This window comes from Micromys minutus (genome assembly GCF_963924665.1).
Source record: "Micromys minutus genome assembly, chromosome: 4".
NCBI lineage: Eukaryota > Metazoa > Chordata > Mammalia > Rodentia > Muridae > Micromys > Micromys minutus.
Window position 1 is genome coordinate 46,853,436 of NC_137973.1, and position 72,089 is coordinate 46,925,524.

At 36.1% G+C, this 72,089-nt stretch overlaps 1 protein-coding gene and 1 pseudogene across 2 annotated transcripts; both read left to right on the forward strand.

The window, feature by feature from the left end:
* Positions 1 to 32,869: 32,869 nt before the first annotated feature.
* Positions 32,870 to 33,169, forward strand: LOC308420245 (snRNA-activating protein complex subunit 5-like; the record flags this gene model as incomplete). The annotated part of the gene is made up of 1 exon (XM_080916181.1): positions 32,870 to 33,169. The coding sequence occupies one exon, from the start codon at positions 32,870 to 32,872 to the stop codon at positions 33,167 to 33,169; it is 300 nt and encodes a 99-aa protein (XP_080772307.1).
* Positions 33,170 to 41,451: 8,282 nt separating this feature from the next.
* Positions 41,452 to 41,886, forward strand: LOC308420522 (ubiquitin-conjugating enzyme E2 variant 1-like; annotated as a pseudogene). Its single transcript has one exon. The product of its transcript is annotated as a ubiquitin-conjugating enzyme E2 variant 1-like (transcript).
* Positions 41,887 to 72,089: the final 30,203 nt, after the last annotated feature.

The window sequence follows — 72,089 nt, forward strand, 5'->3', positions numbered from 1 at the left end:
CCATCTGGACCTGGCCCTTTTTTTGGTTGAGAGGCTTTTGATGACTGCCTCTATTTCTTTAGGTGTTATGGGATTATTTAGATGGTTTATCTCGTCCTGGTTTAACTTTAGTATATGGTATCTGTCTAAAAAATCATCCATTTTCTTCTGATTTTACAGCTTTGTTGAGTACAGGCTTTTGCAGTAGGAACTGATGATTTTTTGAATTTTTCAGTTTCAGTTGTTATGTATCCACTTTCATTTCTGATTTTGTTAGATTGTATACTCTCTCTTTGCTTTCTAGTTAGTCTGGCTAAGGGTTTATCGATCTTGTTAATTTTCTCAAATAACCAACTCTTAGTTTTGTTGATTCTTTGAATGGTTCTTTTTGTTTCTATTTGGTCAATTTCTGCTCTGTGTTTCATTATTTTTGCCATTTACTCTTCTTCAGTATATCTTCTTCTATTTGTTCTAGAGCTTTCAACTGTGCTGTCAAATTTCTAGTGTATGTTCTCTCGAGATTTTTTTTGGAAGCACTCAGAGCTATGAGTTTTCCTCTCAGAACTACTTCCATTGCTTCCCATAGATTTGAGTATGTTGTGTTTTTATTTTTATTAATTTCTAGAAAACCCTTGAGTCCCATTTGTTAATCTTTGACCTTAGAGCTTGAGCCATTGGTGTTTTGTTCAGGAAATTTTCTCCTGTACCTATGTGTTCTAAGGTTTTCCCTACTTTCTCATCTAATAGTTCCAGTGTATCTGGTTTAATGTGGAGATCTTTAATCCACTTACACTTGAGCTTTGTACAGGGAGATAAGAACGGGTCTATTTTCATTCTTTTGCATGTTGAGTGCCTGTTGGACCAGCACCATTTGTTGAATAGGCTGTCCTTTTTCCATTGAATGTTTACTGCTCCTTTGTCAAAAATCAGGTGACCATATACATGAGGGCTCATTTCTGGATCTTCTATTCTATTCCATTGATCCACTTGCCTATTTCTGTACCAGTACCATGCAGTTTTCAGCACAATTGCCTTGTAATATAGCTTGAGGTCAGAGATAGTGATTCCCGCAGATGTTTTTTTTTTTTGTTGTTGAGGATGGATTTCGCTATTCTAGGTCTTTTGTTATTCCATATGAAATTGCACATTGATCTTTTCAATTCCATGAAGAACTGGGTTGGAATTTTGATGGGGATTGCATTGAATCTGTAGATTGCTTTTGGTAGGATGGCCATTTTTAAGATGTTGATCTTTCCAATCCATGAGCATGGGAGATCTTTCCATTTTCTGAGATCCTCCTCAATTTCTTTCTTTAGAGGTTTGAAGTTCTTGTCATACAGGTCCTTCACTTCCTTAGTTAGAGTCACACCAAGGTATTTCATAGTTTTTGTAACTATTGTGAAGGGTACCTTTTCCCTAATTTCTTTCTCCACATGTTTCTCCTTTGAGTATAGGAAGGCTACTGATTTGCTTGAGTTAATTTTGTATCCGGCCACTTTGCTGAACTTGTTTATCAGCTGGAGGAGTTCTCTGGTGGAATTTTTGGGGTCACTCAAGTACACTATCATGTCATCGGCAAAGAGTGATGTTTTTATCTCTTCCTTTCCGATTTGTATCCCCTTGATCTCCTTTTGCTGTCTAATTGCTCCAGCCAGGACTTCCAGTACTATGTTGAATAGGTAGGGAGAGAGTGGGCAGCCTTGTCGAGTCCCTGATTTTAGTGGGATTGCTTCAAGTTTCTCGCCATTAAGTTTGATGTTGGCTGTTGGTTTGCTGTATATTGCTTTTATTATGTTTAAATATGGGCCTTGGATTCCTGTTCTTTCCAGGACTTTTAACATGAAGGGGTGTTGGATTTTGTTGAATGCTTTCTCAGCGTCTAGTGAGATGAGATTGCAAAGTTTCTGTAAGGCTAAGGACATCGTCAAGAAAACAAAACGGCAACCAACAGAATGGGAAAAGATCTTTACCAACACCACATCAGATAGAGGCCTAATATCCAAGGTGTACAAGGAACTCAAAAAGCTAGACACCAGAGAATCAAATAACCCTATTAAAAAATGGGGTACAGAGCTAAACAAATCATTTTCAGTTGAGGAACACCGAATGCCCAAAAATCATCTGAGGAAGTGCTCGACATCCTCAGCCATCAGGGAAATGCAAATCTAAACAACCCTAAGATTCCACCTCACACCAGTCAGATTGGCCAAGATCCTAAACTCAGATGACAGCAGATGCTGGCGAGGCTGCGGAGAAAGAGGAACACTTCTCCACTGTTGGTGGGGTTGCAAGCTAATACAACCACTCTGGAAATCTGTCTGGCGATACCTCAGAAAATTGGATATAGTACTACCTGAAGACCCAGCTATTCCACTTCTGGGCATATACCCCAGAGACACTTTAATACACAACAAAGATATATGCACCACAATGTTCATAGCGGATCTATTTATAATAGCCAGAAGCTGGAAGGAACCCAGATGTCCTTCAGAAGACGAATGGATACAAAAATTGTGGTACATATACACAATGGAATACTACTCAGCCACCAGAAACAATGACTTAACCAAATTCTTAAGAAAATGGCTGCATCTAGAGAAGATCATCCTGAGTGAGATAACCCAGTCACAAAAGAAGAGACATAATATGCAGTCACTGATAGTGGGATGCTAACCCCAGAGGCTTGCACTCCCCCAGAAACAGCTCACAGACTGTATGAAGTCCAAGAAATAAAGAAAACCAAAACTATACATATATTCACAAAACAAGAAGACTTTGACTATTTCCATGTTGCGTTTTGTTTTGCATGTACTTTACGCTTATTGCAACTAGTAGGTTTTCAATGCATACTGTCAAGCCCTTGAAAAAAATCAAGTACTGACTAAAAAACATATTCACATGGTTTTATGTAAAATTTATTTTAATGTCTGAAAAAACAGTACTGACAAAAATGTATAATTTTAAGCAAAAAATGTTTAAAATCTTTACATTTATCTTTGTTTTGCAAAATAAAGTCATTTAAAAAAATGCCTAAAATATTTACATTCATCTTTGTTTTTTAAAATAAAGTTGTTAAATAGAAAACAAATATAAAAAGGAAAAAATCATGTTCTGTCAAAAATATATTTATATATTTTTACGCTAAAATGCTTTTTAATAATCTGCACATTTATCTTTGTTTTTTTAAATAATGTTTCAAGGAAAAAAAAGAGAAAACCCTTAAATTCTTTCTTTATTTCTTCTTTGACTATGCTATCATTTAATAGAGCATCGTTTAGTTTCCATGTGTATATGGGAATTTTGTTGTTTATGTTGTTGTTAACGAACAGCCTTCGACCATGGTGATCTGATAGGATGCATGGGAGTATTTCAATCTTCTTATATCTACTAAGGTTTTTTGTGACCAATTATATGATCAATTTTGGAGAAGGTATTCTGAGGTGCTGAGAAGAAGGTTTATTCTTTTGTTTTAGGATGTTATGTTTGTAGATGTGCATTAATTCCACTTGGTTCATAACCTCTGCTAGTTTCACTCTGTCCTTGTTCAGTTTCTGTTTCCATGATTTGTCCATTGGTGAGAGTGGGGTATTAAAGTCGCCCACTATTATTGTGTGGGGTACAATGTATTTTTTAAACTTTATTAGGATTTTTTTATGAAAATGCATATATGTTAAGGATTCAGAAGTCCTCCTGGCACATTTTCCCTGTAATGAGTAAAAAATGTCCTTCCTTATCTTTTTTGATAACTTTTGGTTGAAAATTTACTTTATTCAATATTAGAATGGCCACTCCACCTTGCTTCTTGGGGCCTTTTTTTTTTTTTTCTCCTAACCTTTTACTCTGAGATAGTTTCTGTGTTTGTCTCTGAGATGAGTTACCTGTATGCAGCAAAATGCTGGATTCTGTTTATGTATCCACTGTGATATTCTATATTGTTTTATTGGTGAAATGAGTCCATTCATGTTAACAAATATTAAGGAATAGCTGTTGCTGTTTCCTGCTACTTTTACTTTTAGAGGAATAATTGTGCTGTGTGTCCTTCTTCTTTTGGTTTCTTGCTTAGGTATATGCTTGTTTTTACTATGATAATGTTTCCATCCTTGAATAGGGCTTTTCACCTATAATTTGGGTTTGTGGTCAGATATTTTGTAGATTTAGTTTTGCCTTGGAATATCTTGGTTTCTCCATCTATGGTGATTCAGAGTTTTGCTGAATATAGCAGCTTGGGCTGACACTTGTGTTCTCTTAGTGTGTGCATGTTGTCTGTCCAGGATCTTCTAGCTTTCATAGCCTCTGTTGAGGAGTCGGGTGTGATTCTGATTGATCTGCCTTTATATGTTACATGTCCTTTTTCGCTTACTGCTTTTAGTATTCTTTCTTTGCTTTGGGCACTTGGCGTTTTGACTATTATATGTCGGGAGAAATTTCTTTTCTGGTCCACTCTATTTGGAGTTTTTTAGGCTCCTTTTATGCTCATAGTCATCTCATTCTTAAGGGTAGGGAAGTTTTATTCTACAATTTTATTGAAGATATTTACTGTGCCTCTTAGTTGATATTCATTGCCCTCTTCTATTCCTATTATCCTTAGGTTTGGTCTTCTCATTGTGTCCTGGATCTCCTGGACATTTTGGGTTAGGAGCTTTTTGGCTTTTGCATCTTCTTTGACTGTTTTGTCTATGTTTTCAATGTTGTCTTTGGCCCCTGAGATTCTCTCTACTATCTCTTTTAGTCTGTTGGAGATGCTTTCATCTCTGACACCTGATTTTTTTTTTTAGTGTTTTCTTTATTGTTTCCATTTCCATTTTAATTTCCTTCTTCAATTCCTTCATTTCTTCTGTTTTTCTCTAGTTCTTTGATTTCTTTGAGTGTTTTTCTTGTTTCCTCTTTAAAAGTTTCTATTATTTTTATGCTTTTCCTCCCGTTCTTGATTAATGATCTCTATCATCATCTTGAGGTGGGATTTCAGGTCTGAGTCTTATTTTTCTGGAGTGTTTGGCATTCTGCTGTTTGCTGTGATGAGAGAGCTGGGTTCTGGTGTTTCTGGGTTATCTTGGTTTTTCTTGGGTAAGTTCTTTCACTTTCCTCTTGCCATCTTGTTGCCTGCGATTATACATTGTCTTTATGGTCATTGTAACTAGTAAGATTTTTATGCATACTATCAAAACTTAAACAAATCATGTACTGACAAAAAATTATTCATATTTTATGCAAAATGCTTACAATCTGTACATTTACCTTTGTTTTATAAATAAAGTTGTTAAATTTATAAAAAATATAAATAAAAATATTACTTAAGGAAAAAAAACAACGTGGTTTGTTGTCAATGATTGTTTCCTGTCTCTCCTGTGTACCTCAACTGTGTCCCTGGATCTTTGCTGCTCTTGGTGGCAGATGGCCTTAGCCTTTGTACTGTATGCACGGGCCCTCCAGGTGGAAAACAAGTCCCTAGGGTGGAGTTCTTGCTCCCCTGTACCATTGGGAGGGCATGCTTTCCATGTGTTTGTCTCAGACCTCTCTGCGCTTTGGCTACTTGTAGCGCAATCTCACCAGGCTTACATCCCTGGACTCTGCTGTTCCTGGTTGACAGCTGGCTTTCATAGCTAGCTTTACAAGACTTTGTTGGTCTTGAGTCTTTGCTGATTGATCTTTACCTTTTTTTTTTTTTTGAACAACTTTATTTTAAAAAGACAAGATAAATGTACAAATTTTAAACTTTTTTTTTTGTGGTCTTCACTTTTTTGAAAGAGGCATAGCAAGATGTTCTTCTGGCTTTTCTGCTGGTCCTGGTCCCTTCTGCTGACTTATTCTGATTTTTTTTGGCTGTTTCTGTTTGGTCATGCCATCACTGCTGATTCATATTTACTACCCTGGCACAAATGTATTAATCTGCTAGTTTCCTGACAATTGGCAATTAAAGTTTCTCTAAGAAACTTCTTCTGAACAACATAAAGCAAGACTTTTAATTAAGCTGCTGCTGATTCATGTGCATTTAACTATGGATATCCAAACAAGGCAAATTAGATTTGCTCCAAAGAATTATTTCTAAACAGGTCTAATTTCCCTTTATCCTAATAACTGTTCTTTTCTACTACCTCTGGTAGGTGGTGAACTAAAAGGGAGGTTTATGTATTTAAGAACCCTTATTAAAATTAGGTTTCAAGAAAATCTAAGCATATAACTTTGGATTAAGATAATGTTGTACTTGGAAGTTAAAATTTTCTAATTTAATGATGCTCTGTGTTTATTGGTGGAATAACTTCTGCTGTATTTTATTTCTAAAGTTATTTTCATTGCTGTGAAGAGACGCCATGACCAAGGCAACTCTTATAAAATAAAACATGTAATTAGGGCTGGCTTACACTTTCAAAGGTCCAGTTCATATCATTGTGGTGGGAAGCATGACAGCATGCAGGCAGACATGATGCTGGAGAAGGACCTGACAGTTCTATATCTTGATCTGAAGGTAAGATATTCTCTTCCACAGGCAGCCAGGAAGAGGGTCTCTTCCACAAGGGGTGAAATTAGAGCATAGGAGGTGACTTCAAAATCTATTCTCAGATTGGCACACTTAATGAGGCAACAACTCCTCCAATAATGCTATACCTCCTAATCTTTCCATGGATCAACTATAGTCAAACAACCACATTTCCCAAAAATTCTTCTTTTCTGAAGAGTAATGAAGGAGCATTGGTTCTAGGTGAGAGGGGAAGGAAGGGAGTAACTGTGAGGAGTAGGGGGAGGGGAGGTTAAGATTAGGATGTATTGTGTGAAAGAAAAATTAATAATTAAAAAAACACCTTTCCCATTGAAACTGAAAACCTTTATCTTCTATCTACTATTGAAATAATACTAAAATCCTTCTACTTCTAGAAATACCAATATCCTTGAATTAAATAAATATACAGAAAATTCAGATGAAAAGGTAACATTTGAGAATGATAATATTTTCTAATACACTGTATATTTAATGAATATTTCATTATATTTTGAAATTCTTCCCTTTAATGAAAATTTATTTAAACATTTTTTTAAGCTTATTATTTATTTTATTATTTTGTTGTTTTTATTGGATATTCTCTGTATTTACATTTCAGGTGTTATCCTCTTTCCCCTCACTCCTATGCCACTCACCCTCTTCTTGCTTTCATGAAGGTGCTCCTTCTCTCAATCATTCTCTCCCACCTCAGTGCCTTGGCATTCTTCTATACTGGGAAAATGAGCCTTCACTGGACTAAAGGCCTCTTCTCCCATTGATGCCAGACAATGCTATCCTCTGCTACATATGCAACTGGAGCCATGGGTCTCTCCATGAGTGCTCATTGGTTGGTATTTTATTCTCTGGGAGTTCTTGACGGTTTGGTTGGTTGATAATATTGTTCGTCCCATGGGGCTGCAAACACCTTCAGCTCCTTCAGTCCTTTGTTTAGCTCCTTCATTGGAGTCCTCATGTTCAGTCTGATGGTTAGCTGCAAGCTTCTTCCTCTGTATCTGTATGGCTTTGGAAGAGCCTCTGAGGAGGCATCTATATCTGGCTCTTGCCACTAAGCACTACTTGACATCAGCAATATTGTGTGGGTTTAGTGGCTGCATATGGGATGGACCTCAAGTGAAGTAGTCTCTGGATGATAAATTCTTCAATCCCTGCTCCACTATTTGTCCCTGTATTTCCTCCCATGAGTGCTTTGTTCTCCCTTCTAAAGAGGACTTAGGCATCCACATTCTGGCTTTTTTTTAAAGGTTTTGCTGTGTATGAGACCAAGTTCATGCTATAAAAGAAGATGCCTTTTAGAAGTCTCAGATATTTAAAAATTAAAAAGCCTAGCTTTATATATTTTACAGCTTGTTTATAGTACAGGGAGAACTCTACTAAAAAGGTGGTGAGTATGAATGCCAATGTTGGAAGAACTTGTTAAACATGGTAAGATTAAGATACTGAACATCTGAGAGACACTAACACATACATATAGGCACTATTTTTTTATTATTTTAGTAATTTTAAGTATACATTATAAAATATTTTAATCACATCATTTCCCCTTCTCCAACTCATCCCATATCCTCTCCACCTCCCTACACTCCCAAATTCATGTTCTCATTCTCTTTTTCTCCCAAAAAACAAAATAAAACAAAACACAAAATAAAAATTATTTAAAACATTCCAATAAAACAACAAAAATATCCCCACTTAAAAAAGAAACTCGAAATACAACATACACTGGATAACCAACTCTGAGCATGATGTCTGTCCTGGAGCATGTTTCGTATACCCAATGTTTTCCATTGGAGAAAAATACTACCCCTTGCCCAATGGCATTAGCTGAATATACCTTTGTGGTTAAGTATGGGAGCCCAGGCCCATATTCCCCTCTCAGTTGTGGAACTCTGGCTTGAACCTGTTCAGGTCATATGTATTGTCACAATCTCTTTGAGTTTATATGTTTATCCATCTATTGTGTCTGGAAGACACAGATCCCTTGAAGTCATGCACTACCTCTGGCTCTTTTCATCATTCCTCTCCTTGTCCACTTAGCTCCCTGAGCCGTGAGGAGGGGCTTTGGTGAAGATATTTCATTTAGAACAGAATGCTCCAAAGTCTCTTATGTTCTGCACATTGTTCACCTGTAGTTCTCTCGGTTAATTTACCTCTACTGCAAGAAGTTTGTCTGATGAGGGTGGAGTGAGGGACTGACCTGTGGGTATGGCAATACCAGGAAATATTTTGTTGTTTTGTTTCCTAAGTGAATAATAGTATTAGGTTTTCCCTGTAGACCTACGTCATATCTGCTCCTGGGTTCTTCACAACCTAACCACTTATAGTAGTGTTGGTAATGAATTTCATCCATGGTAGGGGATTTACATCCTCCACGAAAATGGTTGTGTATTTCCCATAACATTTGCACTACTTTTGGACCTGTAAACAGGTTGGTGTCGAAGAGTGTAAAATTGTGAGATGGTAATGCTTACTTTACTTAGAGGAGAATACCATGAATACTTACCAAGGTGAATCTTCTAGTTAGGCACCAACTCAACTTCTCTATGTTCAATGGCAAAAGTAAGGGTGGTTCTGTAGCCATTTGTATTTTGGTATTAATTCCACTTCCCCAAGAAGGGCTGCCTAGTCACATACTCAGGTGACTTCATCAGAACCTTCCCTTTTTAATTAGTAAAATAAAGGTGCGAGCTGGTGATTGGGCAGGGGAAGGAAGATGGAGAGAGAGGATCAGAGGTGGTAGAAAGGAGAGAGAAGGGAAGAGAAGGACCAAGATGGAGACCGAGAAGGATGAACTGGATCCAGGTGGACTTAATTGATATTAGGTAGCTATGAACATTTTAAGGATTTTATAAGTCTTATATCTCATATAGAAGGAAAGTTTGTATCTTTGTCTATTTGATGTAATTTTATTGTGTTTGTGGATTGAGAGTTTGATATATAAACCCGTAGGAACAGCCATCGGGCTTTAGAGTCATGGTTGTGCTGGGCAGGGTGGTAATTCCAACCAGAACGGAGGCAGTAGGGCAGGCAGAGTAAACCGCCAGAGAAGGGACCCTCATGGAGAATACAGTTTGGGGACCGACTGACAGAGTCTGTGCACTTGGCTCTATACTAGAAGCATCACCCTCGGAGTGAGACCTCAGTGTGAATAAAGACATACACAATCTAATTTTTAATTTACTGCAATTTAGCAGTAGGGCTTCACCATCAGGTTGGAGAGAGCAACCAATAGCCTTGACAGTGCGGTGATGTTTGGGGAAATTTGTAGGACCTCCTTTGACAATCAGTCAGCAAAATGCAACCCATTCTGGCATTGGAAATTTTACTTGGCGGCATATGGTATATAATTGGGACAGTACATCTCTCATTTTACAGTGACTACATTTATATTCTTTTCATATATGTACATATTTCACGAAGCTTCTGTAGTATGTTTTCATATGGCTTTTCAAAAAGGATTTTAGTGTTACCACTGTCCCTATTGTTTTCATAAGATACTTTTGGTCACATTGCATTTTGCATACATAGATCTTATTTTATAGTTTTAAAAATACTTATGAATCAAGTAATTACTATGATGGTTTGAATTAGAATGGGCTGCCTGCCTGCCTGCCTGCCTGCCAGCCTGCCTGCCTGACTGCCTGCCTGACTGACTGACTGCCCTGCCTGCCTGACTAACTGACTCACTGACTGACTGACTGACCTGCCTGCCTGACTGACTGACTGACTGCCTGACTGACTGACTGACTGCCTGCCTGCCTGCCTGCCTGCCTGACTGACTGACTGACTGACTGACTGACTGACTGACTGACTGCCTGCCTGCCTGCCTGCCTGACTGACTGACTGACTGACTGACTGACTGCCTGACTGACTGACTGCCCTGCCTGCCTGACTGACTGTCTGCCTGACTGACTGACTGACTGACTGACTGACTGACTGCCTGACTGACTGACTGCCCTGCCTGACTGACTGACTGTCTGCCTGACTGACTGCCTGCCTGCCTGCCTGACTGACTGACTGACTGCCTGCCTGACTGACTGACTGCCCTGCCTGCCTGCCTGACTGACTGACTGACTGCCTGCCTGACTGACTGACTGACTGACTGACTGACTGCCCTGCCTGCCTGCCTGCCTGACTCACTGACTGACTAACTGCCCTGCCTGCCTGCCTGCCTGACTCACTGACTGACTGACTGACTGACTGACTGACTGACTGCCTGACTGACTGCCCTGCCTGCCTGCCTGCCTGCCTGCCTGCCTGACTGACTGACTGACTGACTGACTGACTGACTGACTGATTGCCCTGCCTGCCTGCCTGCCTGACTGACTGACTGACTGACTGACTGCCTGCCTGACTGCCTGCCTGCCTGCCTGACTGACTGACTGACTGACTGACTGACTGACTGCCTGACTGCCTGCCTGACTGACTGACTGAATGACTGACTGACTGCCTGCCTGCCTGCCTGCCTGCCTGCCTGACTGCCTGCCTGCCTGCCTGACTGACTGACTGACTGACTGACTGACTGACTGACTGCCTGCCTGACTGACTGACTGCCTGCCTGACTGCCTGACTGCCTGACTGCCTGACTGACTGACTGACTGACTGACTGACTGACTGCCTGCCTGACTGACTGACTGCCTGCCTGACTGCCTGACTGCCTGACTGCCTGACTGACTGACTGACTGACTGACTGACTGACTGACTGACTGCCTGCCTGCCTTGCCTTTTGGCCACAGTGCTCCACATGAGAATGGAAACAAACTAACCCTCTGAAACTACAAGAAAGAACCAAATTAAATTCTTTATTTTATACATCTTCAGTCATGGTATTTCATCACAATAACGGAGAGTACCTAAATACAATCTCCCATTCCTAATTATAAAATATCTTATGGCAAAATGAGAAATATAGCATATAACTATTTTTGTAGAGGATTTCCAACATGTATCACCATGCAGTGCTTTGTATAACTTATTAAAATAAAGGTAAATTAACTTCCTATTTAAAATTTAACAATGAGATTTAATTAAATTAATTTAAATAATCATTTTATAAATATAAGATGTGATTTAATGTACTACTTGAGAATTAATTTGCATAAATACAACCAATATTACAAAATATTCATTATCTTAGTACATATATAATTGCTAAATCCAGAAAATAGTTTTGTAATTGTGAATTAATGCTATCATAATTAAGAATAGCTTCCTAATAGCTGAGATTATAGGCTTATACACCAGAACCAGCTTGGGAGTTAAATATTTTATTTCATAAAACAGTTTTCAGAAGGTTTAAAGTCCTGGGCTTTATAAAATTAATTCAACAATATAAGAGTATAGTTCTGTAAAGATGTATGGAGGAAGCTCGGTGGCTAGAAATCTATTACTACTTGATGATCCTAATTAGGTTTTTAAATTTATATAATGTGTATGAGTGTTTTGACTGCATGTTTGTATATGTACCAAACGTGTAGCCTGTGCCCACATAAACCAAAAAAGGGTGGACGATTCCCTGGAAGTGGAGTTCTGACAGTGAGTAGCTATCATGTGATTGCTGAGACTCCATCCTCGGTCCTCTAATGGGTTTCACTCGTCATTTGTTAATATATTAGTGCTAAAATCCTGAGTGAGAAGAAAATGGTACGTAAGGGTCTGTAGTGGCTGGTTAGAAGCTGAGAGGAGATGGGGATAAAGCTGCAAAGGGAAGCATCCAAAATTCTCCAAACCGGCATCTTGAGAAATCACAGGGAAAAACACCGAACAAAACCGCTTTGAGACGTTCTGCGTTTGACCTTCCCTGCTTAAAAGCTTCTTTGAACCTCACACTGAGCAGCTTCCATATTATTCCGTCTGTATTTACAGACTACTGCGCACTGTTGTGACAATCCACTTTGAAGTCACCCACAGTGGCTCTCAGGCAGATGAAAGAAAGTCCTGTAGTCACTCTGAGCGGGTCTGGGACATGGTAAAGCAAAGAGGAATCATGGGAATGGGACTGAACAGGCCTTCAAAGGGCCTTTTCTCTCCCGGTTAAAGTGTTCATTCTTAGTTACCCATCACCCAGCAAAGAGTTCTGATGTTCAAGCGTTTTATTTGGAACAACATGAATGGTTTGACTCTGAATAGTCACAAGGCAAATGACAGGCTATATTTAATTTTTTATATTTTTATTTACATAGGCTTTAGCGATATCCCTGCTTGCTGTATAATTTGATTTCCTTTGAGGCATCAGAAGGAATCCATTGAAGTTGAACATGGCAACTGCCTACCTGCGTAGGAAAACATCGGGCAGAAGAGTAAATAATATTCCATTTGAAAAAAAGTCATAAAGATCTTTAAGCATATTGTTAGCATATGTATATCTAAATGCAAGAAGGTTACCTAAAGAATAATCAAATCTGGGTTTGAAAATATGTTTCTTTTTGATTAACATAAAAAGATCTTTTAAAAGAGGAATAATTCACTTCAATTTCTCAAGGCTTTTCATGAAGACACAGATGTAACTGTGAGGTCGACATGCAGGATGTACAGAGTATAACCAGAGTTAAGAAGTACTGTATAGCTTTCTATGCTTCTCTGCCTCCCTCTCTCCCTTCCTTTATTTTGCATGTTGAAACAGGATTGCATACAGCCTAACCTGGCCTCAGATTTTCTATGTAGCATAGGGTAACCTTCAACTTCTGACCCTCCTGCTTCAAACTGGAAAGTGAGTGCTGGAACTGTAGGCATGCATCACCATACCCTCTGGTACGCACTGTGTTGGGGATTTGAACTCAGGACTTTGTGCTCAGTAAGCTGTTATGGTTTGAGTTACATGCTCATCCTTTCACTAACTTACACTATTTTAACATGATTTATTTTGATTTCATGTGCACTGTTTTGTCTGCATGTGCTTCTGTGTCAGGAAGTGGAATCCCCAGAGACTAGGGTTACAAACAGTTGTGTCAATGTGTCAAGTTAACCCCCATCTTCTGGAAGAGCAGGCAGTGCTCTTAACCACTGAGCCACCTTTTCAACTCCTCCCTATCTTTCTTGGTATAGTACTCTGAAAAATAATGGGGAGAACTTGATCCCTCGTAGTTTGTTTTTCAACTTTCAGTTCATAGCACAATCTTTATGTATTTATTTTTTGGTTGAAATAAACAATTTGTTGTACTTTTTGATATGCAAATATATATTATTGAAACTAGTTTTGATATAATATATTTTGATAGGTTTCCCATCACCTACCCACTCTGTGCCATTATTCTCTTCCTCTTCAGAAAACAAAGAAATAGGCAAACAATGACAAAGAACAATGAAATAAAAAAACCAAAGAGAAAGCAACCCCTCCCCTGCCAGAAACAAACAAAACTCAAAAACCACAAAACTGTAAACTATAATATACAAACAAAAGACCGGTAAGACAAAATCATGGCCAAACAAAGAAACATTTATTAAATAGAACAGATGATTTTCAATTCTGATTCTGCCTGCTAAACATTAGGTTGATCATTTAAATGGCAATTGAATTAAGCCAGAGACACTCCATATGGTATGGCTTTTAAGGCATAGATTCTGATTACTTGATTCTCGGTCTGGTACTAAACATCAGCATAAGGAAAGACTTAGCCTGGGTATGATCCAGCTTTCTCAACTACAAAGGAAAATATTAACATTAGTGCCTGTGTGCCAGTCTCAGGGACTTCTATTGTGTTAGCATGTGTAAAACGTGACTTGGATGAGTATTTCACATGTAGTAGGTGCTACGTGTTTGCTAGTTTTCTGTGTTGCTATTGGTTTTGTCAGATTTTTATAAATTAATGTTAATTCTATAATGATAATCCTAATTTTCTGTTTCAGTTAAAAATAAACATATCAAATGGTTATAGAAGAAATTGCTTTTACCGTTAAAACCAATGCTTTAAATTTCTTTTTAATATGGATAATATTTTTCAATTTTAATAACTAACATCTGCTGTTTGTTGATTTTCTATAGAGTTGCTAACCAAAACTGAACGCATAATTAGTAATATGTGATCAAGTTTATGGCTATTATGTCATCTCCATGGATATTACATGCTTGTATATGCAGTTTAAGAATAAAAATTAGAAGCACGTTTCTCCAAAGATGTGGTGAAAAATTATGACAAAACATCCAAGTGAGACTACTTAGATTCACAATTTTTTTACAACTTTCTAAGTCTATTTGATTATAAATAGTATGTTTTGTGCTATTATTAGAGTATTGTTCCATAATTCAGACCATTTTTAATGAAATTGGGAGCAGAGAGAAAGGGTCGAATTGGTTAATATACTATAAGTTTAGCATTTCTAGGACTCTGGATTCATTCATTCATATTTCACACCCAAAATGAGAGCAACACATTATGTATCTATTTTTGAATGATGGTATTGCTTACCAAAATTTATTAAAATTTATTCATCTTCAAAATGACTAATGTGTTTCCAAATTTTATGTGTCTAGAATAAAAATATTACACAATACAAGCCTAAGATTTAAGCATTTTGAGTCAGATAAATGTACAAAAGAATCAAAGTTATGTAAAATAAGCACAGGAATGGTAAGAAACCCCAAGGAGATTGATTGCAAAAGGAGAAAAATCCATATGTTTGCAGATGAGAGGACATAATAAAGTACCATTGAGATAGAATTTGAAGGACTGCCAAGGCTCTTACAGATGGAGACAGGCTGAAAGATGTTATTCCAATAAACAAGGATATTTGTAGTAAAACAAGTGGCCTGTGTGTGAGTGTTAGAAGAATATATTTGGAAATATATCAAGACCTGTTTTATTGTATAGTATTTATTTTCAGTGGTCACCCCATCCAGTTTTTTTTTTCTTTTTCATTCTTTAAAAGACTCCACAAAATGGTGGTTTAGGTTGTCTTCCATGATCCACAACTTAACCATTAGGAGTTAGCTAAGGTTCCAGCAACAGTTATGATTTACATCTTATTGAGTGACACTTCAATCCAGTTAGAGAACTGTTAGTCATCATGAAGGTAGGTGTGTCACTACTGCCCCAGTAGGGTTACTTTTCCATTTCAGCTATTCATTAGCATCTTAGATGGGTAGGACTGCAGCATGCTTCCTTCCTTAGGAAACTTGCCTGGTATCCTCAGGTACCTTAAAATTAGTTTTTATGCATCTAAAGAACATGGTGCCTTCAGAAATAGGAACTTACCTTCTACCTTTGGGGGTCAATTAAGGGCAGTAACAGCATGTTATAATGTTTGGGAAATTTTTTGAAAGACAACTATCAACTACATTATAATTATTTTGTCTTTATACCTGCAGATAAATGTAGTTTTTACCCCACATCAACAAAATCTCTTCTTGCAGCAGATAAAAATACTACAGAATATCATGACTAATCAACACGCAGAGCAGTGAAGCCCATATCTAATAGATAAATTTACTAAATAATTCCTACATTCAAGGCTCAGAAAGCATTTCAGAAGAGGAGGCTGAGAGGTTGAAAGAGACAAAAAAAAAAAATCAATCAGAATAGCTGCAAGAGTTTGTGTCATAGTAACATCAGAAGCTACACCCATAAAGTCAATGGGGTACATGAACAAGGTAATAGCAATAGAAATTTCATTGCCATAAGAAGTGAATGTGAAAAAGCACGTTTCCTCAACCCAATACCAGAGTACTATAAGTAACTGAGGAATACTGAAGATGGGAGAAATACTGTTCTCCACAGAAGAACACATCAGTATGTTATACAATTCAAAATAATCAACTTCTAAACATACACACAACTACAGTACGTAATAGTATGAACAAGTTATATTTAAAGTAGGTTAAAGTGAACCACGGAGGTTAGGTATGAACTAAGGGTCTCTGGGGTAGGTAAGAATCTTTTCAACAAGGGAAATAAGATATATAGTTAAGAATGGATGGGGGAAGCTTTTAAGTGGGGTATTAATGAAAAAGAGAGGGAATAGGAGGGTATAGGAATGAATATTAGGGGAAAAAGCTAAAAGTAAGCACTATTTGGGGAGTAATATTAAAATCCACTACAATAAAAACATAAAATACAAACATATATGAAAAATCTAAATGAAATAATCAAATAATGGAGGAGACAAATCCTTAACGATGTGTCTCTCACCAGTAAATAAACCTTCCACTGCTAGAAGTAGATTTTATCTTAATGAATTTTTAGTAAAAAGGGGACCCATGGAAACCTCAAATAACCAGGCTGTAGGTAAGGCTATTGGTTCCTCTCTGTCAACTGAGGGAAAAGCACAATTGCTGAGGATAACACCTACATACATAATGTATTGAGCAGTGAGAAATCAAGCTGGGGCCTACCTTTCTTTACCTGTACTGATTAGTGTTCATAATGCTAGAAGGTACACTCTATCCTACCAAAGGAGAAAGATAAACACCAACTCAGCTCCAAAACCATTGGTTTTAAAATGGTGGCTTGCCTAAAAGGTTTACTGGTACAATAATGACAGAATATTTGTGAGGGTAACCAACCACTCTCATTTGATTGAATATAATGCCAACTCCATGGGATTCTATGAGTTATATGTATGGGGCTACCAAGAACTAGAATAGCTAGGCCATGGATCTAGGTGAAAACCAAATGCTACTACTCTTCTGCTAAAGGAACATGGCAATAAAATGACTCCTAATGACATTTTTGCTATCATCATAAGTCAGTGCCTTGCTGAGTCATCATCTCAGAAGAATCCTTCTGCAATAGATTGGAACAAATAGAGGCACACAGCTCAACAAAACTCAGAGAGTAAGAAACCTTTCAAAACTCAGTTCTAACTTAGGTGGTTCCCTCAAATCCTTTCTCTGAAGGTTTAGGGAACTTCATGAATGAGAAAGTGGAAAGATTGTAAGAGAAATTTGAGAAGGTACCAAGGTTAAAAGGCCTTCTAGACACAACAGGGTTGACATATAATTAACTCACAGAGACTGTATCAGAATGGAGAAGGCCAAAATATGGAGGCTACAGTGAATCCCAGCAATAAGAGAAGGGGACACAAACACCTGCTTCTAACTGGAAGTTATCTTCAACTAACAATTGCTTTGCAAAGTGAAAATTAGATTTTTCCATATATAAACCACATAAAGGCAGGTTGCATGCCCCTAGAGTATATGGCTAACACAAAATGAAGTCAGTTGGTAGTTTTGGTTGGTGTTTGCTTTAAAGAGCTTTCTCTGGACATTTCACCCTTTCAGGTTTTTTACTTATTATCATAGTTTTTAGTTTTGTATTTTTATAGAATTCCTATATGTGTATCCGTGTCTCTGATTCTGGGTCTGTTTGTCTGTCATGATTTTCTTTTGTCTCTTTTTAAATGTTTTTTTGTTTGATTGATTGATTTTTCTCTCCACTTCCTGGTTTATTTTCTAATGAGAAATAGGGGGGAAAATGTGTATTTAAGTGAGTAGGGTGGTGGGACCAATCTGGAAGGAAAGGTGGGAGGAAAACTATGGTCAGAATCTATTACATAAAAATTATTTTAACAAAAACAAAAAATATAAATAAATAAATAAATATATATGCATATATATATGTATGTAACAATAATTAATGAAAAAAATGGACATGAATTTGAAAGAGGGAAAGGAGGGTTGTATGGGAGGGATTTTTAGGACAGCTGGGGGAGAAATGATGTAAATAGAAGAGAAAACAAAGTCTTTATATATTATGGACTAAAAAGCATGAAGCCAGGTACTTTCTACCTCCATCACATTGTCTGTTGGGAAGTTCCTACAGAAACCCCAATACAATGCTGGTAACTGTTATTTGTTACTCACTAAAATGTGATTGCAAGATTGTTTTTCTGAAGATACCACAGACTTGGATCATAAGTCACAGAAAATAGGACTTGAAGCTTTGTTCCAAATGTTGAATTTCACAATGCAGAAAAGGTTATTTACGGGCTGCTAGAGAACAAAAGTCATTAGTAGTCTTACCCAGCTGGTTCCTGTGAGTTACAGTAATAAATGACCTACTAAATTATATACATTGAAATGATAGTGGTATGCAGTTCATGGGGATAACAAACCATTTTCTGATAAACTTAGCATATATTTTGTGTGGCCATGTTAAAAGGTAATGGAACCTTTATAAGCTTAGGCTTAGTAGATCATAAGTAAGTCTCTGGATATTCTCTATCATAAAGATTTATGATATGTTAGTTGTAGCTTCTGGATTATCCATGTGGTCATTTTCATAGGTACACTGATCATGATTACAACTACAATGGGCCCTCAATAAAACTAAGCTAGGCTAACACTCAGTTGCTGAACTTCCAGGGCTATGAGAAAATAGATCCCTGTCTATATATGATCTTTCTCAGATATTTTGTGGTAGCAGTAAGAGATTAATTTATAGGAGATTCTTCATGCTCAACAGCTCAAATAATTTTTAAAATACTTTGTTTGTTAACATTTCTATTTCAACTGTTTTTATCTGCAAGATTTACTTTTGAGGGTGAAAATACAGATACAATCAATGCTAATTGCCTTCCCCCACCCACGAAATTAAGATAAGTAGTTGTTGTGGCTGCCATAATATGGGGTTTTACTGCATTTTCCCAAAGGGTTTTGATTTTTTTCTTGGAGGTTCTATACTCGTCTACTATGCTTGTCTATTTCCCTTATAAAATATGCTCTTTGGTAATTTACATGTGTTCTTAATACTGTGTGATTTCACTAAAATTCCCTGTATTCACCAGTATGGGAGAAATTTGTTACCATTTATAAATCATTATTTGTTTTCTGAATATATACATTAAGCTAACTCATTGTTTTGCAAGGTATTTGAAATGTGCTATATATCTTTCATGAGTTTAAGTCTATTCTACCTTCTGTATAGTCCTTTGGTGTTTGGCATGGTCCATCATATTTTTCCATATAAAAATAATGGCCTGTCTTCTGAAATTATTCTGGAGTTCAGGTTGCAGATTTGTACATTAAATTGTTAGTTACTAAATATTAAGTCCGAAACTTGATATGACACTTCAGATATAGCTGAGGTAAATTATGGCATACGGTACTATTATAAGGTGTACTATTTTTACAGCAACTATACCCATGTTATAGCCACAAATAAGTATTTGTCCAGCATGTGTGCAGTTTTAAGGAAATTACATTGCAGCGTGTAATTACTCACAATGAAATCCCTCTTTTGGAATTTGACCTTCCTCTGATGTACATAGTCAGGAGTTTGTGGGGGAATATGTTGAATAAGTTTTTCTAGAACTTATTAAAATACTGATGCTTCCTATTTTTAGAAAAAAAAAAAAAAGCCAGGATCAGTAAGCTCTTGGGTTCTTTCAAAGATGCCCTGTTTTTACCAAGACCATGATAGCAGTGAAAAAAGTAAGAATATTTAGGAAATAAAACTAGTGACAAGGATATGAGAAGAGCACTCTTTTTAAACTATTTATTTTCCTCATTAAGTTGCGACTCTAGAGCCACTTACCTGGTCTTCGATCCTAACTCTATTCCAATTCTGCATTTTCATACACAGCTCTCATTTTAATTCTCTACATTCTACATTTGCTTCTGCTTTCGAGTCATGCATCCATGCAGAGAATTGCACTACATTCAAATTGTTTTCCTGAGTAGACTATCCATAAACACTTCTACTCATTACCATCTTCCTGGTCCCACTTTTCTTTTCATGTCTGTCCCGAAACTTTATTTCCAGGCATTTTACTAATTGCAAAGCACATTTTATTATATTTGCCTTGTGATGACTACTTGTTTCCTGTCTGCCTTATGATAAATTTCTTTATCAGAATCCTGCCTTACGGATGTGAAGTGCTCATAACAGGTGCCTGGCAGCCTGTTCTCATTGCAAATTTGTCAGCATGTGCATAGATGCTGACATTGCTTAAAAAATGCCTTTATACTCATTCAAATGTCCTACTCTTCAAGAGTCTACACTAGGTATAACATTTTCTTGTCATTTTTGGTGAGCTCTTGTGTCAGTGGTTCCTCCTCTCACCCACCTACCTCTAATCTGACAGTTATTTTGAACATGAAAAAAGTTAATACATTTTTAAAAGGCCTAGAGATAGTCATTGAATAGCTTTAACTGTCTTGGTGTCATTTAAATCAGGTGAGACACAGAGAGCAAAAAGTTTCCCGAGTGAAATGAACACTTGACATTTCTGGCTCTCCAAAGTGCTTATGACTGGGTTTTATTAATCACTACATCTGCATCAAGACCTTTGGTCCTGGCTTGCCACGCTAACACAATAAGCATAGAAAAGTCATCTTAGAAAAAAGGACTATTTGAATTAATTTTCATAGTTACCCCCTTTCTCTGCCGGTGTGCGTGGGTGTGAATGTGGTTGTGTGCACAAGACATCATGCATGACTCTTGTTGTTCACCACTGCATATACCAGTGGCTTACAGATTTTGAGAGCTTCTCTCATGTCTGCCTCTGATCTCACTATAAATACATTGGAATCACTTGTATAACTAGCTTTTTAGTGGGTCTTGCAGATCTGATGCTAGTATTCATATTTGTGCAGCAAGTAATTTATCTATTGAACCAGTAACTAGCGTAGGATATTTTATTATTATTAGCTACTATGTAAGTTTGATCATGGAGACATAAGTTTGACTTTCTGGGTTCAGTTCTTAGGTAATACTAAATAAGTGTGTCTCTTGGCTTTTAACATTAAGAGCTGATTTTTTAAATTACAATCATAATGTATTGTAACTGGACTCTTTAGATTCGTGCTCTTCTATGTAGAAACAATTTCTACTTGATCTTTAATTTTACTTTGGTTTTAAATGAACTAGATTTTTTTTTTTTTGCCCTATAGTATTTCTGTAAATCTGGTTGAAACTGGCCCGTCAGAACACCGTGTATACTTACTGGACTGCCTCAAAATATTCTCTTTAAGATTGTCGTTTTAAAGATTGTTACTTTAAAACTAAGCTTTTCATAAAGCCTCCAGGTTTGGGCAACATACATTCAAGCTTTCCCTCACATGATTTCTAATCAAGCTTTCTATAGAGTCTCCATTTCCAGCTGAAATCTCATTTCCTTGATTTACTTCAGATACATAGATCATTAAAATACTTCTCTGCTATATTTTTGAAGGTGTTTCCAGGGGGAATTCAAGTATGGATTCTCTGAAGAAATTAATAATTTAACTCATTGAGGAATTAGAAATGTAGCGTGTATTGGGAGACTGTCAAATTGGGAAGATGAGGACTGAAAAGAGCAAGTAGTCACTTAAGGGAATGTTCATAGGACTCTCTCTTGTGCTAGCCATTTCTGTTGCTACATCCTATTTCCTGTTCACCATGATGTGAAGAATCTCCCCATTGTATATTCTTCCCACTTTTATACTTTTCCTGAGAGCAAGGGGCAAATCAATAATGAATAGAGTCATTTGAAAGTATGAGATGAAATAGATTTTTCATCTTTTAAATCAAATAATTTTTCACAGTGTTGAAATGTAACAAATAATACAAGTATTATTCTAATATGGGAGTCAGTATAGATCAAGACAAATCAGAAAAAGGACAGGCCTCATGTAATTCCATAGACACCAAGAAATCACTCAATGTATTCAGATCAGAGAAGTGAAATCATTTCACACATATTTGAAAGGATACCTCTGAGTTAAAGAGAGACTATAAGGGAGAAGATCAGATGCTTAATGACCAGAATGACTTCAGCAACACACATGAGAGACTTTGGCTTAGATATGATAAAAAGGGGTGATAAAGGATAAAAATGACCTCCCTTTGGAGCTCATTTAAGGTGGGTCTAACAAGCACTCATATTATATTGTCAGTAGGAAGGAGAGGATAGAGATGGAGATGGCACTGAGAATTTTGTTATGAAAAATAGGTGAGTGGAAAGTCATGATGTAAGCAGGACTGTGAGTACAGGTACCATTGTGTATCCAGAATATTCTATTTTCTACATGGTAAATATGAGATATGGCAAAGAACATTGATAATAAAGTTACTTGGTATTTATTTTGGCTTTTCCAAGACTACATATATACATCCACATCTTAACATTAATGCTCAATTTGTCCATGTAACTTCTCATTGTTACATTTTAATTCTGTGCTAAGGAGATATTATGATGTATTTATTCTGAACTTTTTAAAATGCTGAAATTATAACTGAGTCCTATCAAATGCTTATTCCCTCATTCCTCCCATATACTTATCTCCTTAAGAAAAGTATGCTTTTGAATTTAAAAGAAGAGAAGGACAATAACTGTATTAAATAATTTAGCTAAGTTTCTGTCAGGTCTTTTATTTACAAATATTGTTCTATAAACAAGTGAGTGAAATTTAGTATGAAATATATATTGACATATACATGATTCTGGTGTATAGGTAAAATTTTGTACATCTGTATTAACAGCTTTTCTTTACAAATATTTTCTTCTTCATTTTATTATATGTACATATATTCATACATGTTTGATTGCAGATAACAATTTACCGAGACAAAAAACTAGAAGATGATTAATTAGAAACTCAGTTGTTAAATAAAAGAATTGATCAGCTTATAGGAAGTACAAGAAACAGCCACTTTGTCTGAAATCTAGATTGGGATTTACTTGTTAAAGTATTAACAATGAATGCCCTATATGCTGTGGTGCCATTTCCATAAATATGCTCATTTTTTCTTGATTTTGAATTTTCATTCCCTAGACTTCTAATAGAAAAATGCAGGACAAAAATGAAGACATTCTACTCTTGCAGATGCCAAAAACTCCAGAGGGACTATACTATTACTTTCCCAGTAGTAATTTGTGGGTTTCTAAGCGAACACATGTGAAAGAAGAGCCTTCTGGTGGACTCAGAGGGAAGCTACAATATGAAATAAATGTAATAATATAGTCTACACTAGCACACACCCACAGGGTAATGACATGTACTTAGAGGGATAGCAAACTGATAGAAGCCTCCCAACAGATGTTCACTTTTAAAGAATGGATGTATTTATCTTTCCCACATATGACAACATTTAACTTTTCAGGGAATGTATTTTCTATTGTCTGTCATTTTCATTTTATGTCTCAATTTCTAATGTACAGCACTAAGATATATAAAAGTATGAAATGGAAATTTCATAAATAATAGTTTTAGATGTCCTCTACTACAACACATTGTTGCCATTGAACTGTTAGCTGTCACTGCTGTGCCTCTTGCATAATTGCTACCACTGGAGGTTAAGGTAAACTTATCATGTGTTTACACTGGTAGAAAAATCATGCAAATCTTTGTGGAATTCAGAGCGTTTAAAATATGTTTAGATTCTTGGACTATATTCCCTACATGTAAATTACAGGTATTGTTTTAATGAAGGAAGCATTATGTTTTTCTCATTTGGAGCAAAATTTAAGGTATATGTGATTTTTTTTTTTCAGTGCTGAAAATGTTAGTGATAGGAGATACAGTATCTTGAGAAACCAGGATTGATTTACTATTTACATTAGCAAACATTTATTCTACTGATCTACATATACATATAACTGTCCATCTATGCATTCATCTATCTATCCATCCATCTATCCATTCATCCATCCATCCATCCATAGCCCACCTATTCCATCTATCTATCTATCTATCTATCTATCTATCTATCTATCTATCTATCTATCTATCTATCTATCTATCTATTATTGTCTATCTATTTACAGAATATCTCTAAGTAGCCCAGGAGAGCCTCAAACTCACTATGAAAACCATGTGGGCCTTAAACTTACAGAGATACACCAGCCACTGCTTCCCAAGTGATGGAATTAAAGATGTATACTACAATGCCTAGCTGGAAAACCTCCTTTTAATATTGCTTCTATATGAAGTATATATTTTCCTGAAGCAATCTTTGGATCCAGGGAAGTTCATTCTTTCATTCTGGAGATTCACTGCTGTAACTGGAAAGAAATTAGGTAATAATGAAAGGTTAGAAAATTAATGAAGAAAAATATGCACCTGGACCCCATAGATAAGATATGTAATAGAAGAATAACAGATGGCCAGAACAGGAGCAGTTGATGCATTAGAAATGAATGTATCATCTTGTCTACAGAAATCTCAGTATAAAGCTTTGGAGTTTTTTTCTCTTTGTAGTATTGATCACCATTATGTTTGAGCCAAAACTTCAAGAAAGGTTTTGCATATTCTCTCTTGAATCAACCATTAACTCATGTCAATTTATCATCCACGGTGTCTTTTGCTTCTGTACTTTCCATTTTTACTGCCATTACTCATGTTTTGATTGTTGTTAATGTTTGTTTGTCTAGATAGTTTTTTAGCTTACAAATTGCTCTGTCAGCAATATATAGGTGTATGTATATGTATATACACAGATATTTCATCTATATTTCTAAGCTAAATTTCTTTCGTTGCTCAAAATTTCACAGTTTTCCAGTGTTATAATATTAAGGCCACTGCTCAAGCACTTTTATGTGGCTTTGTGAAAAAAAAAACAAAATATCTTCTCAGTTGTGAATGAAATTACTCAGAATTAAGCAGGACTTATTCTTATTATGTGTGCAGATGCACATATGTATGTAAGTATGTGAGTAGGATAAAGGACAACATTTGTTTCTGATATTATTTTTTCCACATTGTTTTTGTAGTGTGTCCTGTGTGCATAGCTCAGAGGTTGACTTCAGATGTCCGCAGGTGATTTTGTCAATCATTTACCACCTTATATTTTGAGACAGGGTCTTTTAATCAATCCAGAGCTCAGAATTTAGGCCAGACATGCTGGCCAGTCTAGCCTGTCTCTGTCACTCAAGGGCTAGGATCCCAAACAAGTGCTGTCATATTCATATTTTACAGAAGTTCTTGGAATCAAACTCACATCCTCAAACTTACAAGACAAGCACTTTTCTGACTGAGCTATTTCTCCAGACAAAGCCAAATTTAATAACCCTTTCTAACTCTCTAAACTAAGATAAACACCCTATTAAATTCGGGAGATTTCTATAAAATGATATTATTATGAATATTATCTTTTATTAGATTAAATGAAAGACTGAAGAGATAAAGACTAGTTACCAGTAGTGTCATAATACTATATGTGCCAAGTTATGGATCAGTGAATGAGAATTAAACAAAGAAGGAATGGCAGATAACAGAAAAATTATGAAGCCATCTGTGATTCTCCACCTGTCTCTACATTAACCCCAATGAGTTTTCAGGCCATAGAACATTTTTCATTAAGATACTAAATGTTGAAAATTCATGACTTTGGAAGATGAGTTTAAATTTAGAACTTGAAGAAAGTAGGAAAGTTGATACCTAAGGTATCTTTTCTCTTCTTGGATTTTTATTCTCCAACTATTTGTCCCTGCTTCCTCCCCTCTCCTCCACCAACCTCCATCCTCCTCTTCCTTGAGTAGAAAATATTATCACATGACTTCCTTGTGCTTGGCATTCTCAAGGAAACCCTTCTGATGTCTTGTGTTTAATTCACCAATGAAGTTTCTATAGATCATATTTTAAACACCGTCTTTCTACTTAATGGGGAGATGGCAAACTATTCTTCCAGTTTAAATATTGAGGAAGAATGCAGGAGGCAGAGGGAAGAGGATTTCTGTGATTTAGACACCCAAGTGATCTAAAGAGTGATCAAATTCTAGTTTTCCATTTTGCTTTTGTATACAGAAAATATATCAAATCTTATTTCAAAGGTCAAAATATGACAGGCAATTCAATATTACATGAGTGCTACATGGACCTTATAAACAGGAATGTTTAGTTTATAAAGCAATTTTATTGTTATTATGTTTGAAATGTTTTTTAAAAGATGTAACAATATGTTTTAAACTTTATTTAAATAATTAAAAATCCAAATCCCAGACAACATAAGATGTATTGTTTGCTTCACATAGTTTTCATTCATTCTTTTCTGAACCTAAAAAGTTTTTCATTAATTAATTAATTTTATTTTTACAATTAAAGTCTTATTCCCTTCCTGGTCCACCTTTCTACTGTTACACATCCCACACCTCCTTCCCCTTCACACACACACCTCCCCTGTTCCACAAGGATATACTCAGTCATCCCACCCCTCCAGAGCTTTTAACATCCTGGGGAATCTGGTGTCTTGAGGATTAGGTGCATCTTCTCTGACTGAATAGAGACCTGAAAGTGCTCAACTGTATATGTGTTCAGGGCCTCATATCAGCTGGTATATGCTGCCTGGTTGGTGATCCAGTGGCTGAGAGATCTCAGGTGTCCAGGTTACTGGTCCTCCTACATTGTCCTCGCTTCCCCAAACCCCATCCCCTTTCCCTCCTAGGACATTCGCTCCCTTTCTCCTTGTGATTGCTTCCTTTTCCCTCCCAAGTGGGAATAAGGCATCCTCATTTGGGCCCTTAAGCTTGTTGACCTTTTTGAGGTCTATGGACTGTATCTTGGGTATTCTGTACTTTTTTTCTAATATTCACTTATTAGTGACTACATATTATACATGTTCTTTTGGGTCTGAGTTATTTAACTCAGGACAATATTTTCTAATTCCATTTATTTGCCTAAACTCAGGATGTCCTCTTTTTTAATGTCTGAGTAGTATTTCCTTGTGTAAATGAACCACATTTTCTGTATCCATTCTTTGGTATTATGACATCTGGGTTTTTTCTAGCTTCTGGTTATCACAAAAAGGCTGTTAAGACAGTGAAACACGTGACTCTGTGGCATGGTGGATTATCTTTTTTGTATATTCCCAAGAGTGGTATTACTGGGTTTTTAGACATATTGTCAAGTTTTTAGGAACCTCCAAATTGATTTTCAGAGGGCTTGTACTAGTTTACAATCCCGGCAGCAATGGAGGAGTGTTCATCTTTCTCCATATCCTTGCCAACATGGGCTGTCACCTGAAGTTTTGATATTAGCCATTCTAATTGGTGGAAGGTAAAATCTCAGGGTCTTTTGATTTGCATTTCTTTGACCACTAAGAACTTTGAACATTTCTGTAGGTGCTTTTCTACAATTTAGTTCTATACCCCATTTTTTTTAATTGGGATGTTTGGTTTTTGGTGGTTAGCTTCTTGAGTTCTTTTAATATTTTGGATATTAACCATCTATAGAATGGGGGTTAGTGAAAAATTTTTGTCAATTTATCTTATTGACTATGTCCTTTGCCTTATAGAAGCTTTCCAGTTTCATGAGCTCCCATCTATCAATTTTTGATCTTGATACTTGAGCCGTTGGAGTTCTGTTTAGGAAATTTTCTCGTGTGCCAATGAGTTCAAGGCTCTTTCCCACTTTCTTTTCTATTAGGTTGAGTGTATCTGGTTTTATGTTGTGGTTCTTGATCTACTTGGACCTGAGCTTTGTGCAAGGTGAGAAATATAGGTCTATTTTTCTCATTCTACATACAGACAGCCAGTTAGGCCAGCACTACTTATTGAAGATGCTTTTGTTTTTTATTGTATATATTTACTTTTTTGTCAAAGATCAAGTATGTGTAAGTTTGTGGTTTTATTTCTGGGAGTTCAATTCTATTTCATTTACCAACTTATCTGTCTCTTTATCAATACCATGAAGTTTTTTTGCTTTTTGTTTTAATTGAAAAACTTTATTTTAAAAAACAAAGATAAATGTACAGATTTTAAGCATTTTGCATAAAAGTATACGAATACATTTTTGTCAGTACTTTTTTTTTTAAGGTTTGATAATGTGCATTAAGATCTTACTAGTTACAATGAGCATAAAGTACATGTAAAACAAGATGTAACCTGGAATTAGTCAAAGTTTTCTTGGTGTGTAAAAATTAAGCATAATAGTTTCTCATTTTCTTTTTTTTTTTTTTTTTTTGCCTTTGTTTTTTCTTGAACTTCATTTAGTCTGTGAGTTGTTTCTGGGGTGTTCTGAGCTTTCTGGGGTTAGTATACAATTATCAGTGACTGCAAATTATGTCTGTTCTTTTGTGACTGGGTTATCTCACTCAGGATGATATTCTTTAGATGTATCCATTTTCTAAAGAATTTCATGAAGTCATTGCTTCTGATAGCTGAGTAGTACTCCATTGTGTAAATATACCACAATTTTTGTATTCATTCATGTACTGAAGGACATCTGGGTTCTATACAGCTTCTGGCTATTATAAATAGAGCTGCTATGAACATTGTAGCACATGTGTCTTTGTTGTATGTTTGAGCTTCCCTGGGGTATATGCCCAGAAGTGGAATAACTGGGTCTTCAGGTAGTACCATGCAGTTTTTATCACTATTTCTTGGTAATATAGCCTGAGATCAGAGATGGTGATTTCTCCCAGTCATTCATTCTTTGTTAAGAATTATTTTTGCTATTTTGTTCTTTTTTGCCCCTCCAGATGAATTTGAGAATTGCTTTTTACATGCATTTGAAGAATTGTATTGTGATTTTGATGAGGACTACATTGAATCTGTAGATTGCATTTGGTAGGATGGAAATTTTTGCTATGTTAGTTCTGCCAATCCCTGAGCATGTGAGATCTCTCTATTTTCTGAAATCTTCTTCACTTTCTAAGAGACACAAGTTATTGTCATATAGATCTTTCACTTGTTTGGTTAGTGTTACTCCAAAATATTTTCTATTTTTGTGGCTATTGTGAAGGGAGTTTTTTTCCTTAATTTCTTTCTCATCATGTTTATTTAAATGAGATATTTTGCTTTTCTACTGCTAAGTGTATTTTATAAATCAAAACGACCATTATACCATTTGGTCCCATGTTACTGCTCACAAACGTCCTTGTTGGGTGATTTTGTTTTGCATGTTGAACAAATAAACTATATCCCAACTGTCTATAGTAATTTAAAAAAACATTCTTTTACAAATATTATCAATTAAAAATTCTTAGTGGCAATTGAAAATTAGATTCATGAGAAAGACATATGTTCAGACAAAACTTCAGCAGTAAACAGGGACTTATTTTTTTAACAACTTTATTTTACAAAACAAAGATAAATGTACAGATTCTAAGCATTGTTTGCATAAAATTATACAATACATTTTTGTCAGTACATTTTTTCAGATTTTAAAATAATTTTTACATAAAACTGTATGAATATATTTTTTAGTCAGTACTTGATTTTTTTTAAAGGTTTGATAGTATGCATTGAAAACTTAATAGTTACAATGAGCATAGAGTACATGTAAAACAAATGTAACATGGAAATAGTCAAAGTTTTCTTGTTGTATAGAAATTATTTTGTTTTGTTTTGTTTTGTTTTCTTTATTTCTTGGACTTCATACAGTCTGTGAGTTGTTTCTGGGGCAGTGCGAGCCTTTGAGGTTAGCATCCCATTATCAGTGACTGCATATTATGTCTGTTCTTTTGTGACTGGGTTATCTCACTCAGAATGATATTCTCTAGATGCATCCATTTTCTTAAGAATTTGGTTAAGTCATTGTTTCTGGTGGCTGAGTAGTATTCCATTGTGTAAATGTACCACAATTTTTGTATCCATTCATCTTCTGAAGGACATATGGGTTCTTTCCAGCTTCTGGCTATTATAAATAGAGCTGCTATGAACATTGTGGTGCATATATCTTTGTTGTGTACTAAGGTGTCTCTGGGGTATATGCCCAGAAGTGGAATAGCTGGGTCTTCAGGTAGTATTATGTCCAATTTTCTGAGGTCTTATTATATGGGTTATAGTAGGTCTGAGAAAGAAGAAATAAAGTTTCACAAGTAAGTAGCAGAGCTCTGCTTCCTCTGGTCCAAACTATTCATAGTTAATATACTGGCTTAACTATATGTTTATGTGTTCATAAAACTGTGAACAAACAGAATCAAAATGGAGTTTTCTCAGTTGTCTTTCATAAAAATCCTTTGTAATTTTGTTTCAGAGACAAGAAACCTTTTGTAGGCTGTAGACTTTCTATAATAGCCTTATATTTATAATCTTCCTGCCTTGGCTTCTTAAGTGTTGGGATGCCAGGCATATACCAAAATGCCTAGCAAAATGTTATTAATAATGAAACAGTATAAATATTATGTCTGATATTTCTTAAGTAGAGATATAGACTATAATATGTTCTGTTACCTGCACTGAGCATGGTTGCTATTGCTATGATAAAACACTACGGCCAAAACAACTTGGGGAGAAAAGCATTTATTTTGCTTATGTTTCAGAGTGGAAGTTCATTCCTAAAGGAGGTCTGGACAGAACTCAAAGAGGCAGAAATGTGGAGGCAGGAGCTGATGCAAATGCCCTGGGAAAGTGTTGCAAACTGACTTTGTTTCCATGGCTTTCTCAGCTAATTTCTTATAGAACAAAGAACCACAGCCCAGGATGCATCCACCCACAATAGGTCTGGCCCTCTTTTGTCGCTAATTAAGAAAAGTCCTACAGGCATTCCTACAGCCATCTTTTATAGAGGCAGTTTCTCAACTGAGCCTCCCTCTTCTCTCAAGTTGACATAAAACTAGGCAGAATGCATAGAAATTACTTGGATGTTGCAGAAACTATAAATTTCTTACTGCATCCTCTTATATTCCTTTGCTTTTTTCTTGTTCATAGATCTCCAGTAATTTTTTTCTATTGATCATCATAGATTTTTGTGTTGAAGAAGTGACTCTCAGAGTATTTGAGTGACCCTAAGACCTGTCCCATGCTCTCTGATAACAACAGCAAAAAATATACCTGGAAATCACTGCCCTCTGAAAACATACCATAAAACAACTTTAAGGCAATAAATCTAAACACTCCTCATTCTAGTAGGAATATCTGTGAGGAGTGACTCAAATATACTCTTATAGAAGTTGTTTCAAAAGGTTTTGCCAAAGATAAATTTATGAGACTTGCTTGATATGATGATCCCATATGATATATTTCTTTTTCTATTTACCTTAGAAATTCATTGGTTTCATATAGTAGATGAGATGCATCACATATGTATGTGTGTGTGTGTGTGTGTGTGTGTGTGTGTGTGTGTGTGTGTGTAAATGATGCATAGATGGTTGATATAAAATACATAGACACATATAATAGATAAATGGATTGATAAATAAAGCTGTAAATTTCAAATATTGGTGATATGCATGCAGATACATGAATTCCAGGTGTAAGTATGAATGAGTAGATAAATAGATGCATACATACATACATACATATATTTATACATACGCACATACATAAATATTTACAACCCCAGATACCAAGATGACAAATAGATAAATTTATTGACTGAATCTTATCAGAGTCTGTATAGGAAACTTGGTCCTTGATAATAGATTAAATCATTATACAGGAGTTCAAGGCTTATGAAAGATAGATTCAACTTGAAAATCTGAAAGGGTAATGTTAGAAGTAGTGGCAACTCAGTATTTTGTGAGGAACTGAAAAAAGTAGGTACTAAATCAATACTTCATAATCATGTTATTGTCCACATGGAAATAAGAATTAATCATAAAATCACACAAGATTTTATTGTGCCATATTTACAATGAATTGAAAGCACAAATCATCTTCATACAGATTAACAAGCTGCAGAGATCTGTTCATTCTCTGAGAAGTATTTGGGCTTGTTCTACCAAACAAATGCTCAAGCAAAGTCTTTTCTCCATTTACCAGTCAACATCTCCTGGAGTACTAGAAATTAAAAATATAGATAATTTACAGATATAAAAAGTGGCAGAATTATTTGACCTAAACCTGCAAAACCTAACATAATGAAGGCAACTTTCAACATAGTTATTCAAACCTTTACTACTGTATCCCATTTCCAAAGTAATCATGAACATAGCTAAAAACATCGTAATGAATCAACAAAATTTATGAGAAAGAGAAATATTTTGGCAGCATAATTTAATTATTCTGTGCATTATAGTTTCCCACTAGATATTTTGTAGGACAAATGAAAGATATTCAATTAATTTATGTAAAATTTCATAGACATAAGTTTCTACCCCTGAAGGTATTTAATGAATAGATTTTCACACTGAATGAGGGCAGAATATCAGTCATGGGGATGAAAGGTGTCTGTGAACTACTGATTAATGTGTGATTTCATTTCTTCTCTCTCTCTCTCTCTCTCTCTCTCTCTCTCTCTATATATATATATATATATATATATATATATATATATATATATATATATATCTTCCCTCTTTCTTCCTCTCCCACCTCTCTCTCTTCCTCTCTCCCTCCATCCTTCCTTTCCATCCCCTTTTTTTCTTATTGTCATTTTCCTGCCTCTGTTTCTTATGAATTTGCATCTTAATCCTAACAATAATCTGCTCTTTAGAGTTGTCAGAATAAAGCCTCAGAAGATTTTAGTTTTATAAATTATTATCTTATTATGCTGTTAGTACACTTGGTATCATAATTTAGTTTTCATATTCTCATTTGGATCATCTAGCTAGAATGTGATCAGATAGGAGTAGACAAGAAAGTGTTTGTAAGTGGAAGAGGATGTTGAGTCAGCTGCAGGAGCTCTGCAAGGAGGAAGAGACACTACTGCCCCTAAAGGCGGCCTTGCATGATCAACTGAACCGCCTCAAGGTTGAGGAATTGGCCCTCCAGTCAATGATAAGTTCTCAAGGAAGAACTGAGACACTGTCTTCTCAGCCTGCACCTAAACAGCTATGTGATATGTCACCTCATGTAGACAATGAAGCGTCAATCAATCAAACCACACTGAAGTTGAGCACAGGGAGCCCAATGAAAGAAGAGGAGGAGGAAGAAGAGGAGGAGGAAGAATCTGATTCCTAAAGGGGGGACAAGGGCTAGGGTTAGTTATACAGACCAAGTCTTGGGCACTTCATCTCTTCAAAGTTGTCATGCAAGGCCTATGAAAGATACACTCATGAATGGAAGAGGCTCAGTTGACAAAGTAACTACATGCAAATGTGAAGACTTAAGTTTGGAGCCCCAGAGTGTCACATGCCCAGAACCCCAGCACTGGGGATAGGAAGACCAGCAGATCCCTGGAGCACACTGGTCAGCCTGTCTAGCCACTCAGAGATCCTGTCTGAAAAGAACAGTGATGATGCAGGCACACCACTCAATTTCAGCACATGTTGGAAAGGTTTACTTAGAAAGCTACAAAAGAAAAAGTTTGATTGTTATGTAAAAGATCATGATATGATAAAGAGTTTTAGCTAACTTTGTTATTTACTCACCTATAACCACAGGCTTTGGGATGCTCTGGTGAGAAGGACTGCCAACTGCTGTGAAGCCAACCTGGACTAAAGCCAAAATAAAACACATGCAAAGTCCTACCATCAGTTAAACACTGGAGTATTAGGCTAAGTGAGATCAACTAGTCTCTATTCCATCTTTTATTTTTCCTTTTCTGTAAAAGGCAAACACTATACAAATTGACCTAGATTCAGTCACATGAGATGTGTGACGGGGAGGCAGAGGCAGGATGTCAAGCCAGTGTGATGGTCCACACAGCAAACTCGACAGCCTGACTACATAGAACCTGTCTCAAAAAGAAGAAAACTGCCAGCAACCTCTAGCCATTAGCACACCTCAACTCACACCAAATATATCATATACACCCTGACCTGACAGCTCCCTACACAACACCATATATACACTGGTCTTGTGTAAGATGTTCTCCCAAAGAAGAAACCAAGGGATTAAAAAAAAAAAAAAAAAAAAAAAAAAAAAAAAAAAAAAAAAGAAAGTGTTTGTAAAACTAATGAATAAATAGATGAGTATATTGAGTGAATTTGTTGGATATTTTTCTATAATTTGTATATTCCTAGAGGATAGAATATTAAGACAGTAGGGGTCTAAGAAAGTAGTTTTCAGAATGGAGCTTGCTTTGTCTCAAGAATATTGGCCTCATAGCCTAAAGGAAAACATGTGAACAATATGGCTTCTTTTGCAAGCCTGATAAGCCAACACTTTTCATTTTGTGTAATACATTATCTAAATTAAGTATCTATATAAATGTTAATATAATGTAAATGAGATAGGTAACTCTAGACTAAACACGGCAAGTTCACAAACTCAAAGTCATAAATCTCTGCTTTCATTTCATTTGCATAGTACTTAAGATAACATTGGGGAAATGTATACAAGTCTTCACCCCAAAACTCTCCTATAAAGGATTAGTGTATTTGTCTATTTGGGAGACAAGAAAGCCATGGGAAGAGATCTAATTAACTAGAAGTGCACTTTGCACAGAAGTTATGAACCCCTTCCCATTTTCTTCAATAACCTATTATACTTTTTGTCTTATATTTCTAGAACTGATTGACACAGAGCAAAAAATTTAATATTGTTCTGTGTGTCAGCATTCCATTTCAATTGGTAAGATATTACATTCTATAAATAATAAAGTTTTGGGAATCTCAAGAAAAATATAGACACCCTCTAATTAAGAGTATTAATCAGTACTAACAGCACATAAAATAGAATCTTTTTTATTTTAAAAACAAAGATAAGAATACAAATTTTCAGCATTTTTGCATAAAAGTATAGGATTACTTTTTTTTACAGTTGTAATTAAGTATTTGTGGGTACATATATATACACATATGTATATATGCAACAATAATAAAGGAAAAGAGAGTATTAATTTGATGGGATATGATATAAACTAGGAGGGGCTATAGGGAGGAAAGGGGGATGTAATATAGTTTTATTTTAATTAAAATATATTCTTTTTTTGTTGAACTTCACATAGTCTGTGAGTTGTTTCTGGGATATTCAGAGCTTTCTGAGGTTAGTATCCCATTATCAATGACTGTATATTATGTCTGTTCTTTTGTGACTGAGTTATCTCACTCAGGATGATATTCTCTAGATGCAACCATTTTCTTAAGAATTTGGTTAAGTCATTTTTTCTGATAGCTGAGTAGTACTCCATTGTGTAAATGTACCACAATTTTTGTATCCATTCATCTACTAAAGGACATCTGGGTTCTATCCAGCTTCTGGCGATTATAAATAGAGCTGCAATGAACATTGTGGTGCATGTATCTTTGTTGCATGTTGGAGGATCTCTGGGTAAATGCCCAGGAGTGGGATAGCTGGGTCCTCTGGTAATACTATGTCCATTTTTCTGAGGAACCGCCAGACTGATTTCCAGAGTGGTTGTATCAGTTTACAACCCCACCAGCAGTGGAGAAGTGTTCCTCTTTCTCCACATTCTTGCCAGCATCTGTTGTCATCTGAGTTTTGGATCTTGGCCAATCTGACTGGTGTGAGGTGGAATCTCAGGGTTGTTTTGATTTGCATTTCCCTGATGTCTAAGGATGTTGAGCATTTCCTTAGATGTTTCTCAGCCATTCGATATTCCTCGATTGAGAACTTTTTGTTTAAGTCTGTACCCAATTTTTTAATAGGATTGTTTAATTCTCTGGTGTCTAGCTTTATGAGTTCTTTGTATACATTGGATATTATGCCTCTATCTGATGTGGGGTTGGTAAAGATTTTTTCCCATTCTGTTGGTTGCCGTTTTGTTTTCTTGACAGTATCTTTAGCCTTACAGAAACTTTGCAATCTCATTAAGTCCCATTTGTTAATCCTTAGAGCTTGAGCCATTGGTGTTCTGTTCAGGAAATTTTCTCCTGTGCCTATGTGTTCTAAGTTTTTCCCTACTTTCTCATCTAATTGTTTCAGTGTACCTGGTTTAATGTGGAGATCTTTGATACACTTACACTTGAGCTTTGTACAAGGAGATAAGAAAGGGGCTATTTTCATTCTTCTGCATGTTGAGTGCCAGTTGGACAACACCATTTGTTGAATAGGCTGTCTTTTCTCCATTGAATGTTTACAGCACCTTTGTCAAAAATCAGGTGACCATATACATGAGGGCTCATTTCTGGAGCTTCTATTCTATTCCATTGATCCACGTGCCTATTTCTGTACCAGTACCATGCAGTTTTCAGCACAATTGCCTTGTATTATAGCTTGAGGTCAAGGATAGTGATTCCAGCAGATGTTTTCTTGTAGTTGAGGATGGATTTCTCTATTCTAGGTCTTTTGTTATTCCAGATAAAATTGCACATTGTTCTTTCCAATTCAATGAAGAACTGGGTTGGAATTTTGATGGGGATTGCATTGGATGTGTAGATTACTTTTGTTAAGGTGGCCATTTTAAAATGTTGATCCTTCCAATCCATGAGCATGGGAGATCTTTCCATTTTCTGAGATCTTCCTTGATTTCCTTCATTAGAGGTTTGAAGTTCTTGTCATAGAGGTCCTTCACTTGCTTAGTTAGAGTCACACCAAGGTATTTCATAGATTTTGTGATTATTGTGAAGGGTACCTTTTCCCTAATTTCGTTCTCCACATGTTTGTCCTATGAATATATGAAGGCTACTGATTTGTTTGAGTTAATTTTATATCCAGCCACTTTGATCAACTTGTTTATCAGCTGTAGAAGTTTTCTAGTGGAAGTTGTGGGATCGCTTATGTACACTATCATGTCATCTGCAAATAGTGATGTTTTTACTTCTTCCTTTCCAATTTGTATCCATTTGATTCCCCTTTGCTGTCTAATTGCTCCAGTTAGGATTTCTAGTACTATGTTGAATAGGTAGGGGGAGAGTGGGCAGCCTTGTTGAGTCCCTGATTTTAGTGGGATTGTTTCAAGTTTCCCACCATTAAGTTTCATGTTGGTTGTTGGTTTGCTGTATATTGCTTTTATTATGTTTAGGTATGGGCCCCTCATTCTTGTTCTTTCCAAGACTTTTAACATGAAGTGGTGTTGGATTTTGTCAAATGCTTTCTCAGCATCTAGTAAGATAACCATGTGTGTTTTTTTTTCTTTGAGTTTGTTTATATGGTGGATTACATTGATGGATTTCCTTATATTAAACCATCCCTGCATCCCAGGGTTGAAGCCTACTTGATTATGGTGAATGATCATTTTGATGTGTTCTTGGATTCTGTGTGCAAGTATTTTGTTGAGTATTTTTGCATCAATGTTCATAAATGAGATTGGTCTGAAGTTCTCTTTCCTTGTAAGGTCTTTGTGTTGTTTAGGAAGGAGGGTTATTGTAGCCTTTAAAAATGAGTTATGTATTGTTCCATTGGTTTGTCTTTTGTGGAAAAATTTGGTGAATTATGTCTTCAATAAATGTCTGATAAAATCTGCACTGAACCCATTTGGACCTGGGCTATTTTTGGTTGGGAAGCTTTTGATAACTGCTTCTATTTCTTTATGTATTATGGGATTATTTAGATGGTTTACCTGGTCCTGGTTTAAATTTGGTATCTTGTATCTGTCTAGGAATTCATCCGTTCCCTTCAGATTTTTCAGATTTGTGGAGTATAGGCTTTTGTAGTAAGATCTGATGATTTCTTCAATTTCCTCAGTTTCAGTTGTTGTTTCTCCACTTTCATTTCTGAATTTGTTAATTTGGATACACTCTATTTGCCCTCTATATAGTCTGGCTAAGGGTTTATCAATCTACTTTATTTTCTCAAAGAACCAGCTCTTGGTTTTGTTGATTCTTTCAATGGTTCCTTTTGTTTCTATTTGGTCTATTTCTGCCCTAAGTTTGATTATTTTTTGCCATCTACCCCTTCTGGGTGTATCTGCTCCTTTTTGTTCTAGAGCTTTCAACTGTGCTGTCAGGTTGCTAATGTATGCTTTCTCCAATTTCTTTTTGGAAGCACTCAGAGCTATGAGTTTTCCTCTCAGTACTGCTTCATTGCATCCCATAGGTTTGGTTATGTTGTGATTTCATTTTTATTGAATTCTAGAAAATCCTTAATTTCTTTCTTAATTTCTTCTTTGACCCTGCCATCATTTAATAGAACATTGTTTAGTTTCCATGTGTATATGGGCTTTTTGTTGTCTTTGTTGTTATTAAAGACCAGCCTTGAACCACGGTTGTCTGAAAGGATGCATGGGAGTATTTCGATCTTCTTATATCGATTGAGGCTCGTTCTGTGTCCAATTATCTAGTCAATTTTTGAGAAGGTTGTTTGAGGTGTTGAGAAAAAGGTGCATTGTGTTGCTTTAGGATGATGTGTTCTATAGATATCTATTAATTCCATTTGGTTCATAGTCTCTGCTAGTTTTAAACTGTCCTTGCTCAATTTCTGTTTTCATGAACTGTCCATTGGTGAAAGTGGTGTATTAAAGTCTCCCACTGTTATTGTGTGGTATAAAATGTATTTTTTGAGCTTTAGTAGGGTTTCTTTTATGAATATGGTGCTTTTGTATTTGGAGCATATGTGTTAAGGATTGAGAGTTCCTCTTGTCAGATCTCCCCTGCAATGAGTAGAAAGTGTCCTTCCTTTTGATAACTTTTGGTTGAAAATCTACTTTATTCAATATTAGAATAGCTACTCCATCTTGCTTCTTGTGGCCATTTGCTTGAAAATTTTTTTCCCAACCTTTTATTCTGAGATAGTGTCTGTCTTTGTCTCTGAGATGAGTTCCCTGTATGCAGGAAAATGCTGGGTTTTGTTTATGTATCCAGTCTGATAGCCTATATCTTTTTATTGGGGTGTTGAGTCCATTTATGTTAATAGATATCAAGGAATAGTGGTTGCTGTTTCCTGCTATTTTTTGCTTTGGTAGGTTGAATTGTGCCTGTGTGTCTTTCTTCCTTTGGTTTTCTTGCTTTGAAGTTTTTCTGTCTTTATTATGAGGTTGTTCCCCTCATTGTATTGGGTTTTCAACCTATAATTCGCTGTTGTGCTGGGTTTGTGGTCATATATTATGAGAATTTAGCTTTGTCTTGGAATATCTTAATCTCCCCATCTATGGTGATTGATAGTTTTGTGGGTATAGCACCTTGGGCTGGCACTTGTGCTCTCTTAGAGTCTGCATGATGTCTGTCCAGGCTCTTCTAGCTTTCATAGTCTCTGCTGGGAAATCGGGTGTGATTCTGATTGGTCTGCTTTTATATATTACCTGACCTTTTCCCCTTACTGCTCTTAGTATTCTTTCTTTGCTTTGGGCACTTAGTGTTTTGACTATTATGTGTCGGGAAGAATTTCTTTTCTGGTTCAACCTATTTGGAGTTCTGTAGGCTTCTTTTATTCTAGTGTTCATCTCATTCTTAAGGGTAGGGAAGTTTTCTTCCAGGACTTTGTTGAAGATATTTACTGTACCTCTTAGTTGATATTCTTCACCCTCTTCTTTTCCTATTATTCTTATGTTTGTCTTCTCATTGTGTCCTGGATCTCCTGGACATTTTGGGTTAGGAGCTTTTTGTTTTTTGCATCTTCTCTGACTGTTTTGTCTATGTTTTCAACGTTGTCTTCGGGCCCTGATATTCTCTCTTCCATCTCTTGTAGTCTGTTGGAAATGCTTGCATCGGTGATTCCTGATTTCTTTTTTGGGATTTCTGCCTCTATTGTTGTCTCTTTTAGTGTTTTCTTTATTTTGTCCATTTCTGTTTTAAATTCCTTCTTCCATTCCTTCATCCTTTTGCTTCTGTTTTCTTCTAGTTCTTTGAGTTCTTTGAGTGTTTTTTTTGTTTCTTCCTTACAAGCTTCTAATTCTTTATGCTTTTCCTCCATTTCTTGTTTAAGGATCTCTATCAGCGTCTTGAGGTAGGATTTCATGTCTGAGTCTTTTTTTTCTGGAGTGTTTGGCATTCTGCTGTTTGCTGTGATGGGAGAGCTGGGATCCGGTGTTGCCAGGTTGTCTTGGTTTCCCTGGGGTAAGTTCTTTTGCTTTTCTTTTGCCATCTTGTTGTCAGTGATTGGTTCTCGCCTTTCCCTTGTACCTGGCCTGTGTCCCTGGATTTCTGCTGTTCCTGGTGGCGGATGGTCCAATGCCTGTTGTGTACCCCATAAGCAGCTGGCTGGAAACAGAGGGCCCAATGCCACCGGGTTCCTGGGTCCCTGGATCAAGCTGGTCAGGCGCACACTTTCCAGGAGCTCTTTTGAGATCTCTCTGCCCCCTGGCTAGTTGAAATCCGTTCTCACCTGGTTCTAGCCAGACTGGTGTGTTGGGTTAATAAAATAGAATCTTAATGCATATAACAACATCCATATTCAGCAGTGTGGCTCGATATAAAATTAACTCAAACAAATCTGTAGCCTTTCTGTACTCAAATGATGACCAGTCTGTGAAAGAAATTAGGGAGATGACATTCTTCACAATAATCACAAATTATATAAAATACCTTGGTGTGACTCTAACTAAGCAAATGAAAGATCTGCATGACTAGAACTTCAAGTTTCTAAAGAAAGAATGCTTTCAAAAAAAAATAGAATGATCTCTGATACTCTTGGATTGACAGGATTAATATAATTAAAATGGCCTTCTTGCCAAAAGCAATCTACAAATGAGGTGCAATCCACACCAAAATTCCAACTCAGTTCTTCATAGAATTAGAAATAGCTATTTGCAAATTCATTTGGAATAATAAAAATCCATTCATTTTTTGAAGTCTATTTTTCATTGATTGTTTGGAAACTTCACACCATGCACCTCGATAACTCTCATTTCCCAGTCCTTCTATGTTCATTCCCCTTCCTTGTGACCTCCTCCCGTGCCAAAATTAAAAATACAATAACAAAAGTTTAAAAGTCCAAATTGTGTTATCCAAACTTTATTCTTAAGATTACTAATTAAAAAATGTGAGATCCTATTATAATGTGAGTCACTAAATTTATCAAAACATGTACTACTTTTCATAATGTAATTACTGATTAAGAAATTAGATGATGAAAGATAAAAGTGTGGATGTTTCAGGTTTTCTTAGAAGGGAGAACAAAATACTCATGGGAGGAAATGGAGACAAACTGAGGAAGCAGAGACTGAAGGAAAGGTCATCTAGAGACTGCACCAACTGGGGATCCATTCCAGTACAGTCACCAAACCCAGACCATATTGTGGATGCCAAGAAGTACATGCTAGCAGAAGCCTGAGAGTCTCTGCCAGAGCTTGACAAATACAGAGTCAGATATTCTCAATCAACCATTGGACTGAGCACGTGCAGCTGATTAAGTGTCCTGTATCCTTTGGTAGGATGTTGGAAAATTGTTTTTGTTTAAATAGTTAATTATTTTTTGTCCTTGAAAACAATTTTTGGCTGGCCTTTGAGCCACAACGACTAAAGATGGCAGCCACCACAGGCTTGGGGGTAAATGTCCCTCAAAATTTCTGACTGTTGGAAGAGCTGGAAGAAGGGCAGAAAGGAGTAGATGAGGGCATAGTTAGCTGGGGTCTTGAGGATGACGAGGACATGACACTTACAAGACAGACAGGCATGATAATTGGGCCTCCACGAACAATTTATGAAAACCTTAAATTGTACAGCCTTAAAATGGAATGTGGGCCTAAGTACCTGGATGTACCCTGTTTGTAAGATTTGTAACAAGATGAGCGGCATGATCAGTTCAAATGGAGAGGTGGATCCGAGAGCCACAGCAGTGCTGACAGAGTCAGAATTTCCACAGCATCAATCATCCTGTAGGAATTGTGGCGCATGATGATGTCAAAAGAGAACATGAAGCTGCCACATCCTCCAGAAGGACAGTGTTACAGCAATTAGTCACCAAGGTCCCGTCTTCCCCTCCCCATCCAACGCAAGTCTTCATTTTCCACAGTAGTGAATTTTCTAGATACATCTGTAGACCTCAAATTACTGGAGAGGAAGCCCCACTCAGACTTCATCCTGAGACACAGTTCTGATACTAACTTGTCCCTTTGAAATACCTTAAGTTGTGCTGTGTAACAGCATCTGTCCAGTGTAACTGCTGTTGAACTTCTGGGATCAAGAAGGTGTGTTGAGGAACCGCCATAAAAACAAAATCTGTATATGTATCCCTCTTTTTTTTAATTAAATAAGGTTGAGAGAGAGAGAGACAGACAGAGAGAGAGAGAGAGAGAGAGAGAGAGAGAGAGAGAGAGAGAGAGAGAAAGGGTGTGTTGAAATCGGTTTCCTTTGGGAGCAGTGGGCACAGCTAACGCAATTGTGAACAGCCACGTCACACATCATCACACAATCACTTGCTGCTGGCACATGGCTTGGGTCTGCCTTTGCCTGCCCTGCCCTCCACCATAGCTGTGTGGTGACACTTAGACTAGATGGGGAGGCTTGAGATAGCAGCCGTAGAACTGACCACTGCTGTATTGGAGCACTTTGGTTGTACTACTACTTTTTTAAGTATTAAGTGATGTCCCACCTAAGCCATGGTCTCCACTCCTCCACTCCCACCGTTGGCCAAAGCTTAGATTGTAACCTTCCTTTCCACTGAAATTGGCCGCGGGTAAGGAATTCTGGGCTTCCTGTCTCCCCACCTTTATCAAGGGGTGCTGCTTTCCTCTTCTTCAGGTCTCTTGTTGACCATCACCACCCAACACTTGCTGTGGCCAGAATCCACCAGATGTGGTTGGAAGAGCCTGGCCTGGCCTGGCCTGGCCTCTATCTCTTCATCCTCCCAACCCTGGCCTATGCCTTTTTCCATCTCCCCCTCCCAAAAAAAGAGCATGGAATTGAAAAAAAAAAAAAGGCAAAACAAAGTGTTATTCATATGGAAAAATAGCTTGCTATATCAAGGCCTGTTTGATTGTGAGATTTAGGCTATGAATTTACAGGATAAGGATTTTCATAGCAGAAATTTCAACATTGTGATGTTTTGGCTATATTTTCCTTTTAATAAGTCAAATAAAAACATAAAAATTAAGTAAGAAGAAGAAATAAAAATATATTTTTAAGAATTTAAAAACAAGTTACTTTTATGTAGTAGCTATCATTTACCATGCCAGGGAACTGGAAATCTGAGGCTTGCTGTGATGGAAATGGTAGCCACTGCTCATCTGAGGCCTGGCATTCAGCATAATCAAGGGTCCTGTGACAGGAACCTCCTTCACTGCAAAGGAACAATTGCTTTTGTAGACATGCTACCAGATGATAAAAAGTGTTGTCTGCCCAGCCTTTCAAATTACCCACTGAGTTGAACACAAAGGTATAATTCTCAGAGCTAATGCAACACTGTGCTGCTCAGGGAGGCCAGAAAAGGGGACTAGCTACAGTAAAACTTTAGTTTTATCATTTTATCCAGAGCTTTTGTTATTTGCTATTGCAAGAGTCCTTGAATTTAGTCTCATAGTTCCTTAATTCTGTATGTATATATAAGAATAAATACTGTATTCTTTCTAGATGGTTTTATGGATTAAATTAGTACATAGAAATGAAGATTCCAGGGCCCTGTCTAGAAAATAGTTGAAAATTGATGTCACAGTAACTATTATTTGTGGATTTCAAAACTTGAAAAAAGAAAGTTTGAGATTATGAAAAGAATGATAATTTATTGGTGAGTAATATACTTATGAGATGAATTCCTTTTGGATCTAGGACTGCTGGTAAACATATTTTAAATTAGCAATCATGCAATGAATTATTAGTTAAGCTTGAGCTTTTTTATATTTATTTTGTCAATATATGGTTCCAAAGTTATCCTCATTGTTATAATTAATTATAAGTACTTTAATATTTATTTGGTCCTTAGCTACTATGTTTACACTACTACTGTTTGACATACTGAAGGTAATATATTGAGCTATTAACTTATGTATGTTATATCATGTGGAAATTAGTTAATTCATAAAAATCATTGTTTAGTTTTTTTGAAATGAATAAAAAAAATCATGTGTGTGGGAGTTTTGCCTGCATCTACATCTGTGCACTGCATGACTGACGTCCACAGAGGTCAGAAAAAGGTATGGGATCCCCAAGCTGGTTTTGAGCTACTGTGTGCATAATGGAAATTAAATTCATGTCCTCTGAAAGAGTAGCCAGTATTCTTAAGCATCAAGTCATTTCTCTCCCCCCCCCCAAATCCTCTCATTTTAAAACACTTACTATGAAATTGTATTTGGACAATAAATCTATCAAATTAAAGTAATTCTTTATTTCATATCAGTACCCAATATACCAGTCCGTTAGTTACTGTTTCATTGCTGTGAAAAGATACCATGACCAAAGCAACTCTTATATAGGTAAATATGTAATTGGGCCTGGTTAATAGTTTCAGAGGTTCCATTATTATCATGATGAAAAGCATGATACCATACACGCAGACTTGGCAATGCAAAGAATTCTACACCTTTATCTGAAGGCAGTCAGGAGGAGAGTGGAATGCTACACTGGGTGGAGGCCTTAAAGCCACCTTTACAATGACAAACTGTCTGCAACAAAACCACACCTCCTCTAATTAGATCACACCTACTAAAAGTGCTATTCACTATGGCCAAGCATTTCAACATATGAATGTATGAGGGCCAAACTTATTCAACCCACCACAGCCAGTATATGGTTGAAAATGACCTTAGTTCACAATATATGCTAGTAATATTTTTACCATGTTTAAGGATTACCCATTTTCTTTGAGATAACATCTCACTACTTAGGCTAGAGTTGTATGACAGCCTCCTTCCTAAACTTCTCCAGTGATAGAATTACAAGTAAATACCCATTTGCCCAGAGCCTTTTTATCTTCCACTAACTTCTATTTAAATTTTTTCTATTATATTGAAAAAAAATATAGAGGTTTCCTGCTCTCAGGTCAAGTCTCATATTATCATACTAAGTAGAATAGCAATTTTTATTAAGACACAAAACTCTGATCAAGTCACATAAACAGAGAATGAAGATAATAGTCAAAGAAATGAATATAAAGTGTAGACTATAATTGCACTTAGAGAGTTACTTTAGTTTTGAAATGTAAAACTTGTATAAATATTGTAAAGGTATTTCCAATACACTGTGTTATATACTACAGACTTTACTGAAATTTTGGTTTTGTTATTTTAGTATAGATAAAAGGGAACTTGTTTTATGAGTGATTTTAAACAAATCAATGAGCAGAAAATATTTTTATTAGATTATTTCAAATATGCGTAAAACTATTCTATTCATAAATAATCTTCATTGTGGTGCATCATTATGTCTCAGCAAATATATTAATTCAGAGACTATTATACATCAGAAGTACAAAGGATGAAAGGAAGATGGCAATAGAAAACTGCTCTAATGTTGAGAGGAGAGATTAGTCTGGTGAGTTCTAATAAAAATGAGGGAGGGAGCACAGAGAAAGCCTTTAGAAATCAGACTTGATGAGGGAGATGCTGAGAACCAGTGAGGTTGGCCTGGGTTTCTTAAGAAGCACTCTCAGTAAAAGAGCTAGAGTTTCTGAGACCTGGAAACTACAGATAATGTAGTGATCCCACAGTCAAGTGAGAAAAAAATAAAAACAATGAAATTGGAGGTATTGCCAGTTCCACATTAGGAAAAGCCACCCATGTCACATTGGGATTGGAATACATTTTTGATACTCTTGGGATCTACAAGAGGTTATGATATAATATGATCCTCTTTGATTTCAAAGAAAATTCTTCCTGAAATGTGGACCATGTTTCAGAAAAGGCAATATAAAAAGAGGTCAATTTAGTTAAAGGTGATGTCCTAACCAAATAGTTTAACATGACACAAATCACCCAATCAAGCATGGATGAAAAAGATGTGCTGGGATGAAGTGCAGAAGTATTAATCACATAGAATCTCCCTATTCTGTGATAAACATGGGTGGTAATGAACATGTCTTATCTTAACTGATGAGTATATACAGAAATCATCAGTTAGGCAGAGACAGTTGAGAAAGATAGCATTGTAGGATAATGAGTTCCTATTTTGAAATAAGGGTTTTTGTTCAGGCAAAATCTCAAACTGTGGTAATTGGAACTACTAAAGAGAAAAGATTAGTGCTGTCACATTTTTAACATGATTTATTTAGGACTAGAATATGTAACAAAACTCTCAGTGAAACAGTATAGTAAAAATGCTAGACTTTTCTGAGAATAATTGCCGACTTTGATTAAAAATAGAAACTTTCTGGTAAAGATTCTTGTTCATTCTTTCCTACCTACACATTGGTTGACAGTCATATGATGTTCAAGTGTATAAAGCTTCTTATGACTATGAGCAAAACAGGGAGAGTATTGGAGATATATGGACAGGAACCTGCACTGAGCAACAAGATTATCTAATATAAATGTATCTAGGTATATATTTCAATAATAATAGATATATGATTATTCAGACATAATAAAATCATATTGTTTGAATAACTTTATTTTTATTGTTTTCATCTATACTAATGCACGTTGAGGGTTCAAGGGTGAATGAATGTCACTTAACATGTAAGCTAATGCCTTAACACTGATAATTTGGGGAAGAAGAGAAAATTAATTAACATGGACTTAGCTCAGATTACTAGGGTATAACCACAATAGGAAACAATAGTAAACATGCTACAATAAAATGACCCCTAATGATAGTTTTTTATATTTATAGATTGGTGCCTTGTACAGTTATCATTAGAGAGGTTTCCTTCGGCCATAGATGGGAGCCAACACAGAAACCCACAACCTGGTATTATATAGATAGAGAGTCTAAGTTGAAGGTCTGCATCAGGTCCCTCCCCTCAGAGTTCAGGAATTCCTGTGGAAGAGGGGGAGGAAATACTATGGAAGTTACAGGTTTTGGAGGATACCAGAGTAACATGCCCCATTGACTCAACTAAGCAGGGCTCCTAAGGACCCGCAGAGACTAAAAGAGCAAGCACAGGGCCTGCAGCATTTTGCACTAGGTCCTCTACCTATATATTTTGGCTGTTTGCTTGGTGTATTTGGGGAAGCCCATGTATCTTTGAATGTTTTACCTGGATTGGACTATTTTCCTCCTAATGGGTTGCCTTGTTCATCCTCTGTGTGACTACTTTTTCCCTGTCTTCTTGTATTTTACTTTGACATGTTTGATTGTTCTCTCTTGGAGGCCCTTTATTTCTTTTCTGAAGAGAGACAGAGGAGAGGCAGGTTTAAACAAAAAGTAACATTGCGATGTATTGTATGAGAGAAGCATTTATTTTTAATTAAAACAGAATAAAATAGACAATAAAAAGAAATACTTGTGACAAGAATTATATCACATGTTAGGTGTTTTCATAATTAGGAATATTTGCATAAAATTGATGAATTCTTGTGATAAGATTCCAAGTTTAAGGTTAAATTCATTTATACCGTATGTAAACCTTATATGTACCTCAAAGTAATTTTATTCATTATTTCTAACACTTTGGACAGAGAAACCATCTTGTGATACGTAGTCCCCTCATGTTGCTTCCAGTTTGAACAACTGCCAGTCTTGACTCTGGATTTATATTTTATCAATATCTAATCAAGCTGTATGCTGTTGACCTGGGTTATAATTGTGGCAAGAGGTCAGATGTGAAATTTTCCACTTGGTACTAATAAATTTCTGAAATTTTAGCATCTTTAATTTTCAGATTTGGTTGTTTTCCCTGCCTTTATATGGATGTGTCATTTCAAGGAACTCTTCTTTTTAATTAGAAGAGACGTAAACAAATATTATTTACTCAAAATAGTAGCGACTAAGGCTAAAAGGAAAATGACCATTGATAGAGAAACGTCAAGAAAGCGCGGTGGGACAATGTTTAAGACTGATTAAATAGGAAGATGACTAAGTGACACACTGAGTCCTGGTGATGAGTAGAACTCAGGTTCTCTTGCCTAATGTCTCCTGATTGTTCTGATTTTGTTCTCCAGCCACAACTGAGTTTTATTAAGTGTATCATCACTGATGGAGATTATCAGTTACTACTTTGACTAATTAGAAGTGAATGCCTTCCAGAAGAAAGCAAGCACACTTGATGTATAAATGCATAAGGAAAAAGGATTCTCCTCTCTTGGAATGAAGCAGGCCGCCACTGAATATGATGATAAATTGTCAAAAGTTTAGTTTCTCATGTGTAATTGGCCTCTGGAAGCACATAATGTTCTAAGATTCCAGGAGTCAAATTGGTACCAGCTGAAGTGATGGCTACTGGACTGTGTGCCAAGGCAAATCGAAAAGACATAAGAACAGGGCACAGTCAGAGTAGAAGCAAAAAAAGTAAAATATAGCAAAGAGATACTCAAGACTTGCTTGAAAGGATACAAGTGAAGAGATTTTCATGTGCAGCTCCAAGGCTCAAGAGGTATCACCTTTCACACTCAAGAGAACAACAGAATCAATCCTTCCAACTGGCCAGAGAAGAAGCATACCATGAAACCTCAGCCTGTCACATACAAGATTTCCATAAACTAACATTCTACATTGGGATCTTTCTTAAATAGATGGTAGAATAATGAAATCCAAGATCCATCACTGGAATTAACTGGTGTATGTGCTGGAACTATAGATCTTCCTCAGAGTTACATTCAATGTTTATTACTCAACATCGACAAATTAGGAGTGATTATAGAATGAAGCAACAGTTGGCTGGAGGCTGAAGGTATGTGTTCTCCTTTGGAATCATAGTTATCCTCAGAAATCCTATACAAAGAAACCTAAGCTTTAATTCTGCTTCCAGATGTCCTTCTGGCAAACTTGTATTCATCCAGACATGCTTTTCAGACTATGGGAATGAATATATACTGCAGAATAGAAATGTTTTTGAGACTAGAAAAGAATAGGAGACAGTAGTGAGATACATTTAAACCATTTCCCAGTCCAGTGGGCCAGTTGGCAGGAATAGCGGTGACTCCACCCACAGCTTCATTTTATTATATTTATATACATGCCCGTCATTCAGTACTTGACTTAATCTTTCTCTGACTTATGTGTTTGAAAGGAAGGGGAACATTAATGAAGCAACTGTGTACTTTGAAAAGTGATTAACCAGGTGTAGAGGAATTGGCAAGTACTCAAAAAATAAATCTCAGTGTTTGGAGCAAAACTGAATTATTTCAAAATTCTATTCAGTGTACATTTCAGTGTTCCAACGAACTAAGGAGAACTCTATTTGTTCAGCTGGAAAGATGTTCCTCTTGGCATGAAAGCCACTTGAAAAAGCAAGAGAAAGTGAAAACATTTTCAACAGCTTGAGTATAAGAAACACACGCACTGGTAGAAGCCCTTTTTACAATGATTTAAATTTTATTCCTATATACTTACGTTTAAAATTATTCTAAAATTAGTTATTAGATGAATATATGGAAAGTGTTTGGTTTGGCTCCAGCCCTTACATCCTATATATACCTTTCCTGCAGTATTTTCCCTCTTGCTTTCTCCTGTACTTCTGTTTTTATAACCTAAGTTACCAAAATGTTAAACAAATTGTGATTATAAATCACTGAAACAAATCTGTCAGATAAACAAATGAGGTCTGGGGTTGTGGCTCAGTGGGTAAAATGCTGGCTGCCCAAGCATTAGGACTGGAATTTGCATCCTTCCTACCCAGACTAGAATAGATGTGATGGCACATGTATGTAACTGCATCACTGGGGAACACAGATAGGAAAAATGTTATGTGTTTATTTACTGGGCAATCAAGAGAAAACAGTGAGCTCAAGACTCGGTTTAAGGCTCTATCTCATAACTAAAAGAAAGCAATAGAGAAAGATATCAGAAGCCAACCTCTGGATACCACCTGTGTATACACAGACTAGTGCTTCTGCACATTTAAGTGCGTGTGAATACATGCGTGCACACACACACACACACACACACACACACACACACACACAACAGACATACTAAGGAATGAATAGAAAATGTATAAGATGCATGTTGACATTGCATGCAACAATATTTAAAATTATTTTCTTATATTCTTATTTTATGATAATTAGAGAATGTAAACTTGAGTTTAAGATACAAAAAGATAAAACAATGTCTCTCATAAGGTCATTTCTGAAAAGCAAATGATTAAATAATATGTATTTCTCAGTCTTTGTGGCTATATTTAAATTTTTTCCCTGCAGCTAATTGTATGTGACTAGGTTTTATTATTTTATGCGAAACATAAATCATGATTTTTGTAAAATATATTAATTTATGTAGTGCTATATGCTTAAGAAGATATACATCACATGTGTAAGTACACATATATTCATATTTTTAATTTTATAACCCTATCTAAGCACACACACATGAGAGACAAAGAGATAATAGAGTCACATACTGCATAAAAATATTTCCATCAGTAATTTCCATCTACATATTTGTGATTACCTAAAGCAATGGAATTGGAGTTTTTATATTGGCTATTATTACCCTTGCTTGTGGGGTTGATTAAATAAACAAATCCATCCCTCTTTTTGTTTTATCGAGAACCATAAACTGTATACATGACGATTATTTTACTTGCTAGTAATAGTAACTAAGTATGTTATGGATTTAGATATTTACTATATTTGTGGTTTTTTCCCGTCCATTTATAATATTTACTATAGCTGTGATCACTTTATGAGGCACCTCAACAGCTTGACCTATTCTTTTAGGCTGCTGGTACAGGCATCCTCTATGGTGTTCATATAAGAATAAAATCTACAGCATGCCTCAGAATATAGAATTATCATGAAGCAATGTATGACTGTGAGTTTGCCTCTTTTTAATGGGTGTACTTTGGTCTTCTGTGTAAGTAAGTATATTGTAATTATTCACTATTGTAATATTGGTAATTTGTAATAATTGCTTCAAATGGTCAAACAAATATTTGGGAATTATTTGTTTGGGCACAGTATACTGTTAGGCAAGTTTTGCATAAGATGGAATTCTCACCTTTAAGAAAAAGATAACAAATTTGAGTGTTTCCAGAAGGGGATGGATGTGAGGTGTTTGAGTTGGGGTAAGGAAGTATAAATGTGATCAAAATACATGGTACAGTTCTCAAAGTATTAATTTTATAATGAGGGAGAAAAGAAAAGTATAGCATAATACAAGATACTGAAAAGTAGATGGTAGTTTATTTAAGGACTTGATAGATTAATATGAATTAAGTCAATATCAATAGTAAGAAAGTCAGACTCTCATACATTCAGAACCACATTTTGAAAAAGAATTTCTCCTGATAACTGGTCTTCATTCACTCTCAAATTTACCATGGTACCCTGAAATTTCTATAGTACAGAGATAAGTTTGCTTACTGTAGAATAGAATATGGTTCATTGATCTTTTAGAAGTTTATCACATTGGGCAATGGTTAAGGGAACCTTCAAAGGGAATTATGTGGGGAAAGTGGGGTTTTACTGCTAGAGATTTACTCTACATCCATAAATAGTGCTCATAATTATGTAGGAATATTTACTTCAGGATATATTCTCAACTTCCCACTAAGTAGCTATGTAAGTGACATGAAAACAAAACTGATTGTAAGTAGTCTTTAACCCTGCTGGCAAGATTCAAAGATCATTATGCTTAATCTATACTCACCGAGAAAACTGTTTCCATGTTACATTCTGTCCTACATGTACTTTATGCTTATGGTAACTAGTGGGATTTCAATGCATGCTATTAAACTGACAAAAAGTATTCATATAGTGTTATGCCAAAATGCCTTTAAAAATCGGTATATGTATCCCTAATTTTTAAAAATAAAGTTGTAAGAGAGAGTGAGAAAGAAAAAATGGCAAAGTGAGTAAGTAGTGCGCTGCTACATAAGCCTGCTAGCCAGAGTTCGATCCTCAGAACTCAAGGATGAAGGAAAGCCTGTTTCCAGTTGCTGGCTATTAAGAATAAAGCTGCTATGAACATAGTTAAGCATGTGTCCTTGTGGTATGGTACAGCATCTTTTGAGTATATTCTCAGGAGTGGCATAGCTGGGTCTTGAGAAAGAACTATTTCTAGTTTTCTGAGAAAATGCCAAATTGATTCCCACAGTGGTTGCACCAGTTTGCAGTTATCAGCATTGAAGAAATGTTCTCCTTCCTTTACATCCTCACCAGCATGTGCTGTCTCTTGAGTTTTAAATTTTAACCATCTTGATGTGTGTAAGATGAATCCTCAGAGTTATTTTGATTTACATTTCTATGACCACTAAGAACTTTGAACATTTTTTTCAAGTATTTCTTGGCAATTTGAGATTCCTGAGTTGAGAATTTTCTGTTTAGGTTTATACCCAATTTTAAAATTAGTTATTGTTGGTGTCTATTTTTTGAGTTCTTTTTCAATTTTGGATATTAACTTCTGTCAGACATAGGGTTGGTGAACGTTCTTTCCCAATCTGTGTGCTGCCAATTTCTTCTATTGACAGTCCTTTGCCTTACAGAAGCTTTTCAGTTTCATGAGGTTCCATTTATCAATTGTTGGACTTAGAGTCTGAACCATTGGTGTTCTGTTCAGGAAATTGTCTCCTGTTCCAATGTGTTCAAGGGTATTTCCAACTTTCTCGACTAAGAAATTTAATGTATCCTGTTTTATGTTGTGTTTCTTGATCCACTTGAACTTGAGTTTTATGCAGGGTCATAAATATTAATCCATTTTCATTCTTCTACATGTAGATATCTAGTTAGTCCAGCACCATTTGTTGAAGATGCTTTTATTTTTCTATTGTATGGATTTGGCTTCTTTATCAAAAATCAAGTGTCCATAGATGTGGGGATTTATTTATGGACTTTTGATTTAATTTCACTGATCAAGATCAATGTGTTTGTCTCTGTACCAACACCATGCAAATTTTATCACTGTTGCTCTGTAGTATAGATTGAGGTCAGGGATGGTGATTTGTCCCACATATGTTTTATTGTTCAGAATTGTTTTGGCCATTCTGGGGTTTTGTTTTTCTATACAAAGTTGACAATTCCTTTTTCCATTGATAGGGATTATACTGAGTTGATAAAATGCTTTTGGAAAGATGGTCGTTTTCACTATGTTACCTCAACCTATCCACGAGCATGGGGGATCTTTTCATCTTCTGATAACTTCTTTAATTTTTTCTCAAGGACTTGAAGTTCTTGCTTGGTTAGTTCCATCAAGAAGAGTAAATAAAGAAAATGTGGTATATCTACACAATGGAACACTATTCAGCTATTAAAAACCAAGACATAAATATTGAAGGCAAATGGATAGTACTTAATAATATCCTGTGTGAGGTAACCTAGACCCAAAAGGACATACATGGTATATACTACCTTATAAGTGGAGATTAGCCATAAAATACAGGTACCATACTACACTCTATGGATGCCCCCAATAAAAGAACAAAAGCTCAAGTGAGGAAGCTTGAATCTCACTTTGAAAGGGGAATAAAATAGTCAAAATAGGCAGATAGATGGAGATAGGATGGGGAGGAGAATGGGGGTTTTAGGATCAGTTTGAGGAAAAACTGTCAAGACTGTTAGATGGATATGATAGGGAATGGAAATCTGAAACTGAAGAGGGTGAGAAGGCTGGGGGCATCTCCAGAATGAGATAGACACCAGAGATAAGACGCCAAAAAATCAATGGGGTGTCATTAGTTGTGACTCACTACATTAGAGTTATGGAATCTGAAGAGCCAAACTCCTTTAGCCAGGCAGGAACCCCAGCAAAGTGATAAGAGCATCATCACACCCACAAGACTCTTTATGCAAAATTTATCCTGTCTACAAGAAATGCAGGCACAGGGAATTGAGCAGAGGCCAAGAGAATAGCCAACGAATATCCTGCCCAATTTGAGACACAACCAATGGGTAAGCACCAATCCCTATTAAGCACAACTAAGCACAACACTAAGCACAACTTTATTGTACTTGCAGACATGATCATATTATCCCCTGAAAGGCTCCACCCCGCAGCTGAATCAGACAGATACACTGACAACCAAACAGTGGATGGAGATTAGGAAGTTTTAAGGAATAATAGGATGAATGATTGTGGGCCTCAAAGGGGATAAGAACTCCACAGCAATATAGAGTCAGCTAACCTAGACCATTGGGATTTTCATAGTCTGAACCACTAACCAAAGCACATACATGAGCTGGACCTAGGTTTTCATACATATATAGTAGATATGCAGCTTGGCCTTTGTGAGGGTCCCAAACAACTGGAACAGGGGCTAACCCCAAACATGTTACCTGTATGTGAGAGATATTTTAGCTGGACTGGCTTGTCTAGCCTTAGTGGAAGAGGAAGAACTTAAACCACTCTGGAGGAGAGCAGTGAGTAGGATATAAAGGGAATAAGTAAAAAAGATTAAATTGAGTTAAACTTTTTAAAAAATGAAAGAATTTTGTAGACAGTTATTCTCTGACCTCCATATTCACCCCATGATGTACGGACATGCAGGGTAAAATAAAGCTAAAATTAAAAACAAAAGTTTCATTTTTTAAAGAACCTTGAATATGTTTTTAAAAAGCTACTCAATAAATATATGCTAATTTTGTATGGAAAGATTTCTCATTCTCTCTTCAGAGAAGACATTCATCTTCTGAGATGAATCATCTATGCTTCTTTGGTTTCTGAGAGGCCATTTGTGGTAACAATCTAAATATAAAAAATAGTAAAACTTTATATAACATTATATAAGTGCTAGACCAATTTAAATATAAAAATGTTAAAGGTTTATATAATATTCTTAAGCTGAGAACCAAAGGTGAAATATTTCAATATTCTTCTGGTTTTCCATCAGGTTTAACTTAGTATATCTATTAATAAATATTAATATATATTATTTTCTTGTAAAAATCCAAATACTAATGAGTGCTTTAAGGAATATAGCAACCAAATAACTCAAGGATATTCTGCTGTACCCACAGATTAGTGCCTCAGTCAGCCATGGTCAGAGCAGCTTCCTCTCCTAGTAAATGAGAACTAACAGAGAGACCTGTGATTGAACAGTCTGCAGAGAGGGAGAGCTTTTGGAACACCCAGTCCTAAAAGAGATGTTTTTCTCAAAGCCAGAATATAGCATATGATAAATTATTTTTCGACAAAAAGAATATTTATCTGAATTAAAATTTTATTATTCTATTGTAAAGAACTTTCTAGGATAAAGATTAAACTGGAGACTAGGCTTATGTGATTCTATTTACTTTATGGATGGCATAGATTGGCTTCTGAAGTTTGCATGGACATTTTATAAGTGCACAATGACATTTTATGTGCTGTGACTAATTTTGCCCTCAGGCTGGCTTTTAGATAAGTTATTCTTGTCAAAAGGAACAATGAACTATCAGTTTAGTAGATGTGTCTCAATAGTGCTATCAAACGATTTCAACATATTTATAGGTTTTGTGTTGCCCAGTACTATAACCCTGTGGTCATCTAATAGTTCGGTGATTCAGCAGACCATATCTTCACACCTATCTATGTTTATTAAGGTACTATTCTCTTACATGTTTTCAGGCTAAACAATAAATATCTTTATAAATCTCTCTTGTTCCTAACTTAGAAACACTGATCCATTCCTTCTACAAAAATAATTTAGTCAAGTTAGATTTCATTTTATAACAATTATCTGTTGCCTGGTTAGGAAGGACATCAGTTCCGCAAGAGCAAATTCTAACCGAAAGCTTCAAAATGAAACTTCAGTAGTCTGCAAGCTTAAAGTTTATCATTTTAATACAAATTGTTATATTAGTAGTTCCAGGACTTTGTTGGTAAATTCAAAAGGTATTTTTCAATGCTAGTATTTGTTAGGCATATCACATAGCATAGACCCAGGCCAGTCATTTATCTGAAATAGCAGAGGCCCTATCATAACCTCCAAATTGTACTGTATGCTACAAACTGACCTTCTAAAAATGGCATAGCCAATTTGTCTAAATCTTGACCTTTTTCATCGCTATGTAGAAAAGACAAGTGAACTTACTGCCTAGAACATTTGTGAAGGTTGTTAAACCACATCATCTTTGGCAGTCAAGAAGGAATCTGAATTTAAAGAAGTAGTATGAGTTTTGGAAATTCTAGAGAAAGAGCCTTGTAACCATGAACAGGTCTCTAAGTTCTTATTGGCCTTTTTTTTTTTTTTTTTTTTTTTTTTTTTTTTTTTTTTTTTGGTCTTCGGAAGTCTCTAGCTACCTTGTTATTGGCTGTCCCTCTGCCATGCCCTACTGAAATTCAGGATGGTGAAATTTAAGATCTGTGCTTCTCTGTCACTAAATAGTTTAGCCTCCCGTTGGTTTTTAATGTGGCACTGTCTGGACTGCCATGTGGTTTCTACATCTCATCCACCATGATGATGAGTCCATGGTGGATAACCTCCCTTTCAGCTCTTGGATGCCTCTGCTACCCACTGGGGCACCTTAGGTGCAAGTCATGCATTTCTTATCTCTCTGTGCAGAGTTAGGAAATAGGTTTGCAAGGCATCATTTCTCACATTTTTCTTCTCCAAGGAGATCATGTTTGAGAAAAGCTCATATATGGTATCTAATCATCAATTCAGTGACTTAAGGAGAAATGGGCCCTTCCATTAGTATTTTTTATTAGAGTCAATTTTTAAAGTAGTTAACATTGACTAGGTCAATATCCAAAATAGATTAAGATAAATATATCTAGACTTAGGCTTTTATGTACAATTAGTTTAATTAATTGTCTGTATCTCCTTTGGCATTAATTACTTTTAAAGTTAGTCAAAAATGTTATTTTAAAATGCTTATAAGCATGAGACTCAAAACCAAAATCTTGTGCTCCTAACTTACCTCTATAACTGTAGAAGAGGAACTACTGAACTTGGAGTGTACATTCATTCAATATACATTAGGTTTCCAGTGAGTCTTATTTGATACATAGAATTATAGACTGTGTTTCCCAAATCCTCAAGATATAACCTTACAGTGGCTATACTTAGAGATAAAGCCTTTAAAGAAGTAATTAAAAAGTTGAATGCTTGATTATAGAAATAGGAATAGTCTCCTTTTTAACAGCTAGAAAACAATAAACTTCTTGAAAAACATCATAACCAAAGAGATCTGATAGGATGAGTCTGTACTTCACTGTCGTCATTTTAAATGTATGTCTGCATGAGTACACATGCGTGCATGAGCAGTACAGGGACAGGGTGGGGGAAGCATAGATCTTGCACATGTGTATTTATAAGAAAACCAGAAGAGAAACTTGGGTGTCAGACTGTACCTTCCACCCTGTTTGAGGCAGGGTCCCTGTGTACGGCTCAGAGCTTGTGACTTTATGTATGTTCTGAGGATACAAACTCATATACCCTGCTTTCTTTACCCACAGACTAATCTCAGCTTCAGGATTGGTGTCTTTATAACAAAGCACAGCAGAAGAATCTTGCCTCCTTTTCTATAAACAGAGAGAAAAGGTCATGTAAGGACACATCCCACAAGCAATCATCTGCAGGCTCAGGGGAGGGCCCTCTCTAGGAACCAAACCAGTCGGCATCTTGATCTTTGCCTGTTCCAGCCTCCAGAAATAAACACCAATAGCTTAGCATCTCGGCTCGTGGTTCTGCTGAGGTAACACACATAATAATGGCAACTCTTGTCATTCACAGTGGCACTGGCAATAAGTTGTTCACCACTGATGCCCTTTATCATGTTATAAAGATTCACAATAAATAAGAAGGACCTTTATCAATTTTGTAGCCTGGTATACCTAAATAACACAATTGGATCAATATTTGGCTCACAATAGCTTTTCTTTTTTAATTAAGTGCCAAGTTTGTAGGCAGAAAATACAGAGATTAAAAGAAAACAAAGCAGTGTATGAAAATATGTAAGATTGGCACTTGGGAAGTATTGATTGATACAGGTGGTCTGCTGACATCAAATTTTTAAGTCCCCTTTATGTGTTTTAACCACGAGTAAGAAGATTTTTCCTTCATTTCCTCATTCCTAAGTATTCCCAGGCCGACAAGTACCTTGTCATTATGTGGCTGCTCCAGCCACGCTTACGGTTTTTGAGAGCAATGTGATTAGACAGTGGCATAAACTTATGAGATGTTTAGCATATGACATCATCTGGTGGTATTTGCCTCTCATTTGGCCTGACTAGAGGGAGCAATGCTTACTGCAGTGAAATTCCTTTCTATTGGCAGAATTTCAGCATCAAGAAGCATCATCTGTAGCCCTTCAGTAGCTCCTGCCTACTTTACATACATTGATGAACCAATCCAAAAGCTATTATGAAACAGAATGGCTTTGGTAATAAATCTTGTTATGATTAAGGGAAACAAACAAAGATTTTAAAAGTGGACTAGGAAAGTTTCATGTGGGCCATGAAATACACCCCAATTTTCCATGGCAGGTTAAAATAAAGACAGAGGAAAGAAAGAAAGGATGGAAGAAGACAAAGACACCAAGAAGGAGAGATAGAGGCGAGTCCAGGTTCAGTATTTAAGAATAATTTTACTAAGAGATATTTATTTTAGTGATATCTTTTATTTGTGCTAGCTTTCATATTCCCTTTCCTGGTGGCTATTAGTTTTCTGATAAGAGTTTCTTGTTATTGATAAACTTGTTGAAATATATTCATCTGAAAAAATTACATTTAAGCACAGCTAATTTTGTATCCAAACAAAGTAATCAATTTATTGACATAGTTTTGGCTCTGGAAGAAGGAAAGCTAACTTCTAAACATATTCCTAGCAAAGTGAGATTCTCATAGCAATAAAAATTTCCATAATCTCAGCAGGGGAGAAACAGCAATGGCTGGTGCTTTGAGCTCTCTTTGGAATTAATTCTCTATGATGTTTTCACAAGTCAATTCTATTTTTTTTTACAAAATTATCAATGTAGATATATGAAACTAGATGCAATAATCTAAGATTCCTTTATTCCTGAAGCATTCATTTATTCTAATTTCTTGGTTCTTTAGTTGCTCAGTTAACATATGAGCATGCATATGTCAGGTGGTATGTCAAACCATTGTAGTCTAACTACTCAAAGGCTGAACCAGGTTTCCTACTTACACAATGAATAAGTTCCAAATGCAGGCACGTATCCCTACATGCACACACACACACACACACACACACACACACACACACACACACACACTGTAAGGATGAACATTTATGTTTTCCAAATTTTCTGTTGGGTTACTAGAACACTTACAATAACCAAGATAGCCTTTGAAACTAAATTGCATCATGTGAAACAAAGTTCTAAGAGAAGTATGTGAGAAAACTTTTAACCAACCAGAGGGTCCTATCACTCCCTATTAACCAGTCCAACTGCACTTATTTCTAAGGTATAAAGTCTCCTCCCAAAGCCTTTTATACAGTCTGTTATCAAAGCCCCAGGAACTTCTCTGCAGTCATAAGTATGACCAAATTGATGAATCATTCCTGCGAGGACAGACAGAACTGAGATTGTCTCATCCAGTATGGAATAATAAGATTTTGATTTTCTTTCCCTACTAGTATATTTCAACCTGTAAATTTAATTATCAATATGGAATTTAGTGAACGGATTTGTTCAAGTTACTTTTTTTTTTTTTTTTTTTTTTTTTACTTAGCTTCTAGTTGTGGTAAAGTTTTTCTCTGTTGTAATGATAATGACAAAGAAGTCAATGTTACAAGAATTTAAGAATCCCCAGGTCTGTCAAAATTGAGAAGTCAAAATTTGAGGATTATAAGTTATTTGATCATTTTGTTTCAAAGGTAAACTGTCTTGTTATAGACAATAACAACACAGTTTTTTTTTTCATGGATTCTTACTTTGAAAAACCAGATTAAATAGGATAAAAAGAAATGCCCTCCAAATTTTAGGAATTGCCCTAAACAGTAGAATACTCACACTCCATGACTGCTTCAACAGGAAGGGACAGCATAATATGAGCTCTTTTCCAGGTTCTCACCCAGCATCACCCTTTTTCCTGTGGTTGGACTAGAAGTGACCTGACCATGGGTCAGTGGGTGGGTGATGGGAAGTATGTCATTCACATAACGGGTCTCTGTTCAAATGTAGGTAGTAATTAGTCAGCATGTTCTCAGATAGTTTTTCTTTCAAAAGCATCTTTACCTCACACACTATTTGATAGAGTTTATGTTACTCCATATCGTTTTGTATTATCTAAATGCCTAATCCTGGGTCATTAAAAAAAACAAAAGGTTGATTTGTCTGAATCCTTGAGTCCAAGGGTAAAGTAGCAGTTTCTAGTGAAAGCCTTATGTTCTGTAGAGAAGTGGTAGGGCAATCCAGAGTGCAGAAAAAGAAACAATAGGAGGGCAACCTCATCGTACAGTAATTTGTTCTTAGTAACCTTTCATCCAATGAAAAAGACAAACAATTTTATAGCTGAATAAGTTCTTTAAGACCCCATCTTCCAGGCTAGAAATCAAGTTTTCACATGACTTTAAAGAGATCATGCTATAATCAAATCATAAAAAAAATAATGAGATCATGTGTATGGAACATGATTTGTTTTCAAAAGTATTCATTTTAGGTCAGTATATGCTATCCCTGTTTGAGTTTGTTTATATAGTGGATTACGTTAATGGATTTTCAGATATTAAACCAACCTTGCATCCCTGGAATAAAGCCCTACTTGATGTGGTGAATGGTGTTTTTGATGTGTTTTGGAATCAGTTTGATAGAATTTCATTAAGAATTTTATATGAATAGTCATAAGTGAAATTAGTCTGAAGTTCTTTGTTTCACTCGGTCATTGTTTGGTTTAGGTATCAGAGTGATTATGGCTTCATAAAATGAATTATGTAGTGTTTCTTCTATTTGTATTTTATAGAATAGTTTGAAGAGTGTTGATATTAGTTCTTTGAAGGTCTGGTAGAATTCTGAAGTAAAACTATCTGGTCCTGGACTTTTTTGGTTGGCTTTTTTTTTTTTTAAATGGCTTCTATTTCCTTATGGAACATGGGCCTGTTTCGATAGTTTACCTACTTTTGATTTAACTTTGTTATGTGTTATGGCTGTCCTCTGAGAGGCTAAACAAGCAACTGACTGAGACATAAACAGATACACATAGTGAACCAAGTTGAGAACTTCTGTGGTTGAATTAGGGAAAGACAGGAAGAAGCTGAGGAGGAGGGTGACACCATAGGAAGACCAGCAGTCTCAACTAACCTAGACCTCTGAGATATCTCAGACACTGAGCCACAGACCAGACATCATACACTAGCTCATCCAATTAATATACAGGAGAGGACTGCCTTGTCTGGCCTCATTGAGAGAAGATGCACCTAACCCTAGAGAGACTTGAGGCCCCAGGGTGTAAGGAGGCCTCATCAGGGGTTAAGAGTGGGGACATTCTCTTGGATACATGGGGGAGGAGAAATAAAATGAAGAACTGTGGGAGAGTGGACCAGAATGAGATAAAGAATGGACTGTAAAAAATAAGTTATTTTTTAAAAAAAGATCGAGACATATGTTTTTAAGAGTGAAGTGGGGGTTTCTGGTTGTGTCGTGCGATACAGACTCACGTGCTGTTTTGCTGAGGCAAGACTCACTGAAACACATGTGATGCTTGGAGAGAGTATAAATGTGATTCAATATATAATGACAGGGCACTTGCATATATAGACTTGAAACAATTTGTTGGTCTCGAGTTTTTCTGATCTTAACTTGGTTGAAGGAGTCATGGCAGAGAACTTCTGGCATCCCAGTTGGTTCTGGTTGCTTCCACTGACTCCTGCTGATTTGGAGAAGGCCTGGCTGTTTCTCCTGAATTGTGACATCACTGCTGATCTGTGTTTGGTACCCTGACACTATTGAATTGAATTGAACTGCTGGTATTCTGACAAAAGATGCTGGAACTGCCCCAAGGAGCTTCTAAACAGGTCCATTTCTCCTCATCCTATGTACCATCTTTTCTCCCTGCCATTGGACAATGGACTAGAAGCAGGGATTGAAGCATCTGCAAACCATAGTAAAAGTAGGTTTTAAAAAATCTTTTCTTTTCTTTTTATTCCCTTCCTGGTCCACCCTCAGACCACATCCTATACCTTCTCCTTGCCCCCAGTCTCCACAAAGATGTCCCCGTGCCACCCTACCACACCTCCAAACTCAGTGGATTTTAGATGAAATGCCCAAGAGTAGGGTGAGGGACTTGTAGAGACCATCTCGAGCAGAAAGACAGTGTTTTGAAAACTCTTAGCCTACATATGAGCCCTTGTTATAAGTGATTACCCACCTATCTAATAGCTTTTTGACTTTTAAAGCCTTATTTATCTTGGTATTTATTATTTAAATTTATGATATGAGTTGTAATAAATGTGATCAAATCATTTCCAGATGTTAAAGTTTTTATCATATCTCACTCTTAAAAAAAAAAAAAAAAAAAAAAAACTTGCTTATGCTTCTGGGCAGTTGCTGCCTATTTACTTATAGTATTCTAACTTTGACCAAATTGCAGCAATAGGTTTTCTAAGCAAATTGAAAAACTGAGCCCATGAGGAGACTCAAAGGATTATTCTGTGTGAGCCTATGTCCAGACTGTGATCCTCAGAACTCATATAAAAAATGTAAGAACAGTTATATACTTTTTACATTAAAATATAAATCTATTTTAATTTATTGCTAAGTTATAAGCTGATGAATTCACTATTAATAAATTGCATTATCAACAGGTTTTATAGATAGCATTAAAATCTCTATGCACCAAAAAAAAAAAAAAAAAAATCGGTCTGAACGTGACCTTTTGTTACATATTTTATAATAAAAAAATTACCTTTCTGTACATTGACTTCTTATCTTATAGATTTCGGTCCCCCTTCTACTCCCACCTGACCTCTACAGGATTTCCCCCATTCCTCCTCTCCTTCTCCTCTGAGAAGGGTTGGACACTGGGTACCACCCCAACCTGGCACAGAAAGTCACTAAAGGAGTAGAAACATCCTCTTGCACTGAGGCCAGACAAGAAAGCTCAGCTAGGAGAACTGGTTCCATAGGCAGGCAACAGATTCAGGGAGAGACTTCGCTTCAGTTGTTGGGGAATCTACATAAAGACCATGACACACTTCTGCTGCATATATGCAGGGGCCTAGGTTCAGACCATGCTTGGTCTTTGGTTGGTGAGTCAGTCTCTGGCAGCTCCCAAGGGTCCAGGTTATTTGACTTTGTTGGTCCATTGGATTCTCTGTCTTCTTCATGTCTCTTAGTTCTTCCTCCAACTCTTCCACAGCTAGGAGTTTCAGCAAAAGTCACCCCCATAGCATGCTGGAACCTCCCCATCCCAGCTCTCTGGCATGTCTGTGAGATGCATCTTCCTTCCCATGCCAGATTTTGGCTCTATCTCCCCTGTTCTCCCTATACATGGTATACCCACTCGCCCTGTTCTTCCTCTCTCATCTCCCACTCAGTTCCCTGCCTCCAGTCATCCACAATATTTACATTACTTCACCTTCTGAGAAGGATTCAGCAATTTTCCCTCAGACCATCTTTGTTATTTTGCTTCTTTAGTTCAATGAATTGTAGAGTGGTTATACTGTACATTATGGCAAACATCCACTTATAAGTGAGTACATACCAAGCATGTCCTTTTGGGTCTGGGTTACCTCACTCAGCATGATATTTTTTAGTTCCATTTATTTGCCTGCAAAACTCATGATATTCTCGTTTTAAATAGCTGATTAGTATTCCATTGTGTAAAGAAACCACATTTTTTTGGTTTTGTTTTCAATTCTTAAGTTGAGGAACATCTAGCTTGTTTCCAGTTTCTGGCTATTACAAATAAAGTTGCTCTGAACATAGATTTTAGTCCTGCTTCTCCTCCCACCCCACCTCCACAGGTCTTACCCCATTTCCTCTGCCTCTTCTCCTCTGAGAAGGGATGAACACTAGATAGTACTCCAACCAGGCAAGTGTCCTTGTGGTATGGTACGGTATGCTAATAGTCCAGGAGTTGTATAGTTGGTTATTGAGGTAGGATTAACTACCAAACTGATTTCCAGAGTGGTTGTACAAAGTGTAAACCACAAGTTAAATGCCCAAGGTGTGTAAATTTACTTCTGATATTTTTTTAACTAGGTTCCATTGATCAACCTGTCTGTTTCTATAGCAATACCATGCAGGTTTTATTACTATTTCTCTGTAGTACAGCTTGAAATTAGAGATGGTAATATCTACAGAAGGTCTTTTATTGTTCAAGATAATTTTAGCTATTCTGGTCTTTTTATTTATCCATATGAAGTGGAGAATTATTCTTTCAAGCTCAGTAAAGAATTGTGTTGGCTCTGTCCCCATTTTTTTAAAGGAGGTTATTTAATTCTAAACAATCTAACTTCTTGAGTTTTTTGTACATATTGGATATTAGACCTCTATCAGATGTAAAAAGCAAAGATCTTTTCCCAATCTGTTGGTTGCCATTTTGTTCTAGTGATAGTGTTATTTGCCTTAAAGAAGCTTTGTAATTTTATGAAGTGACATTTGTCAATTCTTGATCTTTGAACATAAGGCATTGGTGTTCTGTTCAGAAAAATTTTATCTGTACCCAAGTATTAAAGGATCTTCCCCAATTTATCTTTTATTTCAGTGTATTTGGTTTTCTGTGGACATCGTTGATCCAGTAGGACTTAAACTTGTACAAGGTGATTAGAATGGATTAGTTTTCATTCTTCTACATGCTAACCCAGTTGAGTCAGCACCATTTGTTAAAAATTCTGTCTTTTTCCCACTGGATGGTTTTAGCTTCTTTGTCAAAGATCAAGTGATCATAGGTGTGGGTTCATTTCTGGGTCTTCAATTCTATTCCATTGATCTACCTGCCTGTTTCTATACCAATACCATGTAATTTTTAGCACAATTGCTTTGTAATACAACTTGAGGTTAGGTATGATGATTCCCACAGAAGTTCTTTTATTCTGGAGAATAGTATTCACTATCCTGTTTGTTGTTGTTGTTCAAAATTAATTTGCAAATTGCTCTTTCTAACTCGATGAAGGATTGAGTTGGAATTTTGATGGGGATGGCATTGAAGCAGTAGATTACTTCTGGCAAAATGACCATTTTTACTATATTAATCCTGCTAATCCACAGGATATCTTTCCATTTTTTGAGATCTTCTTCAATATCTTTCTTTAGAGACTTGAAGTTCATGTCATACAGATCTTTCCCCTGCTTTGTTAGAGTCACATAAAGGTATTTTATATTATTTGTGCCTATTGTGAAGGGTGTCATTTCCCTAATTTCTTTCTCAACCTGTTTATCCTTTAAGTAGTGGAAGGCCACAATTTTGTTTGAGTTAATTTTATATTCTGCCACTTTGCTGAAGTTGTTTATCATATGTAGGAGTTCTCTAGTGAAATTTTTGGGGTCACTTAAGTATACAATCATATCATCTGCAAACAATATTTTAACTTCTTCCTTTCTAATTTGTATCCATTTTAACCTCCTTTGTTGTCTATTTGCTTTGACTAGGACTTTGAGTACTATATTGAATAGGTAGGGAGAGAGTGGGCATCTTTGTTTAGTCCCTGATTTTATTAAAATTGCTTCCAGTTTCTCTCCATTTTGTATTATGTTGGCTACTGGTTTGCTGTATATTGTTTTTACTATGTTTAGATATGGGCCTTGAATTCCTGATCTTTCCAAAACTTTTAACATGAAGGGGTGTTGAATTTTTTCAAATGCTTTCTCAATATCTAATTAGATGATCATGTGGTTTTTTTTCTTTGAATTTGTTTATATAAAGGATTATATTGATATATTTCAATGTATTGAACCATCCTGGAATCACTGGAATAAAGCCTACATGATCATGGTGAATAATTGTTTTGATGTGCATTTGGATTCTGTTTGCTAGAAATTTATTGAGTATGCTTAACTCTCATGAAAATAGCACAGTAAAGTGAATAGGTATAGAGCTAAACAAAGAATTCTCAACTGAGGAATATTGAATGGAGGAGAAGTACCTAAAAGTATGCTCAACATCCTTAATCCTACTGATCCACACCCATGGGAGATCTTTGCATCTTCTGATATCTTCTTCAAATTCATTCTTCAGAAGCTTGAAGTATTTGTCATACACATCTTTTACTTGCTTGATTAGAGTTACACCAAGATACTTCATATCATTTGTGACTACTGTGAATGATGTAATCAGTCTACCTTCTTTCTCAGCCAATTTATCATTTGTCTAAGGAAGGGCTTCTGATTTCTTTACATTAATTTTATATCTAACCACTATGCTGAAGGTGGTTCTTTGGGTTGTATAGTAGTTATCCTGTACTTTATGGCTAATATCCACTTATAAGTGAGTACACACCATGCATTTCCTTTTGTGTCCCATTTTACCTCACTCAGAATATTTATTAGATGTAGGAGTTTTCTTGTAGAATTTTCAGAGTCACATATTTATATTATCATATCATCTGTGAACAGCAATACTTTAACTTATTTATTTCCAAAATGTATTCCTTTGGTCTCCTTTAGTTGTCTTATTCCTGTAACTAGGACTTCAAATACTATATTGACAAGATTTGGTGAAAGTAGATAGCCTTGTCCCTGATTTTAATGGAATTTTATTAATATTTTTTCTCCATTTAATTTGATGTTAGCTATAGGCTTGCTGCATGTTGCCTTTACTGATTTTAGTTATGTGTCTTGTATGTGTGATCTCTCCAAGACTTTTAACATGAAGAGAGGCTGGATTTTGTCAAAGGCTCTTTCAATATCTAAAGTTATGATTATGTGTTTTTAATGACAGCCTATATACTGAGAAGAGATCTTCATCATGAGTATATCTGACAGAGGGATAATATCCAAAATATATAAAGAACTCAAAAAGTTAGATATAAACAATTCAAATAACCCAACTACAATATGAGGTACATAGGTAAACAGAGATTTTTCAACAAAGAAGCAACTAAAGAAATGTTTAATGCCCTTAGTCATCAGGAAATATAAAAAAATGACTCTGAGATTCATTTTACATGCATCAGAATGGCCAGAATCAAAGATTCAAAGGACAGTTGGAGAGGATGGGGAGCATAGGTCACTCCTTTATTGTGTGTATAAGAGCAAGTGTACAACCACTCTGGAAATCAATTTGAAGGCAAATGATTTCTAAGGCGATGTTTTTATTTCATATTTTAAATATTTTTTCTGTTTAAGATAATTTTCCCATGCACTCAAGTAACCTTCAAATATAACAAACTGCATATCTAGCTACACATTCCAACACATACATTTTGGCTTTGATAGCTTTCACTTTTTTATTTGCTAGCAGTCTGTGAAAGTAGAACTGCACTCCGTACCCAGTCCTTAGGACAATCAGCTTCTGATTTTCTAAGGGGGTTAAAAGTGATTTTGTTAGCATAAACACTGTTCTTATTGCTCCAAAATAAAACTAATAAATATGTCACTATTTTTGTTTATTTCTGTCTTAATTCCTGTTTTATTGCTGTGGAGAAACATGAACAAGGCAGTTTGAGAGCTTTTAATTGGAAGCTTCCTTAGAGCTTCAGAGGCTTGGTGGATGATTATCATGGAAGAAATCATGATTGCAGTCAGTACATGGGAACTATAGCTGGGAACTTATATCTTATCCTGGGGAGGGGCAGAGGGAGAGTAAGAGACAAAGGGTCAGAAAAAGTGAGATAGAGGAAAAACCAGAAAGAGAGAGAAAGGCAGTTACAGAGACAGACACACAAGAGAAAGACAGAGGAGACAGAAAGATGGGGGAAGAGATTGAAAGACAAGACACACAGACACATGCATACTCACACTCACACATACACACAGATACAGAGAGGGGGAGAGGTGTGTATGTGTGTGTGTGTGTGTGTGTGTGTGTGTGTGAGAGAGAGAGAGAGAGAGAGAGAGAGAGAGAGAGAGAGAGAGAGAGAGAGAGAGAGAGAAGAACCTGGCAATAAACTCCTGATAACTTAAACCTCACTCTCAGAGTTATACTTAATCCAAAGAGGCCACACCTCTTAATCCTTCCTAAACTTATGAATGATGATATGATCAGATATTCCTAATTTATCTTATATCAACAGCCCTCTCATTAGTTTCACCCTCAGAAGTACTCTGTCTTTGGTTCTTGAAGAGGCCTTTCTGAGTATTTGGTCTCCATCTTCTTTTGTGCTTTTTCATAGAAGATTCAATCAGATTTCAGGACTACTTCACCTTCAAGACAGTGGTTTTCCGACATCAGTTCTCTCACCCAAACTCTTATTTCCAAATGCCCTTGGGACATTTCCACTAGAAAATGTAACTTGTCATGTGTTAATACTGAACTACTCACCTTTCACTTACTGCATCCACCAAATGACTCATCTCTGTGATCTATCCCTGAAAACAGCAGTAGCCTAGACCTGTCTCAAAAACATAATGTTGCTTATTTCTGTTCTCTCAAGCTTTAATTCAAATAGTGAATGTATTAACCATTTGCATGCCTCAGTTTTATTTCTACTGTGCTGTATCTAACTACTGTTGCTGTTCATCTAGGTGCTGCAAGTTTCCTAACTATTCTCATAAGAGCTGTCCGGTCTCTTCCAGCTGATGCAATAATTTTACATCTCTGTGATAATAGTACTTGTCGTGTTTCCCTTTCTTAAAAAGTTTGTTTGTAAACTCTCTTTCCCATGGTCAAACTGAGAGGATAGCTAAAAGTACAATAGTATTTTTACATAATTTAATATGCATTTACTATTTATTTTTTTGATTTTTGTTTCATATGTTATTTTAATACTTCTGTCATTAAAATTGAAATATATCATTTGGTTAATTTATGCATTGACTACATGAAACAATTTATAAGTTATTTATAGATTTTTTTCTATTAGGTTTTTATATTGGTTATTTTATTTATTTACTTGTCAAATGTTGTCCCTCTTCTCAGAATCCCCTTCACATCCCCTGCATGCCGTCTCCTCTCTCTCTTGCCTCTAATAGGGTGCTCTCTCACCTTCCCACCCATTCCAACCTCACTGCTCGGTCCTCCCCTTACACTCAGGTATAAAGCCTCCACAGGACTAAGGGCCTCCCTTCCCACTGCTGCCATGTAAGGCAATCCTCTGCTACATATGTAGCTGAAGGCATAGGTCTCTCTATTTCTACTCTTTGGCTAGTGATTTAGTCCCTGGGAGCTCTGTGGTCTAGTAAGTTCATATTGTTGTTCTGTCTATGGTATTGCAATCCCCTTCAGCTCTTTCAGTCCTTCCCCTATGGTTGGCTGTGAGTATTTGAATCTGTATTGGTCAGGTTCAGGTCCTCTCAGGAAACAGTTATACCAAGCTTTTGAAAGCAAGTGCTTCTTCGCTTCAGCAATAGTTTCTGAAGATTTGTAATACAAAAGTAATTTACTTTAAACCCTTACACTGCATATGCTTATAGTTTAATCATATGTTGTCAGTATTTAAAACAATAAGAAGTGACGTCATAGAGAATTCACATTTTCATATATTAAATTTCATTTCCTGCTTCAATATTCTCATGACTATTGTTTTCTCTTCTTTTCCAAGCATATTTCCTGCCATCCATTGACCAGATATTTATCCAGCACTTTCTTATCACCAAGGGTAGTGTATTTAGAGATAAGCTGCAATCTATGCTTGCTTTCTCTTGCTTTAGCTCAGTGTCCTCCAAAAGTTCAAGTGAATGAGCTTTTAAAACTCTAATTCCACTTCAACACACATAAAGTTATTTGTTGTGATTATTTGAAACAAAAAACTTTATATTTTTTATTTGGATTTATTCATTTTATTTTCATGTGTGAATATTTGGCTTGCATGTATGTATGTGAACTCTATTCAAGCTTGGTCCCTGGCAGTGACCAAAGAGGGTATTGGATTACAGTGGAACTGGACTTTTGGGTGGTAATGAACCACCACGAGGATACTTGTTTCCTAACCTGATTACTCTATAAGAGCAATAAAGTCTCTTAATCATTTTCTAGCAACCACAAAACAAAGAAAAAGGGGTTTCTTAAAAGCTAATTTGGAGGCTAGAGAGATAGACCAGCAGTTAAGTGTGGCTGTTGCTCCCACAGAGGAACCAGGTTCGGTTTCAAGCACAAACCTTGTGGTTTAGACAATCTGTACCTCCAGTTTGAAGGGATCAAATGCCCTTTCTTGACCTCTGAAAACAGAGGGTACACATGTAATGCTCATAAATATATGCATGCAAAACAAGCCCACACATAATATTTAAAGATTTATTTAAATTAAAGCTGGTTTTACACATTTCCTAATATAACATACAATTAAAACATATTTTAATCATTTTATAAACTTGTAACTTTTCAGGAGACATATCTGTTTCTGTTGTGCATGCTGTTCTGTGTGAAAATTGATGCTTATGATTGACTTTTCTTCATGCTTAAACTCGACTCCTTTATCTTGAAGGCATATCTAGTTTTCCACTGAGAATATATCATTGCTATTAACTACTGTATTCTCATTAAAATTGTTTAATTCCGTTGGATAGTATGAGGAATTTAATTTTTCTCCAATATTTAATGTTCATTTTCTATAGGTTTATCTCCTTACAATCTAAAGAATTGAAGGAGGTGAATAAATTTGAAGCTGATTCAGAGTTATTCTGGTGCCTATGTCTAGTGTGTGCATGTGTATTTTAGTAGGTCAGTAATGTTAATCATGCATTTAATGAGGAACTCTAAATTCCAATCTAGAAAGGCAATTAGAGATTCCTTTATCTGTATGACACATCTTTGCCCTCTTTATAATTCTTCTGAAATTACTCTGATGAAATAACTCTACATGGCATGTGTGGTCATATTTGACTTGTGCTCTCGGGATCCTGATCTTAGCTTTTTGAGAACTCACACTTGATATAATGGAATCTAATGTGTACACTAATACATAAGATTATATTTTTCCAAGGCTGCTCAAATAAAAATTTAGAGATCTTCAGCCATTCTTGGCAATTTTGTTTTTTGAAATATATATTTAGTAATTTATTCATCAATTCGTTAGTTTTTATTTTTCACTGATTTCTTTTTATCCTTATTTGATACAATACATCCTGGCCACTGTTTTTCTTCCCTCAACTTCTCCCACTTATTCCCACCTCCTTTTTCCCTAAGATACACTCCTCCTCTGTTTTTGTTCAGGAAAGAGAGGTCTCCAAGGGATGTCCTCCAAGTATGGCATAACAAATTACAATAAGACTAGGTATATACTTCATGTCAAGGCTGCACAAAGCAATGCCATATGAGGAAAAGTGTCCCAAGAGAAGGCAAAAAACATCAGAGACAACACCACTCTCACTCTTAGGACTCCTACAAAAACCGCATGCTAACCACCATTAAGTATTCAGATAAACTAGGTCAGACCCTTCCTGACTCCATGATTGCCGCTTTAGTCTCTATGTGAGCCCCAATAAACCCTGCTTAGTTGACTTTTTGGGCTATGTAATTCCTCTGGCTCCTATTTACTTTTTCTCCTGGTCTTCCACAGAGATTTCCAAGATCTGATGGCAGAATTTGAATTTAAATGAGGATCTAAGATGAGATGGGGACAAGCCTTCAAATATACCTTATAAGCAGATTGTGAACAGAATTGAAAGGTAGGAATGAAGGAACAGAATTCGGCCACCAACACAGCAGAAATTTGCCTATAGTCAAAGGCTACTGAGTTCTCTTAAGAACATCTCCAGACATTTATATGTAAAATGTAATGTGTAGCAAATTTTAAGCTTATGAATTTATCTTTTTTGGTAGGGGGAGGCTTAGATACAAGTAATCACTCTATGTAGTTATTATTCTGCATCTATTATTTGATCAAAACACTTAGTGGTTGATGGCTTTGTGACTTCATTAAACTTTTAACCAATCTGAAATGCTTGATTTTTTTTATTTCATCATAAATTCCACTTAGGCATATCAGAACCTACTTTAATAAGGATTCAACCTCCCTTCTCACACACAACCCAGCAGAGATGGTGGCAAAGAAAGGTTATTAGGATATTGGGGAAGAAGATCTCCTTAGAAAGACCTTTTTGGAGGGAGATTCCAATATTTGCTATTCTCAGTCCAGTCTTCTCAGCAGACAATGCACATGAATCAGCAGCTGCAGTTCAATCCAGAAGAAACTGCAAGGCTCACCAATT